This window comes from Anthonomus grandis, chromosome 7, assembly GCF_022605725.1.
Source record: "Anthonomus grandis grandis chromosome 7, icAntGran1.3, whole genome shotgun sequence".
In the NCBI taxonomy this organism is placed as follows: Eukaryota; Metazoa; Arthropoda; class Insecta; order Coleoptera; family Curculionidae; genus Anthonomus; species Anthonomus grandis.
This window is the reverse complement of record NC_065552.1, coordinates 16,530,665-16,602,753: the sequence shown is the minus strand read 5'-3', so window position 1 is coordinate 16,602,753 and position 72,089 is coordinate 16,530,665. Positions and strand designations below refer to the sequence as shown.

Sequence of the window (72,089 nt, the reverse complement as noted above, 5' to 3'; positions counted from 1 at the left end):
CATAATGTCGTGATGCTTAAGACCGCATTTGTGACAAGAAAAGGCAGAAGTACAGTTTTTAACAGAATGAGAATTACCAAGACAGTTTATGCAAAGATAGTTCACTTTTGCAATAGTGTAACGTTCATTGGGTGATTTTGTTAAAATAATCTTGAGATTTAAAAATAGAATGACTACCTTTTTGACATATTCTATAACTAAGGCAGAAGTACAGTTTTTAACAGAATGAGAATTACCAAGACAGTTTATGCAAAGATAGTTCACTTCTGCAATAGTGTAACGTTCATTGGGTGATTTTGATAAAATAATCTTGAGATTTAAAAATAGAATTACTACCTTTTTGACATATTCTATAACTCAATTTATTATTCTGTCTGCTCTGAAAATTAGTGCTTGTGTAGAGGGTTTAGAAAAATTTTATTTATGCTGTGCAGTTGATCTAAGAGACTTTTGGATCATCTTCTTTCCCTTACTAGTAGTTTCTATATTATCTAGAGCAAAACAGTGTTTATCTAAATATGTAATCAGCTGTTGAAAAGAAGGCATTTGATTGGAATCTGTAACTTGTAACTCAAATTTAGTAGCCACAATTTTGTCTACCCTTTTAGCTATCATTTGTACCAAAACAAAGTCCCAGGTATCAACTGGTAGTCTCAAATTACACAATAATTCTACGGCAATAATATCTCTTACAAAACTATCATAAGCAATATTATAATTACTTTCAGTATGGGGTAAATTTTGAATTAAAGTTAAGGGTTGTCCCTTTCAAAAACCTAATAGACATTTATATTTTTTTACATCTGATATTAAATTATTATTATGTACTATTGCTTCAAATAAATCTTTATAATCTGGGATATTTCTCCATTAAAGGTTAAGACTGACAAGGTTGGCAAACATACAGATTGACAAGAAAAACTACTAGTTTGAGATGAATTAGCATTATTTAAATGTGTGTCATTATTAGAATGATTAAATTTGAGTTTCGAAAGCAGCTCTTATTTTGTCTTGCTCCAAAAATAAGGCATCATTGTCATCCAATAGAGCAATAATAGCATTATGATTCTTAAAAAATTCATCATTAATAAGTTCAGTCTGCTGATAAGTCTAAATTTTTTTATTTATTTTAAATTTGGCTCTTTATCGGATATATTGAAGAATAACGATTTATCAGTAGAATAAATCAATTATCGTGATTAAAAAAATAGCAATTTAGTCAATGAGTAAATGTATTAGAGAAAATTAATTGATTTTATGTTTCAACGAATTCAGAAAACTTTTATTTTATTTGTATTAACATGTAAAAAAACTTTTTTTGTATTAATTGACTTTGTAATAATTGAATTTTAATAAATCAACCAACTCTCACGAAAATTCGTAATTGAAAATAAATTTATAAAACAGTTGCACTTCAGTAAAAACAGTTCAAGCACCAGAAATATTTTCACTGAACACGAAAATAGATTACAAAAAGTACATTCGATATGTGTGACGATCCAAATACCTGAATTTTACGATCGAACGGGAAAAGAGTTTAAAACTACTTATTATATCGACTTTATTTCTATATGCACAGAAAAAAGAGAAAATAAGACTCTTTGAAATCAGTTGCAATGGTATTTATAATATTAAATAAATGCGCTTGCATATATTTTGTTTAATCAGGGATTTCCACGGGAACTCATGTGGAGGCGTAGTTCCCACAATGGTAGGGTCTGTGTGTGGTAGCATATAACTCCTCCGCCCTTTAGAAAAGAATTCTGGGGTATGCTACATAATTCTGGGATTGATGGCTGGTAGATTCATTGGGTGGTTGAACTTTTCTTTCTTCATCTGGGTTTTCCTGGTCCGGTTTTCTTTCCTTCTGAGTGTTTTTTTTAGGCATCTGTTTCTGTCTACAATTTAGCTTATTCCTATAAAATTTTATGAAGAGGAATATAATCAAAAATCAAATTATTATATAAATAGTAATTATCCAGCTATTAACGTTTGTATACATGTATGAATCAATAGAGTCGATTTTATGTTTTTGATTTCCAATTGCACTTTTCACAGCACTTAATTCGTTTAAATTAACGCTATTTAGTTTTATAGGCTTAAAATTAATTACATGATTAGAAGTAATAAATTAAGATCAAAATTAGGCTTAGGTAATAAAATGTTGTTGAAATTAGTGTTCATTGTATCGAAGTTGCGAAAAATATTGTCTTTAATTTGAACTTCACAATCAGCAGTTCCAAAAGGTAGGTTCCTCTGAGGGGGATGGTTCGATATTGTTACTGCATCTTTGAACAGCTGCCGTATGATTAGGGAGTATAACAATCCATTTGTTGTCTTTCAACTTCTGGAATTTTTCTTTTCCTATATGCGCTGGTACTGGTTGGCAATTGGACATTTTGTGAAAACTTTAGGTGTTGAATTTTACATGGAGAATCATCGTCGAACTTCATAGGATGGGTTTTGTAGCACAGGAATTCCTCCGGAATAATTTCTTTACAATATTTCTTAAAAAATACATGATTTTGCTCATTTAAAATTAAATTCGTGTTGATTTTTGAAATAACTTTTTCTTTATTTGTTTGTAAATTCTCTTTTACTTTTTCATAAACGTTTTTAAGTTTGTTTTTGTGATTTTCTGCATAATCACTAAAAAATTCTTTCGACAGGAATATATGATTTGGATCTCTGGAATTAGTGTGTCCATGTGTCAATTCAGGTACTTCAGTAAAATGTGTTGCACTATGTATCAAACTGTTGTAGGCTATAACGACATGGTTCATTAATTTTTTTTTATCTCGGGAAAAACTTTCTTTTAATAATCTCAGATGTTCAATTATGGTCGAATGAAAACGTTCTACTATACTGATTGATTCGTGGTGATATGGAGTACTAAAATGAATTTTAATTTTGTGCAGATTTAGGATTTCTTTTATCGTATCGTTATTAAATTCTGATCCATTGTCACTTATTAATTTTTCGGGTATACCGCAATAAAATAAATATTTAATTAGTGCATTAGATATAGTAATAGCATTTTTACCAGGTATTTGAATTGCTTGCGCGAATTTTGAAAATGCTCTACTAAAGTCAAATAGATTTTATCGTCATAATAAAATACGCCCATATTTACTATTTGGAAAGGTTTTGAGGGTGTCTCTATTAGCATAAGAGCTGCATATGGTAGTTTTCGTACGTGTTTGGCAAATATCACAATCATTAATATATTAGGTTACAGTGTTTTTAATGTCTATCCAATAATAATTACGTTTTAGATATTCTAACGTTTCGCTTATAACTCTATGATTTACTTGTCCTCCGTGGTAGTTTTTCGTTAATAAAATGTGTTCTTCCTTATCAGTTATAGTATTAGGTAATTTAGTAAGTACACATTAAGAGTTTTGAGCCATTTTCTGTAAAATGGTTTAGCTAAACCTCATTAAATTTTTTATATAGATCGTTTGTGTAAAAATAAATACAATATGTTTTGTTTAAAATAGTCTCTTAAAAACTCAATTATTAAATGTTCATTATTAGTTTGAGGAATATGAATTATTACAATTTTATGGTGTTCATAGTTGTCTTCGTTGACTTTTAATTTAGGATAAATATTAGGGGAAAATTATTATTTGATTTGTTTTGTTGTTGATCATTTCATCGAGTATTTTAGTTCTGCTGTTTTTATCCCAGGTTTGTGAATCGGTTTGTTCTAGTTCATTATTTATTATTTGATTATCAGGTGGTCTTATCTGTATATCGAAAAAAATGTTTATTTGATTGTTTGCCGGGATTTGATGACTAGATGAAGGTTGATTTCTATTAACATTTATATGTGTTGTGTCTGGTAATTCATAAAGAATAAAACTTTTTACAATAGCAAAAAGATCTTTCTAATAATCAAGCTATCGCTATCGCAAACTATCGCAAGTAATCTAAGGTTTCTGATTGATCTTCAAAATTTCCTGGGTTTTTAATCATTGATTTATTTTCTATTGCATTAATTTGTATTCTAGAAAGAGAGTCAGCATTTTTATTCAATTTACCTTTTTTATATACAATATCGTCATCGAATTCTTCTAGTTTTAATCTCCAGCGTTTTAATTTTGAATTTGGTTCTTTTAGTTTAGCTATACTAGTTTATTATACTGTAAACTTTCTTCCGAATAAATACGGCCTAAAGAATTTACAAGCCCAAACTATCGCTCATAACTTTTTTTTAATAGTGATGTTTTTTTTCTCTCTTTTTTTCAAAGTTCTCAATACGTAAGCTATAATTAAGACAAAGATAATAAAGACAAAAATCTTGGTCGTGTATTACTTTGGTTTCTTTCTTTAAGCAACACGTTAAACGTTTTGTTATGCGTGCGAAATCTTTAATGAATTTACGATAATAGTCGACTAATCCTAGAAAGCTTTTTATGGTTCTCTTCGGCTTTCGGTAAAAGGAATTTTTTATTGCTTCTATTTTATCGGGATTCAGTTTAACTCCGTCTTTAGTAATAACATGTCCAAGGTAGTTAACTTCTTTTCGCAATAATTCCGATTTATCAAGTTGAACTTTGAAGTTGGCATTTCTTAGTCTGGTGAAGAGCGTCTTAATCTATATAGATGTTCTTCTAGAGAAGTACTAAAAATCACAATGTCATCTAGATAGACTAGGTATTCTTCGTTTTGTAGTCCTCGCAATGTATTATCCATATTATCCAGTACCCGTTGAAACATAGAGGGTGAATTTTTTAAGCCAAACGGCATTCTTTTAAATTCATAATGAGCTCTTTAGGTGGAGAAAGCCGTTTTTTGTATGTCCTAAGGATTTATCTCTATTTGGTGAAACCCCTTGAAGGTTGAAAAAAATTGACTTTTTCCTAATGTGTCAAGTATATCTGTGATGTTTGGTAAGGGATATTTGTTGTCTATTGTTCTTTCGTTTAGTTTTCTACAGTCAATAACTACTCTCCTTTTTCGTTTTCCAGATGAGTCCATCTTTTTAGGTACGATCCAAATCGGACTAGACCATGGAGAAACATTTTTTGTACTTGATTTCTAACTTTAGATTTATGAACTTCAGGGTATCTATACCTTTTAGTAGAAATTGGTGTTTCGTTTGTTAAGTTTATCTTATATTGTACTTTGTTTGTAAAAGTTAATGGAATCTGTCCACAGTAAAAGATATCTCGAACTTTGGTAATTACTTAAGTAGTTACTGAACTGTTGTTATAAAGTAATTGTCAATTCGAACAATTGCTTCAGGTGTCTTAAGTTATCGAATTTAATGTAATCAAAAATTGATATGCCTTTTCCTTATTGACGCGTAACTTAACAATTTGTTTTGTTCTATCGGTTATTTTGATAGGGTATTTTTTTTTACTAATATTTTCTTAGATATTAGATTTAAATGGGGTATTTTCTAGATCATAGATAATAGTTATTTTAGCAAATGGTGTTTTAATTTGTAATATCTAGAATTGTTTTTAGCTAACTAAGTAAATCAACACCTATGAGACTATCATATTTGTTACTAAAATCGAAAATGTAAAACTTATTACTTAGATTTTGTTTGACAATAAAAAGTTTAAAAACTGGGATGAAAATTACTTTATTATGATGGGAAATTATATGTGCAGTTTGGATTTGAAAGTCTTCATTAAAAATATATATTTTAAAATATTTTTGTGCAATTTGTGTTGAGATTAAACTTTTGGTACTTCCTGTATCTATTAAAAATTTAGCGTTTATTTTGGGTATAATTATAAATGATTCGGTATTATTTACATTGTTGTCAGGTTGATTATAATATGGGTCTTCTTGATAAGGTTCTTCGTAATTTTCAGTATAGTTATTATAGTCATAATCAAAATATTCATAATCATAATAATATTCGTTGGAAACTTCTGTGTACCTCAATTGATTAAGGTTTTCACTAGAATAGCCAGATGCAATGTCCATTGGTTCATATAATTGTTGGGCGTTGTTTTGATTTTGATTATTATTGAATCTATTAAGATTGTAAGCTTGATTAGAGCTGGGTCTATTAAAATAATTCGGTCTTTGCATAGAATTATATCAAGAAACGTTGTTTCTCGAAAAGAAAGGTAATTGTCCAAAGACTGGTCTCTGAGCGAAATTATGTTATGGGCATTTTGCCTAATTTTAATTAAAATTTGAAAAATAGGGTCGATTTTGGAAATAGCTAGGTCTAAAATTATTTTGTGGTTGGTTTATTCTGGGATTGACGTTATGGTTATTTGAAAAATTAATGTATTTCATATTTCCATATATGTGAATAGGGTATGATTCTTGGTGCAGGTCTGAAGTTATGGGTATCAAAGGTCTTTCTTCTGTATTCAAAAAACTATAAAGAAAGTTTTCTTCTTCAATAGGAGAGACACTGCTTTTTCTAAATTTTCGGGGTTCCCAATTCTAATATTATTTTTTTGTACAGTTCTGGTTAGACCTCTAATGCAAGCAAACAAAATTCTTTTACAAAAAAATGAGAAATTTGCCGCCGACCCTGAGAAACTATTCAGGTTAAATATAAAATTGTATTTTAATAATTTCAAAAGACTTAAATTTGTGAGTACTTATTTTCTTTCTATTGTGATATCTATTTTTAAAAATCTAATAATATGCTGGAATGAATAAGTAATTTTTTAAGTATCCAAATTAAATTTTAGTATCAGAGAATTTTTTAAAAATGTACATATTTTTATATATACATTTTTTAAAATTGTACACACATGAAAAAAGGAGAAAAAAAAGAACAAATCTGGTTTGAAGGCCAATAAATTGTTTTGATAAGCTTCAATACGTATGTCAGGAGGGAAAAGTGGACTGTATTTTTTTTATCTATTAATTGGAATAGAAGGTACTTGATAAAGACATTCAGTCGAATTGATGTGAAATGTCTCTGTCGAGGACGATCTACAAGAGTGTGTACAAATTGTTTAAAAACATTATTTTATAAATAGAAAATTTATTAAAAAATAGTTACACTTTATAAATACACCCAAATTTAATAAAAACCGAACAATGGGTATGTATTATAAACAACTGTGTAACAAAAGCAGTGAGTCAGCCTCTCAAAACATTATTAAATTAAAAGAGAATTAAAACTTTAACTAAATGTTATAATTAATTTTTTCACTTTTGTGATTGTACCAGGTGTTCCACCATGAATGGGTCTCAACTATATATTGTAAAGAAGTGAGGAAAGGTTAGATCTGTTTTTATTTAAATGTTATGCACTTGGGATTGGATAATCTAAATTAAACAAGTTAAGTCACATTTAAAAGAAATTTTATTATTATATATTATAATTTATAAATAATAATAATATATACTTGAAAGTAGTTGACCAGGGCACGCTGACTTACAACTTAACAAATATTGCGCGTTTTTTTTAAATATGTTTAATTGAACTTAAAAAATAAAAAAATAGAAATAAAGACTTTAAAACTAAATGAAAATCTCATCTTGATATTCTTTTTTAAACCAAAGATATTGCAAAATAGTAATAAATGCGAAAAATAAGCCTTAACCATCTTATTTTTCAAAAAGTTATACTAGGAAGTTATACTTGAAAAACGTTACTTTTGAAGTTTCATTACATCACTTTGGTACCTCGGTATTGTTATCTATGATTTGATTACTTCTTTAAAATGCCTCTATAACTCAAATATTCAATATTTTATAACTAAAAAACGAAGCATTAGTAGTTTCATATTATATTTTAGCAAAAATTTTTAAGTTATTTATGTATATATAGGGTATCCGGAAAAAGGAGGCCAATCCGCCGGCCACATATAGGGTGGACCAAAATAATGCGACTTTCATTATACCATTTTTTAATTGGGCGCTCAGTATTTAATATACAGGGAGTCAAAATGAGAAATATAAAATCGTTTTTTTTGAAGTAAGTCGAGTGTTTCATAACATATTAAATTAAAATTTAGTGTGAGGGGGTTTTTTGGAACTAGACATCGAAATCCGTTCACGTATTTGCTATACCTTGTAGAGGGCGCCACCGGCGGTATATTGTATGTGTTAGAAATACCAAAACTTTTTTGTACCCCTGTATAATAAAGTTCTAGTAAAAAATTCTAATTATTCAATCTTTTCTTGTAAAAAAAGTGTTCTTAGTAAATGTCGGCCTGAGAATCCATTTATTAGGTATCTTAATTTTAAATTCTAGATACTTCTTTCTAAACAAATTGGCTGACCTCCGGTTCTAGTAACTTCTTACGTACTGCCAAAGTGACAAATTTAAACGCTTTTGACGCTCTTAACAAGCTTTATATAATTACAATTACTCCTAAAATAAATCTACATTTTTTAATTACATATTTCGATTTGATGTGTTTTCTTACAACTTATAAAACACATAATGGTTCATAGACCAAGAAATGTACCCTTTTCCGAAATGGCGGATATGGTTTTGATATTTGGTAAGTTTTAAATATTATTGTAAACAGTAAATACCTGTCAAATCTCAACTAGGAAAATGTGACTCCAGTGCTAGTTTAGCCGCTAAACGCTATGCCCAGACATTCCCAAACCGATTTCATCCCAAAATAAAATATTTTAAAATTTGATTAACCGCCTAAGGTAGATTGAAAGTTTCAGCTAGAGACGGAAGGATAATTGCGGCTCGTGCGGTTCAACTAGGGTATGATGAAGAAACTTTAAAAATTGTCGAAGAATCACCAAACCACCAAACATTAGTACTAGGGTTTTGGCTGAACGAGTAAGAAATGTTGGGAAAACCGAGACACATATTATTTTATGGAGTTATCAACTTTACCCGACGATCCCGAGGCAACACTTGCTGTTTGGAGATTATGTGAAATGAATAATAGAAATGTGGATTTATTTTATAAGGGCGATTCTGTTTACTGACACAGACACGTTCACGAGAAACGGCATGACAAATATCCATAACGCACACATATGGGCTGGAGAGAATCCTAAGGTCATAATTGAGATACATCAACAAGTAAATTTTAAAGTCAATGTGTGTGCAGGTGTTGTGGATAACTTTCTTTTAGGACCTGTAATTTTACCAGGTAATTTGACGGGTGATTCATTTCTGTTGTTTCTACAAGAAATACTGCCCGATTTGCTTGATGATTTGCCTCTAAATTTAAGACAAACTCTTTAGTTTTAGCTCAACGGTGCTCTGACTCATTTTGCTATAAATGTAAGCAACTATTTACATCAAGTATTTCCTAATCGCTGAATTGGTCAGGGTCGAGATGCTGCTGTTCCGTGGCCACCCCGTTCGCCCGACCATACACACACCTTTGGATTTTTCAGTCTAGGGATGTATGAAAGACTTTGTGTATATGGTTCCGATTTTAAAGAAGGATTGTTTAAGGAAAAGAATCATTGCAGCTGGAGATCATTTTAGGTTGAAGCCAAATATTTTTTAAAGCCTTAAATTTTCTTTAATAACGAGGGATACGAGCCCTCTGTGTATATACAAATGAATGGAGGTCACGTAGAATAAGTAATTTAGGGTCATTATTCTATGATTTTTGTTATATTAAGTATTTTATTATAATAAGATTTTAAAATTAAGATATCTAATAAACGGATTCTCAGGCCGACATTTACTAAGAATACAAGAAAAGATTGGATAATTAGAATTTTTTACTAGAACTTTAGAACTTAGAACTAGAAAAGTTTTGGTATTTTTAATACATGTAATATATTGGTGGCGCCCTCTGCAAGGTATAGCGAATCCGTGAACGGATTTCAATTTCTAGTTCCAAAAAACTCCCTCACATCAAATTTTAATTTAATATCTTATGAAACACTCGACTTACTTGAAAAAAACGATTTTATATTTCTTATTTTGACCCCCTGTATATTGAATACCGAGCCCCCAATTAAAAAATGGCATGAGGAAAGTCGCATTATTTTGATCCACCCTATATATGGCCGGCGGATTGGCCTCCTTTTTCCGGAAACCCTATATATTATTATTACCGCCTGAAAATTAATAAAAAAAACACGATACGACTGCGTCCAAAAAAACACGATATAAGATTAAAAAAACATTAAGAATAAACTGGTATGGTAACGTTATTTTAACCGTATGTATATATTGTTTTAATAATTAGTTGAACTGTTGGGCAAATTTTAACCAAATATTGAAATTCTTATCAGTAATTTTTTATGTAAAAAAATATACACGTAAATATATACGTAAAAATTCAAAATTGAGTCATTTATTTAGCTGCTTGTAGAACTCGTCAAAAGGAGTTGATATACCAAAAATTACCTATATAAAAGTTGGATAATAAAGGAGATAGTAAAACATTAAAAATGTGTAAAAATAAGAGTGCTTATAAATAAATCTTTTAATAATAATTCGGCTAATGCCTTGTAAATTCTTACTGTTTTTTGTTTCTGCTCCTAGACTGAGAAAAATCCAAGCGCGAGAGTTCTTTCATAGACTTTTTTTGGCTAAGAGAAGTAGAATTTTTAGAGTGGTAATGAAACTGTTTTAAGTGTCCGTAAAATTAACTTTTCCATTAGCTTCATGCAAAAATTGAAACATTCCTTCTTTAAATGCCAAAGTTTAAGTTGATCACTGTATAAATATATTTACATATAAATATCGGAAGTATGGAATGTTATACATTCCCATATACAACATTATTATACAACACCAAAAATAAAAAATAATATTGTGAAACATAACCAGACTGGAATGTTTTATGAGATATCCTTAAAGTATAAGCTAGAAATTCGTATCTTATCTAGCCATTAAATTTTTTAACATGAGTCTTATTAAAATAAGAAGTATCCCAAACAAAAAAAGTTAATTTGTTACCTTAAACCTTTATTTATTAATAAATCTGTATTTTTGGAAATTTTTGAGCTTTGAAAATTTTCAAAAAATGTAGTTAGATACATTAACCTAGTTTACAAATCGGATACTTAAATTGACTAATAACTTATCTACTTATCTATATACTATATATTTTTATAAATCTGTTTGAAAAGGGAAATTTTCACGATGGAAGTTTTTCGGACTATTGGGTAAATTATTATTTTCTATATCTAAGTCGAAAGAAAATTAACTAATTTCTGTATTATTATTGTTAGTATCACTACTTTTGGAAACACTTGTTAAAACTCCATCCAATAAAAGTTGGGTATCTGTATCCTCTTCGCAATTAGATAACTTGAAGAGGATTAATAAACCAGTTATTCTTTAAATCCTAAAATAACACTTTAAAATCAGTTGATAATCAGTTCAATTCTTATTCCAACCTCCTCGCTGTCTTGTAAATAAAAAACAAGTATTTAAAAAAAAACTTTGAAAATTAATAGTTAAACCTTAAATACTGTAAAATTTCTTAGTACAGATGCCTGGTATTTATATAGTTAGCCTTTATGGCGTAAAGACAGAATTACCACAAAATTTGATAAAATATTACACGATAGGCGACACATTTTAAAAAGTTTGATGCAGATTTTTCGGTCATCAATGTAAAACTCGTAAAGAAAGACAATCAGGTGACCTAATTTTCTAATAATTTTCTATGTTTTTGAAATATCATTACTTTAAAGGTATTTAAGTTTAAATAAATATTTCTTTAATTTTTTTTGCAGGATATACATACCTCGTTTAATAGCTCGATCAATTTTTATAAAAGGCTGCTGCAAAAAGGAAGACTTTAGCGAGATTCCAAAAAATACGCACATAAAATAAACTTGCTTACTCAATGAACTTTTAATAATATTATTATATATTATTTTTTTCAAGGTCTTTTAACAGGAAATAACATATTTTTTAATTAAATAATAATAGTAACAAAATATGCTTGAAAAACATGGCAAATCATAAGGCTTCATGGAAGAATGAACTGATATTGGATATAATAATTTACTTAATATTTGGAATAGTGTATCTGTAAAAGACGCTGTATTACATCTATCAAATAAAGAAATAAAAGAGATATTTTAAGCTTGATGTTTAGGAACAAGAATACCATACCACTTAGGTATTTAATATTATCTTAAGTTGCCATTTCTTCCTATTCAAATTTATGTTGAATAAATTAAGCTCATAAATATTTAGATCAAGTAATAAATATTTTTGTATTATAATTATGTAAATTGTAAAATACATTTTAGAAAATAAAAAAAAACGTTTTTAGCTTAAAGATATTTATTTAAAAATGTAAAAACATAATGCAGATTTATGAATTATTTTTTTTCACTAATAAAATCTAATTACCCTTTTCGAACTTTGCTTAAGCTGACTGTTAATTCGATACAACTTTTTCCGGTATCATGCTCTATTTCGAGTTTTACGTCCGTTTTTCCAGCCCCCATGCCTATTTGGTTCTTGTATTTTCCTAGACTAATTTTCTTATCTTCGCTACCGCAAACTTTTTTCTACAAATTATTGTTACTTAGTAGAATGTTTAAGACATATTTTGATATAAGACATAAATATTAGAGCCCTGTAATTTATAATTTTATATTAAATAATAGTACTTACAGCTTCCACTGGACACTTTGTAGGAACACCCATTACTTCCAAAGTTTTTGCAATGTCTGGTGACTTCTTTAGTAAATCAGTCATATCGCATAATTCTATATCTCCATCCATTTGTGGCAGAGGAGGTTTTTTGACATGATAAGTAGTCTAAATTTTACAAGAAGTAAGTCATATATTAAATTAAATTGAATACCATTGATTACTCTAATGTACCTTTGCAGATTTGAATCCCTTAGTGATTTCAAGGCATCCATATCCATAGAGATTACAGTCATTATCTAGTGTAACTCCAAAGTCCTTTTCGGGAAGTTTTATTACGCTGTCGTCCAAACAATTTTTGGCTTTTAGGATTTTCAATGAATATCCATTCTGAAAATGATAATTAACCTAAATGTAAATGAGGATCGAAAGAAGGATTTTTAATTGAAAAGAAAGATTTTATTTTAAACAATTTTAAATTTAAATTTGTATATAATATTGATTTTAGTTAAACGGTATAATATTGAATCGTCAAAATTTTGCTAGTTTACAGTTTTGAATGAGAAAATTTTCAAAATCCTCGGACTCTTATACTTTTGTTTTAGTATAAGTTAATAGATGCTGAGTTTTAAGAAAAGATCGATTTTGTATTTGTGCTTTACTAACAATCAAATCACGTATATTTTACATCAATAATGTTCTTTAAAATAATCTATATCTACATAATAGGATACATCAGCCTTCGGGATAGTCTAGGATGGACTATCCTAGATTATATGGATTATATCCTAGATGGATAGGCCCATTAATTCACAAATATTTCACCATAATAGTACGTAAATTTAACCATGTTCTATTATGTTATGTTAAATTTCGAATTTTTTTCCAAAGCATCTTGTTTTTTTTTTCTGAAAATATGTCTTGAAATTGTTTAATATTACTTGGGGAGGGATCAAATTTTGAACTAAAATATGTCTTATACAATACTAGTGAGCTGTCATAATTTACGAGTTTTATACCCAAGTATGGGCACTGACTTGGCATATATTTGTTGTAAATTGAAAACTGGTACGTCTTGATAAAGAAGATCACTAGAATGTTTGGGCTGTATTTTAAAAATCACTCTTAGCCCGTATCTTTAAGTAATATTATAATATCGAGGGTACAGCAAATTATTTTCCCCATACTGAAATACCTAATCTTATGAGTAATTTAGACAAGGGATATTGTATACCAGGTGACTTAGAAAGAAGGGAACACTTATAACTACCTACCTTGTTATTTCCAGACGCTTAGCTAGGTTTATTTAATCATATTTCCTTTCTGCTTCTGTAAGCTTTATAAAAGTATGAATGTAACTAGAATTAAGAAAAGGCAGCTCATTTGATAGTCGAATTGCTGTTCTACTAAATTTTTTTTTAATTAGTTCTTCGAACCGTTAGGAAAACTGATCAACAATCGGTAGAATACACCAAACGGGAAATTATTTCATCTCGAAAAAATAACTGTTTTTGTCTCAACGATTAATGGCGTATACCAAATCATAAAATTCGATATAGTAGTAACTACAAAGAGTTCAATCGATCAGGGAAGACCGTCCTATTGGCACTAGGTGAAGAACAAGCATCGTCTGATCGTCTTCAGGGAAGAGACAAACACTGCTCGTCTTATTGGAATGAAGATCCTTTTTCTAGTATTGTAAGTTAAATTGAATTTGGTTTATCTCGTACATTGACAAAAGGAAAAATATTGAAACATTTATTTTATTAAAATATTTACTTTTAAAAAAGCAATTATTTTATTAAGGAAACATTCATTAAATTTTAGTTGATAAGTTTACTTCAATTATTATCGTTAACACCTTATTTCAATTTATTGATTTTTTTCTTCATAAACATGCGAAATTTTTAATTAATTAGATACCAAGCTAATAATATTTCACAGTTTGATGGTAATTCAAAACAAATCAACAGATTCATTTCTGCATGTGAAAAATTTTTAACAGCACATAAAGATGTAAATCCAGTAGTCCCAATTAACATTTGCTTATTTGACACTGTATTAAACAAATTAACCTGCAGAGCCGTAGATTTAGTAGCTTCTAGAGTAGAACTCACTACTTAGGAACTATTACAACAATCTTTTATTCGCAAACGAAGAAAGATGAATCACCCCAACAATTTGATTTAAGACTCCAAAATATTTGCAGCCTCTTATTTTCAAAAATAAACGAAACAACCGATTCAAAAGAACTAAAACTTCTCAAAATATCAGAATATTCTAAACTCGTTCTAAAAACTTCTATTAATAGTTTAAACTATCGAATGCAGTTAGTTGTTCGAATAAAAGTCCCCACAACTCTTGAACAAGCCATGAGTTTAGCCCGTGAAGAAGAAAACTTTATGAGTTATAAAAACAGACATTTTGATTCTAGACCCACACAACAACAACCAAATATACCAAAGCCATAAATTCTAACCCGAATATTCCTAGACCACCATTCATACAAAATAGACAATTTACCGTTCCAAATCGATTCAGAAAACATGATACGTTTGGTCGAAATCCAAATATTTTATATATTCAAAGACCTTTCCATCCAGGTTATCCATTTAGGCTACCATAAGTAAATAATCAACCGCAACAAAACTTCAACCTAAATAATAATCATAATTATACCAATCAATTTAACCAGAATAATAAACGATCTGCAACTTCATCAATTGTTAGAAAGTATAACCAAAATCGAATTAAACCTATGGATACCTTTTCTGGAAATACAGTTATTCATAACGCTATGCAAACGCAAGTAAATCCTAAAATCTTGATTGAAGATTCTCATAGTGAACCAACAGAATTCCCATCTAATGATAAATCCATTACACCACAAATCAATTATGAAACCCAATGTTTACTCAACAAGATAACTATTATGATCACCAAGGATATGATGGAAGTAGATTATCCATATTATCCCCAAGAATCTAATTCAGATCCTGAATATTATAACCAGCCTCCAAACAATTATGAAGTTCCATGTTAAAAGAATCATACGAAATACTAAATAATCCTCCAATACCTTAAAATTTTCAAGATGTCACATAATTCATCAACATAACGTAATTTAATTAAACTGATATATAAATACTGACCTACCAATAATATATTTACCAGAAATAAAAGCAAAATTCTTAATAGACACAGGTAGAGGTAAAAGTTTCATTAAACCCGAAATAACTTAAAAATTGTACCCCGATTTAATACACAAAGAACAATTTCTTGTTAAAACAGCACATTCAACTTCAAGTCATAATGAAATCTCAATCATCTTTCCCTCATTTAAATCCAATGAATATCATAAATTTTATTTATTTGATTTTTCTCCAAAATTCGACGGACTATTAGGAATCGACCTCTTAACCCAAATAAAGGCTAACATTAAGTTAAAAAATTCAACATGTGACTCACAAAAGGTTAAAATCCCTATTAATTACATATTAGGTGTAGGTGTAATAAACTGTTGTAATCTTGGACCAGCGGAAATGCCTGCAGCTTTAGTCAGCATTAATAATTCTCACGCCTTTACAATAATAACAAACTTATCCGATAAAGAAATAAAAGTGAAATTATTAGAACCTTTTCAAGTAGAATTTTTAGATGAACCAGATTTTTATTTTATCGAAAAAATAGAAAATGATACTGAATTAAATGAACACTTAGATACATTTAAAGATAAAGAACACATTGATAGATTAAGATCCGTTTTCGAAAGGTTAAGACAAGCCAGTTTTAAAATAAAGCTAAAGAATAGTGAATTTTGACATAAAAAAGTAGCTTATCTAGGACATCAAATCACTAAAGATGGAATAAAACCAAATCCAGAAAAATTTAGCGCAGTAAAAAATTTTCCTCTACCTAAGACACAAAAAGATATTAAATCCTTTTTAGGCTTAGCAAGATACTATTGGTGCTTCATAAAAGATTTTGCGAAAATTTGTATACCTCTTACATCTTGCCTTTAGAAAAATGCAAAAGTCGAACATTCCGATACCTTTTTAATATCATTTAATCATCTTAAAGATCTCTTAATAAATGCCCCTATTCTAAAATATCCAGATTTCACAAAGCCTTTTATTCTAACTACAGAGGCTTTTAATGTAGCTTTAGGCGTAATTTTATCACAAGGAACAGTACCCAATGATCTTCCTATTGCCTATGCTTCTCGAACCTTAAATGAAACTGAACAACGATATAGTACAATTGAAAATGATTTTCTAGGCCTTATTATCTTCGAGTGAACGTCGTTTAATTGATGTTGATCGTTGAAATTAGTTTTAAAAATACAAAATTATTTTAAACAAGAAAAAAATAACATGGAGCATTGAGATCTGTTTTGGCAGTAACGAAGCGGACATGTGAAGCATGCCAGATCTCAAAAAGTACTTTACATAAGATTTGCAATATAGATGAAGAAAACCTGGACCAACTAAATAAAAGAATCCGCCGGCATCCAAAAAGTCTGGAACTACCTCAAACAATTAAGAGCGAAATTAGAACTATTATTTATAACATGTATAAAAATAAACAACCCGTGACGATGGCTACCGTACTACAAATAATAAAGGACAAAGAACCTTGCGAAATTAGTTTAACTAGTTTGGCAAAAGTTCTGAAGTCTTTGGGATTTTGGTATAAAAAGACGAGGAATCGGACAATATTGTGTAAACTTTTACATGTAGTGAAAAAAAGATGGAATTTTCTGATCTGATTCTGATCTGAAAATATCTAAAAAACAAAAACTCGGAAGATCCCAAACAATTTGTGTTTCTAGACGAAACTTGGATTTTTGCTAAGGGGAACTTATCAAAATTATATTTTTTACAGCATGCAATGCTATCCCAGCAGCAGTTGTGGAAAAAGGTACATTATGCTACATGCAGGAAATGATAAGAGCTTTATCTCCGACACTAGTTTGATTTTCTCTTCGACGAAAAAAACGACTACCACGGAAATATGGATGCCGATATTTTTGAACATTGGTTTGAAGAAAAACTCCTCAAACGGTTAAAAAATCTTTCTATTATAGTGCTGGAAAACGCATCATACCATTCCAGAGTAAAAGCAAAATTTCCTACCAGTTGGAAGAAAGCGGAAATAAAAACGTGGCTAGAGCAAACAAATATTGGTCTTGACGATATATTTTCAAAGGCTGATTTACTGCAGAGATGTAAAACGTACAAGTATAGAAAAAAAAGTACTTGATCGATGAGATGGCTGTTAACTATAGGCATGAAGTCCTGCGATTACCGCCTTGTTACTGCCGCTCAGAGGACTATTCAAGCAATAATGAATCTAATTATTCCTACACTGACATATCTTCAAAATCACACTAAATTTAATTTCAGACTAAACTTTCTTTAATGGTTATATTTTTGCTCCTCTATTAATATTTTTAACGTTTTTTTTTTTATTATAACAAGTCTTTTTAGCCTATTTAGGTCTTTTTTTTAATTATTTTAGTAGAAAATAAAATATTATTACTTACACCTACAGAAATTAATACTAATTAATACCCATCAAATTGAAAAAAATTTTTATAAAAATATAAATGAAAAAATTGTTTGAGGGTCGCTGGTTTCTTAACCGGGGAACTTTTATTACTTGTGTGTTAGGGTAAAGCATGCGGACTATAGTAGTATCCAATCCCTTATCCAAAATCAAGAACGTAGCAGACGTTTTTTGTCATAGACGTTATAATAATAAATTTAATCTTGGACTTTTATATTAACCATTCTCTTTAATACATATCAATAATAACAAAATATAACAATTTATGCAATAAAATGATATGTAATAAGTTCTTAAAAAACAAATGTCTACTTACACAAGCGTCCCCAAATCTAATAATAACACCAAAAACAAATATTAAGGCAGCAATATTTTTTAGTTGCGTCATGATGAATACTACAAAAAAGTTGCCCTATTCCCTGCTTAAATATCTACTTATTGTCATTGGTATAGAATCAAAGCCATTATAAAATAATTTAGCATTCCGAAATTATCGAATTGATCATCAGTTTGATAAATGTAATTAGCTTTTATAAATTTACTACGGAATATTTACATCATTTTTAAAAATTAGGTAAATTTAAGTTATTATTAAATGCTTATATCTTAATATTTAATAGAACACAAAGCTTTTAGTTCGAAATAAAAAACCTAAATACGTACATAGAAATTACCACACAAACTACAATTTCCACCATTTTCTGAAACGAATAATACGACCGATAATTCTTACGTCTACGTTCATCGATGTATGCCCTTTGGAATAATGACACGAAGCCAGTATAGCGTTTTAACATATCAAAATGGGGTTAGCTAGATCTGAAAAGGTAATTCACATATCTTCATATAAACTCTATAAATTATAACCTCAAATATCATATTATAACAACAAGCTCAATACTGATAACTGCTGTCCAGTCAGCAGTGTCAGCTAATTTTGAAGACAAGAAAAAGGAAAAGCATTAACAAACACAATGCAAATTTGGCATTCTTCGGACCTTAATGATATGCTATTGGCTTTCCATTTTTTATCATCATTAAGAACCGGTTTAACTGGTTGGCCAATCAACAATAAGAATTTTTTAAGCACAAATCGTTTGACTCCCGTGTCAGATCGAGTTATGCGTTACATGGTTCTTTAGTATAGCAATCTATCTATACTGGCATCACTTTCCTTACGACGCGACGCCATTGAATTTATAGATATGTTATTCGCAATTTCCGAAATCGGCCACTGCTTTTAAAAAATTTTTACCCACAACGCGTTGTGGGTAAATTGCTTTACAGACATCACAAAGGAAGCTTTGGCGTCCTTTTATCTCACGTTGTGAATCATTTATTTTTTCCCAAATTACATTGTGGCTATTAGGCTTTATCCAGAATCCGCTTAGAGGCAAGTGTTATTTGTAATTACGACCGAAGTACCACTTGAAAAACATTGAAATATAATGAAGTCATTAGAGGTATCTGATCTGAAAAAAAATGAAACAGATTTCAATATCGAACAGGGACTAGAAAACAAATGAAATTTCGAAACAGAAACACAATTGCAATGATGAAAGATTGGAAACTGAAAAAGAAAATATTATGCCAATTTTTGTTTTTATGATTGTATGTACATACATATCTCTCACGTAATAGTTGCATTGGAAGCAATGAATCAATTCATATAGAGTGAGCAACTAATTTAGATTTGTCATTTTACTTGCTTTGTGGTAATAAAACGTCAACTCAAATCAATTAAAGTCACAAAGCAAATTTTCACCAGTGGGTGAAAATATTTCATTAAACATACCGGAGATAGGTCGCCGGTGTTTAACTCCTCGAAATATTTTAGCCGTAGTTGTATAGATAGCTTTAATAATAAACCTTTAAATAAATGTATCTTTTGTTCAATGTTTTATTAAAAACGTGTTCTGGGTAAGGCGCAATGACCAGAACGCGACGTGGGTTGAATAGATGATCCACAAAGCAAAACATCACGAGACCAAGATTTTATTTGCGTTTTGGCTAACTTAACTGACCCACGACGGATATTTTAATTAACTTTTTTTGGTCTTAAAGTTTGGGAATTAGGAATGTCTTAAATTGAGAAATTGAAGATTACGCGTTGTCCAAAGTAACGACAACACCGCTTTCTCTCGTCGATCAGCGGTCGCCGACCAAAGGCGTCCGCTTTGATAGATATTCACTATTTTTTACAGAATGTTAATAATAATATTCACATTCCTTATTTTGCTGTGTGACTGCATGCTGCACTGTTGAATTTTAAAGCGCTTTTATTTTTTTCTTAACTTACTATGACTGTTTATATTCCTTCCGAAAAAGTTCAAATTTTTAAACGGTTTTATGGAGATTATTCAACAGTACAATGTAGGGATTTATTTCATATATACTTAAATATAGACCAATTCCTTGCGAAATACAATTTTAGATGTGATTTAGAATTTTCGAATATTCTTTTGTTTTCAAGATTTTTCATAAATGCCAGATTAAAGTGAAAGAACCTTCTGTCGAAAAGCACTAGCAGCAAGAACGACTGGAAGAAATGGTTTGTAATGTCCTAGAAGTCGATTCAACATAGTGGAGAGGAACTGGATATTGGCCATAAAAGAGTTACCAGTATTTGGAAAAAACACGGGTACAAATGTTTTAAATATTCCAAAGTTCGGGAGATAATTCCTGAAGACCAATGGCGGATAATGGGATATATATACATATACCTTAAATTGCTTTAAAAGCAAGTTCTTTCTGGTATTCAAATCCCCGAGATCGGTCTATTTTTAACAAGAAGGCTGTCCTGCTCATAATGCGGTCATGAGTATAAAATTGCCTCCTAGATCTCTAGATTTGTTCCTAAATGACTTTTAGTTTTGGGATTATTTTAAGAACATTTGCAAACACGAATTTAGTAGGCCAACAGATTTAGAGGAGTTGCGACAACAAATTTTTGACTGTGATTTTATATTACAAGAAACTCTTTTGGAAGTACGAAGTGGTTTTTATGCTAGGTTAACTTAATGTTTAGACATAAAAGGAGATCGTTTAGCACTATTATTTAAAGAATTAATTTTTGCAGAATTATTTTTTAAATTTGATTTTAAATTTTATTTTTTTAAACTGTTTAATTTTTCCTACTTTTCAGAGCTTACATTTTATTTTTATTGAAATAATTTTTAATCTTTAATTTTTATTATGCAATACACAGGATAAATATTTTGAGACTACTATTATGTGTTAATTTTATTTATATTGTATTAGAATATTTGAAATCTTCTATTTTAATTTTCATATATTTGTATTTTATTTTATACCTGTAATTTAAATAAATATTACTACTGAAGAGATATTCTATTATGTGTCAATATTAGGACATTTTTTGAAATAGAAAAAGTGGTGAACTGTTTAAATGCTACAAAGATTTTTATTTAATTCTTTTTGTTCCAAAAATTAAATTTGCGTGTTATATTCTGTACGTTTGACCAATTGTTCTCTAAATTTTCACATCGAATTGTTTCTCAGTAATTTTCTGTGACATTTTCTCAAATTACAAGATACAAAAAAATTTCTAAAAAAGCAGTAAACTATATTGTTGTAAAAGAACTGAGATACAAAAAGTAAAAATTTTGAATCGAATGTAGACATTGGCGATATTGCATTTTCATAAATAGTTATTGCATTAAAGTTTATTGTGAAAATGACAAGTGCAAATGCAAACAACAAAAGTGAGAAATGGATTCTTAAAAAAAGCTGTTGTGTTAAATCTGTGGACAGCAAAAGTATACAGAATGCCTGGTTTGTTTAATACTTAGGTTAATATTCTTAAGCCTTAAAACCATGAAAAACTCAGTATTAAACAATTCTATGCATGTGAAAATTATTTTACACCACATTCAATTAACATACCTTCAGTCAATCTTCCACGCTCAAGTGACAAGTGACCCCACCAGAAATGTAATCTTAAGGTTAATTTATTGATAAACTGTCTGGGTTAAACTAAGCTTTTTAATTAAAAATTTAGCTTTATCACAGTAAAAAAATATTATACTTAACTTAGGAATGTGTTTTTTAGACTGACACCACTGTTGTGTGGCCAAATGAGATTTTGTACGATATATTTGAAAGCAATAAAATAATATATGTTTATTTCTTTGAGTCCAAGAAGTATAAGACATTTCATTTAAAAATATCTTTTTTCAGATCATTTCAGACCAGTTTTGATCACAGAGCAACAGCGGATAACAAAATGTGCTGACAGACTGAAAGTTGCACTGCAACTTTACGTTGCAAAAACTGCATCCATGTCTTAGGATCCTAGCCATTTATGTCAAATAAGGTTCTGTACAAATAGGTTAAGATTTTTTATTGATTATTTAAAAAAAAATGTGACGTCAAACGTGAGAGAAGAGCAATTTCAGCAGTTTCAATGTATGAGAAATTTTGGATCCTATACAAATCTTGGAGTCTAAAATTTTCAAAGGCAAATAAAAAAATGGTAGTAGTAGTAGTAGTAGTAAGGGTGGTGGAGTTAGAGCCCGGCAAGTATGCCTGAACAGTCCCTTTTCGCCAACCCCAGAATCATCCACCCCTACGCCTCCACTCCCAATGCGCGGTCTTCACTGGGTCGGCCCGTCCTTTTAATAAAGGCTTGCACGTTGTCTCAGTCCAGGTATTTAAGATCTTCCTGCTGGAGTGTAGTTGCTCCGAAAATTTTTCTTCTCAGGCGACTCCACCTATCACAGATACCTAGTATGTGGTATGAAGTTTCCTCCCCTGTACCGCAATTCGGACAGAGGGCTTTCCCTTATACCAAGAAGGTGTAAATGCCTGTTTAGACTGTTGTGCCCGGTCAGGATTCCCACCAGGTCTTTGATACTTTGTCGTGTCTTTGTTAGCAGTCGCCTTGCTTTAGAGCCGTCATGGTCTGGTATCATTTCCTTGGCCTGTCTACATCCTTCTGTCCTTCTCCAGTTCTTCCTTGTTTTTTCCCAGGCCCAATTATTAAGTGCCTGGGAGATTTGTTTTTTGCTAAGACCAAGACAAGGTTCATGGCTTGCGAAGGGGTTAACGGAACCCTGTTTTGCCAGTTCGTCGGCCCACTCATTGCCCTCGACATCTTGGTGTCCTGGGACCCACCTCAGTCTCACTTCCTTGTGTGCTGCAAGCCTTTCCAATGGGTCTCTGTAGAAAAATGGTAGCTCTTATAAATTTTACCTTTAAGATATTGACTTATTTTCTGTTTCATTAACAATTTTTTGAAAGTTACTTAATTTAAAATATTTATTAAGGAACACTACTAGTGAATAAAATAGGGTTATTCCTTGATGATTTTATAAACATTTTCTATCTTTTACTATACCCTGTATAAATTCTATTTTGCAAACATTGCTCATCATGCAACTAAGTTCCTCAATAAATTAAATTGTAAGTTTATACATTATAGAATTTGGAAAAATTTTTATATTTTATTTAACATTTTAACAAGCATGTATAACTGTTAATTTTGATTTTATAAATTGTGATTTTTATGCTAGAATGTCTTTATAATATAGTAATATATTTTTGTGACTTTTTTATGTTTTGTTTGTGCTGCTATAATGTTAACTTGTTGCCTCTTTCATTGATAATTTGTTGCTAGTTTTCATTCATATACAGTAATTTTTTGGTTATTTTATTTATTTTACCTTTGTAACATCCTGAATATCCCATCTTACAAAGTTTGTTCTTCATACAACGAAGTTCCTAATTAAAATTAAATTATAAGTCTATACATTATCGAATTTTGAAGAATTTTTATGTTTTATTGAATGTTTTAACAATCGCGTACAGCTATTAATATTGTATACCTTATGAATTTTTTGCTATAATCTCTTCTTACAATATAGGAATACATTTTGTGAATATTTCTTCTTTAATTCCTGAAATCCACACCTATGTATCTAAGAAAAAGTAAGAAAAAGTAACAAATAGAGGACTTTATTTAATATGGGGTCAAAAAAAGTCCCTATTTAACACTTTTTCAATCTGCATACTATAATTTCTGAAAGAATCACACATTTCCCACTAATTTCAAGCGCACGGTATAGTAGAGCGAAATTAAAATGTGGCGCCATAATACAATTTTAAAAATCTAAGGGGTAGTTTGTATTTGTCAATTTCTAATAAAAACGTGCTACCAAAGCTATTTACCGCCGGAAACTATTCAAAATCGATAACTGATGTTACTATATATATAAGTGCTTGCTACCAAAAAATAATTGAAATAGCAATTATTAAAGCATACTTAAATATAGGAAACTACTGCCTGAATGAAAACTTTAATCATCTATATCGAGATCCAAAAGATATAGTTTTTCCGAAGCAACACTATACCTACCTACTTACCTACCTTAGATATACATATTACCTACCTACCATAGATAAAATACCATATATTTTTCAAAATAAAGATTTCATACCAAAACCATATTTGGAAGACAGTAGTGATAGAGGATAGTCAATTTCTCAATACTAAATATACAGCTGCCAAAATGATAATTCTACAAGGCAGCGTAACTCTCGTACCCGAAGAGCAAGTTTTTGTAATTTCCACAATAAACAATAAGAAACATATGGTGACTTGGTTTCCCCAAGAAACTTGTACCTGTAAGGGAAAGAGAAACTGCCACCACATTGAGGCAGCCCGTCTGTCTGTTGGTAACATAACTAATTCTCAGAAAAATGTAAAATTATCTACAATCATCAGGAGGAACAGAGGACACAAGTACGTACCTATAATAAGAAATTATCTTTGTTTATTGTTCCAGGTCAGGAAGAAAAAGAGCTCGCTAGAAGGTGACAGTGGTTGAAGCTGCTAAAGATGCTGAAATAAACTATGCAAATTCAGACAGTACTCTTGGAACTACCATCCTCATTCCAACAGTAACACCAATGGGTGTTTCTAAAAAACGTTTTCTGGCTCCTTTCTCGTCGACTTCTTCAAAATTTGTAAAACGTTTTTATGAGAACAAAATGAATATATTTAGAGAAGCTTCTTCCATCAGTCCCATCCCAGAAGAACGATCGATGGAGAGGCAAACATCTTTTCCCAGCGACGGTGACGAGTCAGATTTTGAGGAAATGGCTTCAGATTTGAATGTTACAAAAACATTTAAATTTGAGAATAATAAACAGTGCATCATCTATAGTAGACAGATATATCCTAAGGATTTAGAATGTCTTGTGAAAGATGAAGGAGGTGTAAACTTCAAAGACCTTTATTTGTCAGATGTGATAATTGATGTTTATTTAGCTTTTCTAGTAAACGAAAAAAAGATAAAAGCATCAGTTGATATCTTTCCAGTGGAAGGATATTTAGTTAATTTCTTAGAATCAGATAATAATAGTTTCAAGACTGCTGTAAATTATTTTCTAAAATTTGGACTTTACGAGAAGGATATTTTATTAATTTCGGTTTGTAAAAACGAACATTTTGTTTTGATAGTGGTGCTGAAAAAGTTCAATAATATACTATGCTTAAATAGTATAAGAAGTGATATAGTTTATCGCAATAAAATTTTCTTCGTCATGGAATTACTACAGTTCGTTCATCAACAAAAGCACATAAGTTTATCCGATAATTGGAATCTCTACCGGCCAACAGATTTACCTGTTCAGTATAACTCATATGACTGTGACATCATTACCGGATCTTCCAAGGTTTTAGCATACCATCAATCTCGAGAAATCAACAATTACAGAATTCACATTAAAAAATAATTAACTGATTTATTTTACACTACAACTTCAAATTTCCGTACCTTTGCTTATGATAAAAATTTAGTAGAGAAAGGTACAGCAGGCTTTAAAGGAAACATTATTATAAAGGAAAACAACCAACTACTTCACCTAAGCGGAAAATCTCTGATGACATCATTACAATTTCTACAGTGTGTATCAGTTAATTATTGGGATGAGGATATGGCCGGTTTCTGTCATATTGGTGCAGCTAAGTGTTCCAATATTTTTGAAGAGATGATCTTGTGTATGAAATGCTATCATTGGTACCACCACAACTGCATAGGTCTTCAACAAAAGCCCAAACAACATATCTGTTCAACATGCCAGGATTCATAAATATAATTAGTTGTTTTAATACTCGCATAACGAATAAAATACATGTTATACCAGGAAATGTTAATATATTATAAATTACGTACCAGAAAGTTTATATTGCGTTTATTTTACTTCTTCAAATTTTCTAATGCCCAACAATAACAACAAAAATTAAAAATCATGATTAAATAGTCCCTTAGGGTAAATAGGAAGCAAGTTTTATAGTTTAGGTAGCTAATGAAAATTGTCAAAGATAAACCATTCCCTGGTGGCGTGCAATTCCTATTATGATATTCTGGTAGAGAGCATTTATACATATTATAACAGATACCAAGTTTGAATAGTTTCCGACTGTAGGTTACTTTAGTAGCATGTTTTTAGTAATAATTGTCAAGAACAAACTACCCCTTAAGAGGTGCTACTTCAATTATTTTTTGGTACCAGGCTGTCATACATATACTGATTTCAGATATTAAGTTTGAACAGTTTTTGTCGGTAAATAGCTTTGGTAGCATGTTTTTATTAGAAACTGACAAATACAAACTACCCCTTAGAGGGGTGCTATTTCGATTATTTTTTGGTAGCAAGCACTTATATGTATAGTAACATCAGCTATCGATTTTGAATAGTTTCCAGCGGTAAATAGTTTTGGTAGCACATTTTTATTAGAAATTGACAAGAACAAACTACCCCTTAGAAGGGTGCTAGTTCGATTATTTTTTGGTAGCAAGCACTTATATGTATAGTAACATCAGTTATCGATTTTGAATAGTTTCTGGCGGTAAATAGCTTTGGTAGCACGTTTTTATTAGAAATTGACAAATACAAACTACCCCTTAGAGGGGTGCTATTTTGATTATTTTCTGGTAGCAAGCACTAATATGTATAGTAACATCATTTATCGATTTCGCATAGTTTTTGATGATAAATAGCTTTGGTAGCACATTTTGATTTTGGTCAGCAAATTAATTTTACCAAATTTCCTGCCACACGCCACCCAAGATGGTTGCTCCCGTCTTTATACAATACATACATATACTTTTATATAATAACTAAGTTAGAATCTGAAAAAACGTTATTAATAAATTCTTTAATATTATACAATCATTGAGAAGGCCATAACAGTTAAAAAAGAAACAACAATATTATGGATTCATAGCGCTTCCTCTATTAAGAAAGTCTGATGATAACTCGAAATTTGCCATGTTTTTTGGAGAGAATTATAAACTAAAGTAGACATATATTAACTTTGATGATGATTGTTTGTTCATTGTATTAATTTAATTTACATTATTATTCAATTTATAACGTGGCAGCGTTGCTTTGACTCCCATTACAGCCGCAGACCGTCAAGTAGTGAACTAAATTACATTGTAGAGTTTTTACAAGGCTTGTCAGCAATAAACATCTCTTAATTTAAAATTTCGCTTTCTGATTGATACAGTCGACTTATTTATTATTTGGAAACTACCGTTTTTGGTTCGATCGAGACGAATTTGTCTAGTGTTTTTGCAGGTTTCCAATTATCTATCCGCAGTCAAGGCGGCCATAACCTGTCTTTCGCGATTAGCGTCCCATCATGTAGCTGCAAGCAGACAGCGCGCTCCATCGCAGCGTAGCAAGACTGTACGGCCACAGATGTAAATAGCTCCGCACGAGCGGAGCTATTTACACGCCCTCCGTGCGGAGCTATTTACATCTGTGGTACGGCGTACAATTTCGAAAGCCTAAGCAGTGACAAAGTTTACTGAATAAAATACAATAGTATTTTAATCAGTAAACTTTGGCAGTGAGTTTCCAGTCCGGAACACCGGTATGAAGGTTGAATGTGGCGGGGCGGAATAGTCTGCCACCCAAGGGCTGGGATACTAAAAACGCTGGCTGTGGAAAATATTTATTAATAAATAAAACAACCACAAAAAATTATTTATCTTTTATTTACAGATACACATGTTTGTATGTTTTATAAAAAAATGTAATATAATAAATAAAATGGAATATTAATTCTATTGTAGAACACTCTTTAAATAAAATAAAAAAGGTTTAAACATTTAGCATTTAGTAGGATTTTTTTAACATTAAAATGTTTTATTGTATCTAACTAACTAATAATAACATCACAAAACTAAACCTACATCATTTACTACCACTACATTACTAAATCGCACAGCAAACTATTTCCAAACAAGATCCCAGATACACAAGTTTACCCTGTATATAGTATATAAGTCTAATTGTTAGGCTGAAATTATTTCATAAGAAAATTAAAAATACTCATGATCATGTGAGGGTTTTTTTTTTCAAGTACTTTATTGTCGAAAATTTGGTACATGTACACGAATTTTATTGACAAAGCTTCAGAAAATAAATACAATCAAATTAGATTTAACAAAACAAATATAAAAAATTTATACAACATATAAAATGCCTAAAAAAAAATGTTACAAACAAAATCTTTATAAAACAAAATATATGCATGTAGACAAAAGTAGCAGAGCTAAAGGGACACATAAAGGTATGTTCAAAATTAAAATTAACAGATTAAAAGCTTAGCATCTACTACACAACATCCTCAGCCTTAAAAAAGTCTTCAATCGAATAAAAGGCTTCTAGAAGCAAATATGACTTCAGTTTACAACGAAACTGGTGCAAAGACTGAACACTTCTTAATTCCACGCTAATGTGATTATAAATCATTAAACCGCGATATATAAATGAATCTTTGATAGATGTAAAATGAGGAATAGGAAGGGGAATATATAAATAGGGTAATACAGATTTAGCAATAAAATGATCAAAGGAATTATTAAATTTTAGGTTTTCTTTTACATCTAAAACCTCTTGATAAAAGGTAAAAAACACGAAATCTACAGCATCACAAATACATTTAATAAAATAACGAAGGTTACATGTTTCGCTCGACTAGAGCATCATCAGACCTAAACAATAATTAAAATTATGTAACCCGAAAAAAGGAGAATTCAACAAAAACTTACCATAACATACACAAAACACCTGATATATAAGTAAACAAAGATTACAATAAAGTGGCACTATCTATGTACAAAGAACTCAACTAAACAATCAAATCACTTTATACATTTTAGAAATCTAACCATCATTTAAGAGTCTAGAACTACTTGAGGTTATTAAAAACTAGGTGGCCATCAAAATCAAACCTTTTATTAACACAGGACAGATCTGGGCTTTTAAAAGCTTTACTAATCTCCATTGTCTCCAACAAGTCTAGTTTTTTACTTTTGTTGCATTGATGCAGTATTTTTATATTTTGGCTGTTAGGAAAATCATGTTTGGAGTCGAGAAGGTGATTAGCAAAAGCTGATCTGGTCATTGTGATTTCGGTATTTTTAAATTTATTGTATTGGGCCTTGTGTTCACTAATCCTAGTAAAAATCTTCCTACCAGACTGGCCGACGTACACTGCAGAGCACTCTTTACACCTAATCTCATAAACTCCTGAAGAAGATAGTGGGGGTAGTTTATCTTTAGTTTTAATTAGATGTCTTTTTAAGGTATTATTGGTTTTAAAAGCTGGGGTTATGCCAAAGGGAGAAAAAAAGCGGGATAATTGTGACGAAATTGGTCCAAAATAAGTAAACGACCTAAAAGTTTTGATATAGTTTGTTTGTTGTCTGATAAAATTAAATGATAATTTATACTTGTTCACATACTGAAAATACATTTTATATATAGGTTTAAGAGGGAAAAAGTTACTGACTGCTAGTTGTTTAATGGTAAGGAATTCTTTTTTAAAAGCTTCACGAGAAAATGGGATGTTAAAAAGTCTCTAAAATAAAGAATGGAAAGCAGCAAATTTATGTGAGGACGGTGATGTTGAATTATATTGTATAATATTATCTGTTGTTGCTTGTTTACGAAATATTTCAAAGGATATCTTATTTCTTTCTCTCTTAAGTAATAAATCTAAGAATGGTAAGGTGTTGTTCTGTTCCCGTTTGATTGTGAACTCAATTTTAGAGTGAAGAGAGTTGACATAATTATGGAAATTTGTAAGCTCTACCTCACTTCCATTCCAAATCAAACATATATCATCCACATACCGTTTATAAAAGATGATGTTATTTTTAAAATTACTGCTCATTATTTTTGTTTCTAAGTTGCTAAGAAATACTTCACTAAGAAATGGCGATAAGCAAGAGCCCATTGCTAGTCTTTCTTTTTGTTTGAAAAAACGGTTGTTAAATTGGAAAAAATTTTGATCCAACACAGTAGAAAGAAGCAAAAGTAGATTTTCCACCAAAAGTGAATCAAGTTTCCCCCTGAGAAGATCTTTGACTAAGACCAGACAATCAGCGGGTGGAATGCTTGGAAATAAGTTTTTCACGTCTAGCGATATAAGCTGGGCTGTATCTGGAACGTGGACATTCTGAATGCTTTTGGCAAAATTCACTGAATTTGTTACAGAATATGGCGCTTTGAAGTTTGAGACATTTCTAAGAATGTTGTTAAGCCAAAATGATAACTGGTAACAAGGGAAGTCAACAAAGGAAACCACAGGTCTAATTGGCATGCTAGTTTTATGGACTTTTGGCAACCCATATAATAGAGGTGTTTTAGGGTTCATGGGATATAGTTTTTGTTTTGTGGAATTAAAATATTCTAAGGTTACCAAGGTCATGTCTAAGACTTTTTTTAATTTATTAAAGAGTGGGGTAGTATGTATGGTGCCACTTTATTGTAATCTTTGTTTACTTATATATCAGGTGTTTTGTGTATGTTATGGTAAGTTTTTGTTGAATTCTCCTTTTTTCGGGTTACATAATTTTAATTATTGTTTAGGTCTGATGATGCTCTAGTCGAGCGAAACATGTAACCTTCGTTATTCTATTAAATGTATTTGTGATGCTGTAGATTTCGTGTTTTTTACCTTTTATAAAAGTGTATGACCAGCATCTTTGGGATAATAGATGAATTTTTCGAGTTAAAACCTCTTGAGTCGTTGGTCTTTTAAAGCTGGTAGCTGTTTCAACCCTTTTCTTTTTGGCGGAACTAAATCTTAATTGGGGTTCGATAACCCTTTTTAACTGCTTATTTTTTACTTGAAATTGTTCGTTTAATAAGGGTTCCTCGTGGCATCTATTTAAGTTCTTAGCTACAATTAAACAGTGATGAATTTGATCTATTACCGAGTCATTAAGTCCCTCAAAAGTGGAATTTCCTAAATCAGCAGTAAATAATAATAATAATAATAATAATAATATCCTTTATTTGCCAACAAAATCGTATACAGGACGACAAAGCAACGTCATACAAAGGAGGATCTAGCTCCCATAGGGTACATTAATTTTTCTTATCTAGATTTCATAGAGGCAATATACTTATATAAATAAAATAACAAAATTTAAAATAAATATTCTAAATATCTAACACAAGTTAAAATTATTATCTAAAAGTAAAATTATAAAAACATTTAATCTGCAACCAGTGGTAAACAGCTTTTTTAAATTGGACTGTAGATTCAATGCTTCTAATATCAGCAGGTAGCATTCTATAAGCCCTGATGGCCATATAATGAGAACCTCTTTCATAGTAAGCTGAATTATGCAATGGAATGCGGAGATCGCTTCTATGTCGTGTAATCATAGTCACATCCTCAGCGTACATTTCCCTATTCTCAACAAACAAATGATTGCGTCTCTTCACAAATAACACCAAGGAAGAAAAGTATAAGGAGGGAAGGGTGAGTATTTTTAGTTTGCAGAAGTAAGGTCTACAGGAAGTTCTGTAGGTCATGCCCAATAAACAACGAATGATACGCTTTTGCATTCTAAATATATCTAGAGCTCCTCTTGCAGATCCCCAGAAACAGATACCTCAGACACTACATCCCTTAATCTTCTAATCAATCCGCACAAGCTAGCTAATCTGGAATAAAGGTTTTTAATATGTTTCTCCCAATTTAAATTGGGGTCAATGTGTATTCCTAAGAATTTAATACTATTGGCTACAGTGATTGACTGCCCACCAGACCACACAAGTAGAGATTCTGAGACAATATTGGCCTTCGAAAAATTAATCAACCCCGTTTTACCAGAGTTCAAAGACAACTTACTGTCCAGACACCAGGTCCTCATGCGCTCCACTGCGGATGAGCAGCCCCGTGAAAGATCTGCCACTGTCTGTCTGGCAACTATAACTGATGTGTCGTCGGCGAATTGACAAATCATATCAGAAGGGAACAGCTCAGGCAAGCCATTGACATATAATAGGAAGAGCACAGGTCCCAAGATTGAGCCCTGAGGCACACCTCTTCCTATAATTTGGGGGCGGGAAAACGTTGGTGAGCCGGAATGTGTCACACAAACTATTTGTTCTCTTTGCTCTAGATATGAACTGAGTAATTTAGATGCTGCACCCCTGATGCCAAATAAAAGCTTTATTATTTTAATTATTTTTTCATTTGTTTGCTTGTCTGTTATTTCTAGGGAAGAAAAGGAAATTTCCTTCAAATGACTTAATATAAGATTAGTCTTATCTTTAGGTGAATTAGACGATTTTGAATTGACATACTCATTTACCTCAATATCCATTGCATTTATGCTAGAAATAATAATATGAATATTTTACACATAGTCTGTTTTTTTACAAAAAAATTACAAGTACATGAATACAAATGGTTACATATTTTAAAAATTGCACATATTTGTTGGCAACAGTTTTTATTAAGTTTTTGACGAACCTCATAATATGAGGATGTATTAATTTTTTTTTTTAATTTTCCAATAATTAGCACAATTTAATAAGGAATATTGAGACATTTCTTTAATTGAATCCCAATGATTTCGAGATAATATAGATGTAGTTTTTGTATGTTCTCTCTTAGTCAATCTTATTATCCTTTCAATGCTCTTATCCCTCACATATTGTAAGACAACATTTAACCCTTTATCCAAACTCTTCACTGTTTTTCTCTCTAAGTAAAAATATTTAATGACTTTATGCATTGATTCTAAATGCATATTCGTATTAATGAAAGAATGTTCTCTAAAACAATAAGCTCATTTTTTATAATTATGAGTGTAAGTATTTTTAAAATACTCTCCAAATTTTTTAGTGCTTGGATCACTGCATAAATTTTGCATGGCACTTGCTAAAGCTGAGGAAAAATGACCTAGTACTGTGTAAAGTTTTTAACAGTTTATAAACAGAAGCACGCTTTTCCTTATCACCAATCTTAGTAAGATTACTTTGCCACGCCCTGTCTACATGCCAAGAGCAAAACAAGTGGTCAGGTTTTATTCCCATCACCATAATCCATGCATTAAAAAATGTTCCGTCCATATCTGACATGAATATTTTAGAACAAACTTCACCTACAATAAAAAATGTCTTAACAAAAGTAGTACAGGAGAAATTGAAATGCCAAATTGTTATTCGAGTTTGCTAATTAGTTCCAAGTTACAATGAAGGTTTATGCTAGGGTAAAAAGTAAAAGAAACAATGGATTTAAAGGATTCATTTTCAAATAAACAAATATACAAGCAAGCTTATAATAAATGATAATAATATAGAGAAATGGAATTCATAAATTCACTCATATATTTAAATATGTTATGTTTTCTCAGATATTTTACCTTAAATTGCCATAAAATTTTAGGTAAACAGTCTAAAGAAAAACTGTAAAAGTAGTAGAAAACACAAATATGCTAATAATTACAAGATTATCTTAATAAAGTTGCAAGAATATCCGATTTAAAACGAATTCGTTTACAAAAAAATCACATTAAAAAAACTGGAGAAATCAAGATATCAATCGCATGCTTCCAACACTACCGATTCGAAGCCCAATCAGAAGTTAAAAAATATCTCTATAAAAGAGAAAAGAATTTAAAGAACTTTTCGTTGTCAGAGGTCCCGCTGCACAATACCATTCCTCAAAAAAACTCAGTAAAACAACTGATGGAAAAACAATTTGGAAAAGAGTGGGGAAGTGAAGAAAAATTTGAATGGTACAAAAAACTGCTGTGTATAGACGAAGGTGAAAATAATGAGAAAATTTCTCAGGAAGAGGATAATATTAGCAATGATTGTGACTGCTTGGAGGAAGAATACGCACTCCATATTTAGGTTTTAGTTAATGACTGTGTTTAAAGAATTTTTTTTTGTTATTTTTTCTTTTATTTTTTCTTAATATATTGGATTAAATATTTTAAGAAATAAAGCTCTCTTGTTTAAAACAATGTTTTCATTGCTGCTTGGTAATAAAATTTTGGACAAAATCAAATAAATCCAATACTTTTGAGCAAAAGTATAACCGAATAAATCCATTTTTGGTTTTGTTATATTTCAAAAAATATTAATTTTTCAAAATTGTATTTAAGTAGAATGTATTATAGAAAATATTATTAGTTCTACCAAAAAAAAAGAAAAAGATAACACTTTTTGCATTATTAAAAATTCGGGTTTTTCTCAAAATCATGTTTGATGGATTTATTCGGTTTTGCTCCAACACTCATCAATTAAGGTTCTAAATAATACTTTAAAGGATTTTATATTAGTCTATAATTTTACTTTAAGCTAATAACATGATTTAAATTATGGGTCAGTAAATAAAATAGGACTGTAAAAAGCATAACATTTACTATCAAAGTGTCTCAGGCAATTTAGGTATTTTAAAAAATAAGATATAACATACTAAAATCTTAATATCATTAGCTAAAAAGTTAAAAAACAAAATTATTCAGATTGTGTATCATGAGTATTAAATGACGATATTCAAGATTTTTGTTTTTTTGAAAACATTTTAGATTGTCGAAACTTTTTCTGTTTTCTAGAATGACCAACACTTAAAGATTGTTGTTGTAGTTTTGAAGTTCACTTTTGATTTCATTCTTCTTATAAACCATCCATATTTATAAAACAACCAAAACTTTTTCTCTAAATTGACTAAATGACCATGGTTATCCATAAATGTATATAACTTAAGATTAAGTCAATTAGAGAAATCAGTTTTTGAGAAGGATATGTCAATCTGGATGTGTCATCATTTTCTTTAAATTGAACAAATAGGTGTTATGTTTCTACTCCATGTGAATATCATTTCTATTCAAGAACCAGAAAAGTGTTTGGAGCAAACTCAATAATTGGTGATATTTTTAGTCGGAATTTTTGTCTGTCATGTATGACAGACAATATTTTTGTAGGGATGGATGCAATGGAAATTAAAAAAATCTAGGATTTCTGTGACTGTCTAAGCAATTCCTAATATACAAACTAGTGAATAAAGAATATTTACATGAATATCTTAATCTAGATGAAGATAAGGAAAAGGAAATACTTGATATTTTCCCAGTGAAGGTTCAATAATTAAAACTGAATTGTAAAAAAAATGTTAAATTGAGAACAGTTACATAGATATGTCCAAAATCGGATTAAATCTACATATAATTGTATCCTGGAAAATGATAATACAACAAGATACACCTAAACATTATTAGAAAACACTTAGGTATGTCATAATTGAAATTTACCTGTCTCCTGCTCTATGTAGTTACACGATGATTCGATGTTGGCACGTTTTTAAAATAATTTATCAACCCAGGACTCAAAAAAACTACAAAAAGCTATAAATTTACTTAAAAGGCGGCGTAGTCCTGCTCATTTGCCGCTTTTCCAACGTCTAATCCGCTCTCGTGATTAGTCACTTTTAGCATCTTAGAAAAGTACTTAAAAAAAAACTCACATGAGTTGAAAATTGGTTAAAGTGTTTCTTATTCGATTCCGCACAGATTCACTATTTTGTTTTGTGATATTCGATCTGGTTATCTTAAAATGTAATAAACTGTAAATAAAATACCATCGGTAAAACTGGCAACGACGTGAAAACGCCCGATCAAGATGCAAGCCAGCCTGAACAGCTGACGAGGGAAGCCAATAATAGCAAATCACAAAATGTAAATTATAACGGATCGCCAAACAAAATAGTGAATTTGAGCGGAATCGAATAAGAACACTTTGACCAATTTTCAACTCATTCTGATGTGAGGTTTTTTTTTAAGTACTTTTCTAAGATGCTAAAAGTGACCAATCACGAGAGCGGATTAGACGTCGGAAAAGCGATAAATGAGACTCCTGTTTCCTTTGTTGAATCTTTTGTATTATCCTCTGGTAAATATTGTTTTAAGGCTGCGGCTGTTGTGTTTGAAAATAATTGAGCAGCTAATTTGACATTTTGTCTTTGTGTCTTTTCACAATTAAGATGCAATGGTGTCAGTTTATAACAAGAATTAATTTTTGACCTGGTATTTTCAATTAACTTTTTTAGAGGATTTTTATTAATTCTTTTATCTCCTGGTAAAATAAAACCAGTATCTAGAAACCAATTCCGGAGTAGCTTCAAGAGATGGGGAACGTCAGCAAAAAAATAAATTGGTTCCTTTGTAACAGGATGTTCAGCAGATGTCTTAGTGATAGCAATACCCATTGATTTCCAGAGCCCTTGATTTCCACTTCCACAGTCAGAAACACAAGCCACAGCAGTATAGTTTATTGCATGCAATTTTGACGTAACAGTTTCTAGTAAATATTTGGTCATTTTTGTATCAAAACCTATATAAACAGGTTGTTTCCAATTATCAAAAAGACCCCTCGCCATAATGACTTGCATATAATTTGTGAGGTCCAATTACTTCATCGTCTGCCTGGCAATATTCATAAAGGCTGCTTACTTTAACTTGATCATAGGATAAAATGGTAACTCTACTCATGTTTGATTTAATTTGTCCTGTTACATTCATGATTCTTAGGATATCTAATGCAGAGTTTCTCTTACATAAATATATGCTCTCTTACTTAAATATCTTAGAGTAAAGGCTCTAAATAGTTCTTCTGTGGTCCAACAAGCCTTAGACTTTTTCTTTAAAACAATTGCCACTTGATTTAATGTAAGAAAATCATTAAAAATGCCACAATCACTTTTTCCTCAAACTGAACCTGATCTTGTTTTATCTGTTTTTCTAACTGCAAAATTTGAGCTCTTAGAGTATTGTCCTTATTTCTAAAATCCTCAATTTGTTTTCTAAGGATAACATTCTCTTGTTCCAGCTCTTCCCACTTTTTTTTCCAAATGTCTGCATCAGTTTCCATGCTTGTTGATGGAACATCAGAAATAGTTAATGTCTCTGGTTGGTTTTCCACAACAATTATTGGTGATGTTTTTATAATGGTCTCTTGAAGCAGTATTTCAACTTTTTCTTCCCTCTCTTTTCTCAACATTCGTTGAGTACGTTTACCCACTGGTTTTTCCACAGAGGAGGGTAAAAATAGTGATGGAATAGCTGTAAAAAAGTATAACAATTAGTACATACTGTCTTATTTATCTTAAGAACTATATATGTACATAAAACTACTACCCACTACTACTACTATAAACATATAAAGAGAACATCAGTGTTTATGCAAAAACTATTTAAGTATTGTAGGTAGTTGAGTTTTTAACACTCACCATCTGTTTTTAGCATTCTTGGTTGCAAATTTAACAACCTAGCCTGCATTTCATCGTGATAATCTTCAGATTTAAAATGTAAACTACACAGCCTTTTTTCAATAGGTTTCCATTTATCCTTTCTAGCATATTTTCTAACCCACTCTCTTTGAATGTTAGGATTTTTTGGAAGGAACCTAAGGAACATGATATTTTCCCCTTTTTCTTTTGCCTTTTTCGAGTTGGATTTACATGTGGCCACACTGCACACAGTTCCTCGAGGCATATTTAACTACTATGAAACATAAAATCATTAAAACAAATTAAAGTTCTAACCTCAAAAATAAAACCTACCTTGTAACACAAATTCACAAAGCACAATATGTCTTTTGGGACGCTTTTAGTCTTTAAGTTCTTTGCACTAACAAATATAAATAGTTTTCAACGAATATAGTCCAAGAAAATCACCACAAACGCAAAAAATAAACCACGGATGACGCGTCGTCCCCTCTCACGTCGCTTCACCCAAAAAGTTACCAGTGTTTTATTTTGTTAATTTTTTTCGATTCCGTGTGTTTTTAGTTAAATATATCCCCATATTATTTATTTAAAATAAAAAAAGTCGTTTAAAACCACCGTTACCCATAGGAAAATAATAATTGAATTTATGGAAAATCACAAAAACTTGTTGTGTTCATCCACTTTTGATTTTAATATGGCAACATGGGTGCAATCAATAGGACCTAAAACACAAGAGAAATTGGATCTCTCTATAAATGTTAATTTATTAATTTGTGTGGCGGTTATGTTCCACAATAATTTTAGCGCTCTACTACATGGAGCAGAGACCCTCCTAATTTCTTGAGGTATTTTTATTATATTTCCCATCACTGGTATGCCCAAGGGTTCGCCTTACTTTGGGAAATAAATCAAGCACCTTTTGGTTTAACACAACTTTATTAAACCCGATTAATTCATAAAATGGTCCAAAATATAGTCTACAAAACTATGCGTTGTACAAATCACTACTAAAAACATAACTAAACATCTAAAAGCTTAGTTGAAACAAACCGGGGAAGTACCGCCGCGAGCTATAAATAGCACATAAAAGATACCGATCGGCTATTGCGCGCCAAAATCGGGAGCAAAGTTCAAGACGGAGACCGACCGTGCGAAGGGCAACCGCGACCTACTTTTTACTTGGTCGACCGACGACTTCATACTGCATACTCATGATTGAATTGGTGGACGACGGACGGCGACGCGCGTTATTAATACGTCACAGTTACATTATTTAAGTCCAAAGTTAGATGGCGTCACTATAATTGTTTTTAAGCATTTTTCTATTATTGTCCTTATAACTAAAGTTGTGCTGGTCACAACAATTTGTCTCTCATCTCTTATATTTTAAAAATTAATGAATTGGCCAGCAAGGTGATTGTCAATAATTTCAGTAATTTTATGAATCCAGTGACTTGTAGTAGTTTTCCAAATTTAAAATCTTGACGAATGCTTCTTTGGTAATAATCTGTGGCATAAAATCTTAACATAGTAAAACTGCCCATTCAATGGTAACTCTACTTCCTCTGCCTCCATTATTAACAGAAGGTTGTGGAAAATAGGGTCGAATTAAATCTATTAGTTGTTGTGTTTAAGAAAGCTTTTTGATATACTAATGAAAACCTGGTATGACTATTGGTAAACTATAAATGAAACAAATACGTTTAAAAAAGGATGCTGTCACATTATGTACGTATTAAAAAAGGAAGAAGCTATATCGTCTGGTGTATACGATATACCCAAGCGTGTCGTCGACAAATCGTTAAAAACTAGGCAATCCGCAAGACACTCACGACTGAATATTTTATTTAGAATCAGTCATATCGAGTAATCGTGTCGAATCGTGATTTTAGAATCCCAGCCGGTATATTTATAAGTTCGCGGCTCATTGTCATCATTTGTCACATGGATGAAACTTGTATGGTAAAAATCGGAATCGTATATCGGCCATCTTGCTTGCCAAAATTGACAGGGAGCTGACAGACAGTTGTTGATATTGACTGATAGAACATCATTTGTCATTGTCATACCATTTGAGTTTGTTTTTCATTTCAATAAAGGCAAGGGTGGGTTCAGTGTTCAGTGCTATTTGTTTTAAGGATGTTATTTTAAATTCATGACTTTTTTTTTAAAAGTTCTCTTTCAATATTGGGAGTAATATTTTAATTGATTTGCAGCAAGCAATTCCAAGTTTCTGGTAAGAAAATCTGATTTTATTTATTACTATTATGTTTTTGTATTGTCAATCTTTAGTCTTTAATAAAATCAAATTCAGTTGATTTCAATAAAGAAGTTTCACTTTTCAAGTATTTAATTTTAAACTTGATTATTAAAAATACATATTACAAAATGTCTGGCCTCTCATTTTCTATTCAACAAATAAAAATTAATTTAAAATTTTCCTGACAATTTCCTTGATGTAAGTGTATGTATATTTTAAATGGCTCTGAGAAACATAGTAATAAAAGATTCTTTTAATTTCCTTCAGTTCCTATTACAAGAAAAACATGGAGAGCGATATGCAATGTAAATTTTATTAAGACTGAGCTATAGAATTTCTTTTGATCAGTTCTCCACAAATTTTAATAGTGCTGATAGCGCTGGCTTTACACTACAATATATATTCATTTAAACATTTATTTTGTCTTTTTTTCATATGAATCATTTAGTAAATTGATTTATAAGGTTTGCACGGGCTAGTTTTTTTTTCATGCTCATATCATACCACTTCCTGTGATCACTGAGACGAGACATAAGTATAGAGACTAAGAGACTTGAGCACCCGGAATGGATCAGAATTAATGTTTTTCTTACAACTTGTGTTTTTTTTAAGAGTTTCTTTTTATTTTATTTAAACATCTGTCCTTGAATTAGGTTTTTATTAATGTTATAGTTCCAAGATAATATGTTGTTAGTATTATAAGAGACCAACAAATATATAGTATGTGAGTCATATATGTTTATACTAAAAAGTTGTTTTCATTTTCAAAGAGTTTATTTTGTTTTGTAGATGGATATATTATTTCTTTCGATAATACTCTGCTATAGAATTTTTAAGTAATTTTAAAAATTATAATTAAATAATTATTAAATAAGGATAATTCATCCTCTATTGAATCTATGTGTTAATAAAATGAGGATATTATTAACCTAATGGGAATGCGTTTAGAACAACCTTTTCTAATCTGTTTAAAATGGGGGTAGTTCAGTGCTAACAAAATACTTTGAAACATTTTTACATTAATTCTAATTTATATAATGTCTGTTATAATAAATTATTGTATATTATGTATATCATTTTAAGTATTTTTTTTTCAGGAAAAATAAATGATAAATGTATTAAAGGAAAACATTGTTTTATTTCTATTTGTCCAATTGGTGATATGTCGTACACTATTGTTAGTATACTGTCATAGATTATTGCAGTAAATACTTATTTAGATATGTAAAATAAAGCTGAAGAGTTTTATTTTTATTCAGATCAATATCTGATGCTAATACTGCTGAACACCTAATTAAAAAGGCCGTTTTCTCTATGAGTAACCTTTTTGATTAGGCGTTTGCTTTAAATATTACGATTAAATGATAAGTTTGTCAGATTAAATGAAATTTGATTTCCCGCCGTAATTTGGCCACGCCTTTCTACAATTTTGATTGGTCCAATTAAGCACGTCAAACTGTCAAGTTAGTTAAAACAGTTTCCGTTGCCAAGCTAGAGGACGCTAGCTGATTTGTCAATAGAATTTCTATCAGTTTATATGCAACCACCACTTCTCTATATATTTGTGTTCTGTGATACAAGCTTCATACATGTGTGTGAAGCCATATCATACCTAAGTGTTTTCTAATAATGTTGAGCTGCATCTTGGATGTATTATCATTTTCCAGGGTATAATTATAGATTATAGATTCAATACTATTTTGGACATATCTATGTCACTGTTCTTAATTTAACATTTTTTTTTTACAATTCAGTTTTAATTCTTGGACCTCCACTGGGAAAATGTCTAGTATTTCCTTTTCCTTGTCTTCATCTAGATTAAAATATCATGCAAATATACTTTATGCACTATGTTTGTATATTAGAAATTGCCCAGACAGTCACAGAAATCAAAGATTTTTTTAAATTTCCATTGAATCCATCCTTACAAAAATCTTGGAGGAAGATCTGTTATGTGAGTCTGACTAAAAATGTCTCCAATTATCGAGTTTGCTCCAAACACTTTTCCGGTTCTGATTTTAACAACCCTGATAATCCTGTGCGACTTAGATAGAATGCTGGAGTAGAAACACAACACCTATTTATTCAGTTTAAAGAAAATGATAACATCCAGTTTGACATATCCTTCTCAAAAACTGATTTCCCTTATCGACTTAATCCACCTTAAGTTATACACATTTTTGAATAACCATGGTCATTTAGAGAAAAACTTTTAGTTGGTTTATTAACATTTTTATAGATAGCGCTAGATATTATAGTATATAATATCATATTTTTAAAAAGTCAATTTAGCTTTTTGAAAATCGCTGAATTTAAATTATTTTAATTATTGCTTAAATATTTTTAAAATACCTAGGCTAAATTTCCTGAGAAATTTTGATAATAAATGTTTTTTACAGTCTTATTTTATTTACTGACCGATAACTAAAATCATGTTATTTGCTTAAAGTAAAATTATAGACTAATATAAAACCCTTTAAAGTATTATTTAGAACTTTAATTGTAATCATAAGTACTGTGATAATCAATACTTACTAATAATAAAGACTTACATATTTTGGATCACTAGGATGAAATACTTATTAGGATAATTAATTTTAACACAATTAGGATATAATATGGAATACACAACATACTGCCTTAATATGTTTTATTATGTTTCACGTTCCATACTTTTAGTGGAAACAACCCCACTGACTTGTGACATCTTAAATGTGACTAACCAAAAATCAAAATTTGTATTCTGTTTTTATTTGCTTATACTAAAAAAATAAAAAAGAAAAAAAACATGCATATTAACTTGTACAGGGTGTCCCATTAAGAATATTCCTCGGCTGTATCTCAGGCTCCAATAATCGTAGAGCATTGAAAAAAAAATTAGTATAAAAGTGGCACAAAAAAAATAGCTGGCAAATATTTTGAAGTTCATTGGTCAACCGCTAGAGGGCGTTCTAGCTACTTAAAAACTTTAAAGTCTATTTTTTCCAAAAAAACAAAATAACTTGCATCCCAAAATATTATCGAAATAGTCTACAAAGTATTCCTGACAAAAATGTTTTGACAACCATTTCTGTCAAATGTCAAATAAAGTGATGGGGAGAGTTTCTATCTTAAATGAGAAAAATGGTAAGAAGCAGGCTTTGGCTGCACCGATTTTTTTAAAACAACTTTTATTTAAAAGCTTTTTTATTGCTTTATTTTTCTACCAAAAAGATACTATTGGAAAATTTTCCTAAAACCCGCTAGGGGGCATCTACTTCTAACTTACGCTATTCGACTGATTATTTTAAGAAACTCAAATGCAGTCATGTCTGTTTTTTTACGGTATTAAGAGCGGAGAACAAACTTAATAATTTAGTAAAAACCGCATTTTGATATCACGTCTAACTAAAGTTACAAAAAAAATGTGTTCATTAGAAAGTGAAAACATCAAATATGGTCGTTAAGTTCTATTTACCAGCCGGGTTAAAAAAACTGGTGTCTAAATGAATCTTTGTGTAGAGAAACAATCTTGGTATACCAGCTTTTTAGAAATTCCGGAACATATTAGTTGTGTTCATAAAGGAACTAAAAATTAAAGTTTATATAATACTATCGGTTAGCAGTTTATTCAAGTATAAATAAATAGGTAATTAAATTATGCCAATTTTATATGGTCTTTATTTATTTCGATCAGAGTTTATTCTTTGACTTTAATTTAAAATGCGTCTGTCTTTGCAAGAGTCGGTAAATGTTATCAAAATGTTTTATGAATGTTTTGAAAATGCCACTATAGCTGCAAGGCTGTATGCTCAACGTTTCCCTCAAAACCGGCGTTTGAGTAGAGGCATATTTCTTCGTTTGGCGTATTCGTATTTGTGTTATATCTAATCATTATTAGTTAATTTATTCAAACAGAGCACCGCCCCGGCCGGCCCGAGGACGGGATTAGTAAACATCTGACTTTTGTGAGTGCTGCGACGTTTGGCGACAAAATGTCCCAAATATTACGCGAAAATCCAGGCATTTTTAAAATATTTATTCTAATGCGGGTTTTACAGATATGATAATGTGTAAAACCCGCATAGAATTATAATCTTAAAATGTTTAATATGCTGTGTTTTGCATATGGAAAATTAAAGCGTTATTCTAATAAAAAATAAAATATCAACTCTGATAAAAATATAATAAAAAATTAGAAATAAAACTCTAATAAACAAACTTAACAACATATCACTTTTTAAATGAAAGGTTCAAATAAACCGCCTTCTTTCGCTAAACAAAAACTTAACCTATTGTAAAAGCTATCTCGCACCTCCAAAAGAGTTTCAGGTAAAATGGAATTCGCACCTTCGACAATTTTATTTCGCAACTCCTCTAAATTTGTTGGCCTACTAAATTCATGCTTGTAAATGGTCTGCTTAAGGTAACCCCACAGATAAAAGTCATTTGGAGACAAATCTGGAGATCTAGGACGCCATTTAATATCGCTAGTCCCACTAATAAGGCGGTTAGGAAAAGTATTTGTTAAAAATTCTTTTAGCCTAGCCGCGTTGTGAGCAGGACAGTCATCTTGCTGAAAATAAACCGATCCCAGGTCTACATCAGGTAGGATTTGAATGGCAGGTAGAACTTGGTTTTGCAGCAACTCAAGGTACTTTTGGGCGTTTAAAGTGCCATCAATAAAAAATGGCCCTATAACATTGTCGCCCAAAATACCTGCCCAAACATTCAATTTCTGAGGATACTGGGTACGAAACTGAAAACTTCTGTGCTCGTTTTCCTGACACCAATAACGAACAATGAAAGGATTGTGTTTGCCATATAATGGAAAAGAAGATTCATCAGAAAACAAAATATTTTTAAAAAATATTCGTTTTAATTTGCCTTTTCCATCATGGTTTCACAAAATTCCATTCTTCGCCACTGGTCTTCGAGAAATATTTCCTGAGTTTTTGAATACTTGAAACATTTGTACCCATATTTTTTCCAGATACGAGCAACAGTTTTATTGCTCATTCCCAGTTCCTCTCCAACACTTCTAGTGGACCGTGTCGAATGAAGTTCTAGGGTACTGCAAACCATTTATTCCCACCGTTCTATATCCTGGACCACTTCAACAGGTGGTTCTTGACGTTTTGTGTGGCATTTTTTACAATCTTGAAGACAAAAAGATGTCTCAAAATTTGTAACGACATTTAAAACCGTTTTTGCACAAGGAATCGGTTTATTCTCTAATGTCACTGAAAACAAATCTCTACATTGTACTGCCGAATTGTCTCCATAAAACCATTTAATTAGTTGAACTTTTTCGGAAGGGGTATAAACAGCCATAATGAAAAAAACACGAAAATAACGCTCAAAAATTATTAATGCAACGTGCAGTAACACAGCAAAGTGAGGTCTGCTGCACATAACACATAAGAATTCTTATGTGTTTCTTATAAATTTTTATGTGTTATGTGGTCTGCTGACTCCCGGTTCAAAAAATAAAAACGAAAAATTCCGCCGCCTGCAAGCCGCAACCAAGCGGTGTTGCCATTATTTTGGGTAATACGTAGCTCACGACAACACGATTTGTATATTATTTTGTTACAATTGTATAGATGGTTAAAAAATATATACCTATGTTTCATTTATTATTTACATGTTTCTTATAATGTTTTTAACTCTTATAAAAACAAAAAAAAAAAGCAGGTTTTTTTTTCTGAAAATCCAGAACTTATTAGGATTTTCAGTTAAAATATGCTTTATACATGCCACAATTCTATTTTTTACTTAAAAGGTCTTATTACTACCATACTTACAGTTTACAGTATTTAATTTAGAATGTATTGTAACTATTTTTATGTGTTTTGAAACCCATTATTAAATTTATTTTAATTCATCTTAAAATAAAATATTTAAATAGGTTTTTTTTTTTAATTTTAAATTTGTTCTCATACCTATCGTGCCAATTTATAATTCTTGGTAAGTACAGTGAGGTCTCGATAATCGGGATCAATAAAAACAACGCTGATCCGGATTAGCAAAAAATCCGGATTACCGAAACACTAAGTTAAAATTGAGGATATTGCCCTAACCTATTATAATTATTAAATTAAAAACATGGAAATGGTGTTTTATCACTTCTTTATTTAAAACGAAACAAACACATTCTTTATAACGAATAGAAAATTATTGGGTAATATACATATAAATACATATGTATGTATGTACATAATGTACTTAAATGCAGCCATAACACATATAGTAGGTCATTTTTTTTAAGACAATATTATTAGTTTGGGTTAGTAAAAAAATGTGTAATTTGGGTCTGCCTACAGGTTTTTAAATTTTTTATCACTGCTGTTTCTCTCAGCCTCCTTAAGGTGACAAGTTCTGGCAGTTCCACGTCATTTTCTTCCGCCATTGCAGACACACATTGAAACTCTTAACTGCATCCTGATGCTTCACAGTATTTTTAAGTTCAGGAACAATTTTTACCTCTTCTTCTGAATTCTCACCACTTGCTAAGTCTGGAACTAGCTCCTCATCTGCATCAATTCACTGATTTACATCCAAATGTGTAAATGAAGTTTCTTTTCCTCCTAGTTGATTAAGCCTGCCAGATATATTATCTTGAATGTTATCGGTTAAGTTTTGTTGGCCAATTTTTTCCTTCAATACACTTAGTGGCATCAAATCGTCGGAATCATACTCTGTATCAGATGAAACAGCTTGGGTGGTTTTTGATAAAATATTGCGCCAGCATTTTTCTATGGTCTTTGAAGGGATTTTGCTCCACGCATCATTTAAAATAAACATAGCATCTTTAAGAGTCACTGACTTTAATCTTTTGGTAATGTCTTGTTCGTCTGAAGAAATAATGGTAGCCAAAATACTATTGCGGTAATGCATCTTTGTTAAACGGATAACATTTTGATCCATTGGTTGGATTAATGCTGTGCAGTTGGGAGGCAAAAACATTGTCACTATATTTCCATCTTCATTAACTAATTCTTCTTTTGTTGCATGAGAAGGCGCATTATCAACAATCAACAAAGCCCTTTCTTCCAGGTTTCGACTTCTTAGAAAAGTCTTCACTTGCTTTACAAACGATTCGTGAAACCATTGTTTAAATAAAGCAGATGTCATCCAAGAGTTCTTAGTTGACTTGTATTCAAGTGGAATCTGAACATTCTCAAATGATCTAGGGTTCTTAGGCTTTCCAATAACTAACAAGTTTAGTTTGTGGCTACCATCTCCATTGGTACATACCAAAAAAGTTATTCTTTCTTTACACATTTTTCGGTCTGGGGCAGATTTTTCTTTAATATGTGCCAACGTTCGGTCAGGCAACATTTTCCAAAATAGTGCTGATTCATCAGCATTGTAAATTTGCCGGGGCGATAAATTAAGTTCTTTAATCTTATCTTGGAGCTCTACTAAAAATGGCTCAACGGCTTCTGGGTTATTGCTTAGTTTTTCGCCACTCACTTTTAGACAACGCAAGCCATGTTGATTTTTAAAATTTGTTAGCCACCCTCTACTTGCAAGAAATTTGTTATCACCATAATGTTTTTGATAAAGCTGTTTAGCCTTTTCGGATAGTATATCTGAGGTTAAACAGCATGCCTCTGCCTTTGAATTAAAAACCAATTCCGTAAATACACCTCCATTTCGGGATATTCCGCTTTGCGTAAGCTTTTCTTGGTGCCTGGTCCAGTAACACAATGTCCAATAAACCTAGAAACAATAAAAACAACTTGAAAAACCTATCTCTCAGAAAAAAAAACAATAAAAACTTACTCTTCTATCTTATCAGAATGCTTCTTGATGTCTGATATTGTCGATGTTCCAACGTTATATTCCATAGCTAAATTTTTAGCCATATATCCTTTCTTTAACTTTTGAACTATATCATATTTCTGCTGAATAGTTAAAGCCACGTTTTGGAGCCATCCCTACACTGTCCTACACACGTAATGGTCAAGCGACTAATACCAAGTAATAAGCTGGAATAAAGCGTTCTTTGCTACAATCATACGAGCAAAATCATCCAATCACAGCCGCTGAAAAAGCATCGTTCGCGATCCGGATAACCAAATCATATAAAATCCGGATTACAAAGTACATAATTGGAAAAATTCTTGATTCGGATAACCGAGGAATCCGGATTATCGCAATTCGGTTTATCGAAACCTCACTGTATCTATATCTAAACATTTTAAATGTTCTAAATAACCAATATCTTGAGAGCTAAATTTAAATCAAATAATATTTTAGTTGATGTGTTATTTCTTGAATAAAGTGATGAGGGATGTCTGAGATTTTAAGCCATATTTTAGCGAGTAAGCGGCGATAAGCGTCTTTAAGACATCTCATTCGAGTCTCCCAAGACTGCTAATAAACTTGATTATGTCAAAATCAAAGGAAATCTATACAAACAATAATAAACAATAACTATTGATATCAATTTTTTGATATTTCTTTAGAGTTGAGAAGCATTATATTTCTTAGTATTAGCTTTAATTTATTTAATATTAACGTATATGAGACAGTTAGGACCAAACCAAATAAAAATGCAGAAAAGAATAAATTATCAAAAGATCGAATAGATTTGCAAAAAATACAGTGAAGAACGTAAAGGTGAGGTTGCACGGATATTTTTTTAAATTGATTTTTGATTAGTTTGTGTTTATTTCTGTGGAAAAAAATATGAGTGAGACTATGTTTACGCCCGTAACTTTTTTGTTTATTGTATTTCCTCTTGGGCGAATGTCTGCCCTTTATAAACGTTTTTAGGGCGAAATTAATTTGTATTTTGTTACGATCTACCTAGATCTGATCCTAAAAATGTATGTATCGGATTTAGACTCAAAACTTTTGAAAACTTAGAGAAATGGTTTCATGGTTTAGGTCAGTTTTCAAAACAAAAAGAAAAGAATAAAGAAAAGAAAACTTCAGAAAGGTATAGCTAATATTTAGACTCTGACAGCTTTTAGATATGACGTCATTCGAGCGCAACCATATGATGACGTAATGCTTAAGATATCGTAAGGCAACCGAGTAAGGCGCTTACTGGCTAAAATATGGATTTATATGAACCGATTCCAAGCGGTCTATCGGTAATTACCGTTCCTAAGTGGTATTAACCAAAAACGTCCAAGCGGTTATAGTTATAACCGCTTGAGATACGTGACGTCACCAATTAGCCCTTTATACGTCATCAATTTGGAACAGTAATTACCCACGTCCGGAGCTGTTTTCTAAACGTCAAATGTGAAAGATATTGTAATAAGTGCGGGAAAAAATAAAAACAAACAACAAATTATTTCCTTTTCAAAAATGACGCATTTATTATGACTAATAAGTTTTCTTTTTTGATATTTATGTTTAACAACTAATTACATATAATATTACTGGCGTCTGGGGTATTATTTAAAAACACACAAAATGATGATAGTGCCAGCTGACAAATTACGAAGTTACTTCAACCAAACACGTCCAAGCGGACACGATTGGTTATGTTATAAAGGGACTGTTCAAGGTGAACCAAGGGCTTAACCGCGGTTAAAACCGATAGATCGCTTGAAATCGGTTATGGTTTTATCTTGTCAATGTCAACTTGCAGTAGTAGGTACCAACATTTTGCGTAATGTTTACAAAAATATATCCTTTAAAGTCCTAAACTAACTTAATAGAAGAGATGGGGACCTCCGCCTAAAGCCAAGATAAACGTTTTTCAAATAATTTTAAAAACAGTTATGAAATTCTGTGAAATTCATTAGTTAACCCCCAACCATGTCAGAAGTTAAAAAAGTTCTAAAAGAAGGAGCCATCCAAATTGGATCAGGTGGTTCTGCCGGTAAGGCCAGAAATTCTTCATATTGAGATAATCATATTCTACAAACATATATAAATGTTGTTTTAGGCTTTGTTGAGGTATGCATTATGCATCCATTAGATTTGGTTAAAACCAGGTTGCAAATACAGCAGGGTAAAAGCTTTTTAAAAAGTGACCCAAAACACTATACTGGAGTCTTTGATTGTTTGCAGAAAATGTACAAACAGGAAGGTATAACATCATATTGGAAAGGAATCATACCACCTATTCTAGCAGAAACCCCTAAACGTGCTGTTAAAGTAACATTTGGTGTATTTTTATAGCAGTAGAGTCACTCCCTTCATATGCCTTTTTTTTAGTTTTTCACATTTGAACAGTATAAACAATTTTTTTTGTTTGGATCACCAACACCTACTCCATTGGTAAGTGCTTACTGTTCATATAAAAAAATTTCTCACACAGATGCCATCTGATAGTTATATGTGAAGATGAACATCTATGGTTATTTGAAATTTCTTTGTCTATATGTTGTACATCTAAAACTGTTGCATCTTAAGTTTATACCTAGTCTTAATTTGATAAAGTTTACATTTTGTCAACATGATGTTATTTCTTTTAAGAATTGTTTGACAAAAAATGCACTTTAAACATATTACCTAGTGTTTAGCTTTTGATTGATTTGTTTTGAACTAACTAAGAATCTACAGATTTAACAGTTTAAGCTCAGCACAGTTTGGGTTTCAAGAGGTGAAGAGCCACTGGTAATTCTATTTTTGGTCTTCAATTTCTTTAAGGCTCACTTTATTCCGGTGAGGTTTCTGCAGAAATATTCTGTGACACATCTTTTAACTGTGTAGAATACCAAATAGTTTTTGGAAGTTGGAGAGTTATGGCTTTAGAGGGTCGTCTTTGGGTTTGTTCAGCTCATCCGTGGAGTTATGTCCAAAGGGTTCATTTTGGTGATCATTGCTCTGAAGAACTACAGGCTGTACAGGGATTCCCCAAGGTTCTGTCCTGGGCCCATTATTTGGTATATTTTTGTTTTTTCTTTATGTAAATGATCTTCCTTTGCTCCCTCAGGGTAGCTCTACTATGTTTGCAGATGACACCACCATCATTTGGTATGAAAAACAGATTAACCAACTGAAAATGTTTCTGGATGCTGATTTGCTTATGATTAAGAATGGTGCAGTGTAAATCGACTTTGTTTCAATATGTTGTAAACAAATCTGTTAAGTTTCAAATGTTTAATGAATTCTGTCACTACCAATAAAGAGCCAATTTCAACTCAATTGATTGCAGACTCAAAGGGTGCAGTAGGGTGTCATCAGGTTGTTATTCCCTTAGATTAATTTCTAACAATTTAGATTTGACATGGAAAAAATGCTCATCATGCCCTTGTAGAGTCAGATTTTTGCTATGAGATTTTTTTTGGGTGCTCATGTGCCCATTATCTCTTTAATACAGTATTTGTGCTGCGAAAAGGAGCAATTAAAGCCCTTTGTCGAGTGAATCTTGTTGGTATCTATTCGTGCAAAATAGAATTTTGACCCTTTGTTGCTTATATATTCTTGAAACAATAATTATTGTCTTTAAAAAGCACAAGCAGATAATTGTGGGAAGCAGTTCATTTGGAACTCTTCTTACATACAGCTTTGGTTGCCCATTCCACATTTAGAGCAAGTAAGGAGTTGTTTTATTTACTTGGTTAAGGAAATGTTCAATCACCTTCCTCTTTGAATAGGAAAACTTAATTCTTATATTAGATTTAAAAGGCATTTGAAAAGATTATTAGTTACTAAGGCATATTATACTCTAGATGAGTTTTTTAATGGTGTTATGTCCTGTATGTGTGATTTAGAAAAAGAAATTATTGTAATTTTTTTGTTTTGCTTTCTGTTATTGACTAGTATTAAGCTTTACTGAGTTAGTGAAGAAATAGTCCATACTTGCAGTGGAGTCGTAGGTTAAAGTAAAACAAAAATTCTTCAGTCTCCCTCCACTTATTTATTAAACATTTAGTTAGCTTAAAATTTCCTACATGTTTCGGACACAGTGGTATCCATTGAAGGGTAAAAGGTTTAAAATTGGTAACAGGCACACGCCCCAGGGTTTGATATGTAATCATCCGAAACATGTAGGGAATTTTAAGCTAACTAAATATTTAATAAATAAGTGGAGGGAGACTGAAGGATTTTCATTTTACCTTTTCTGAGTTAGATGAAGTAAGGCTTTGTCAATAACTCTGTTTAGGGCAATAAGCACTAAAACTAATTTTGAAAGAATTGTATTTTTAAGGATAAAAACCAGACTACAGTATACCGGGTGGTGCGTCGCCGAGCGGAACATAGGAAAACCCATGTAAATTTTAAGGGGGTCAATTATTGGCTTCCCTGTACATTTTATAGAAAATTAGCAAATTTTCTGTTCAGGTGAAACCAAACAGGCACTAGTAAAATGAATATTGTCACTGACGTGAGGAAAAGTGTCGATAAATCAGTGACAGTCGATATTTGAAAACAAGTATGAATTATTCAATCGACAAAAAAATAGCCATAATTAAGTGGCATTATAAGGGAAACAGTTTTAGAGCAGTATCTGAAATGTTTTTAGTTTATTTCCCCACCAAGCCCATTCTATCCGTTTCAACTATTAAACGTATTGTCAATAAGTTCGAGTCCAAAGGTACTGTAATAAATAATTGTAAATGTTCAACTCAGGATATCGAAAAATGGAGCCGAAGAGAGAGAGAACAGAGATGTTAATATTCTACTGAGTGTGGAGGAAAACAAGATGGTCTGGACGAGGGTTCTTGGGCAAGAAGTAAATAAACATCATACAACGGTATTGCGCACTTTAAAAAAACACAAATATTATTCATATAGATTCGAAAAACATCCAGAGCTGCAGGAAGGAGATGAAGAGCGAAGAATGGCATTTTGTTTTGAAATGATGGAAAGAGCAAATAATGGTAGGATTTTTTTAAGAAATATTTGTTTTAGCGATGAATGTAAGTACATTTACCCTCAACAATGAAGCAAATGTTCAGAATTGCTGGTATTGGAGTCAAGAAAATGAACATCTTTTGTTCATACTTGGACACAATATCCCCAAAAAACAACTGTATTCGTGGGAATTATCGGACACCATATCATTGGACTCTTTTTTTATGACCTAACAGCCGAAACCTATTTGAACTTATTTCAAAATCAAATTGGACCCGCCTTGGAAGAAGTTGTTCAGGAGGATCAAATGAAGATTACAAAATGGGGAAGTCTATCTCCAAAAAAAATGCATGTAGGTCACTTAGGTAAATGTATTATGCATTTCGACTGTGTAAATAGTCATCATCAGATACAGAACACGTAGTATATATACATATATAGTATATATACGTAGTATATACTAAGTGACCTACATGCATTCTTCTTGGAGATAAAGACTTCCCCATTTTGTAATCTTTATAATACACATTCTCCTACAAAATATGAACTTCTATTCAACTATTAAGATCAAATGATCTGGTACCAAATGGATGGTTGCCCGGCCCATAATGCCCGTATGGTTAGAGAGTGCTTGGAAAATGCTTTTAACGGCAATATTATTAGTCCACGGTACCGGATACTTTGGCCAGCCAAGTCACCTGATCTTTCACCGAATGACTTCTTTTTGTGGGGTCATTTAAAAAGTGTAAAATTTGAGAATCTAAACCAGTTCCAAAACGGTATTACGTTAGAATGTAATAAAATTCTCAATATCAACTTAGTAACGTTAGAAATTAATTTTATGATCGGTTAGGATATTGTTTAGCTGTTAATGGGGGGTTGTTTGAACATTTGATTAATTGATGTTTTTATGTAATTCTCTATTATTTTTAAAAAAGTTATTGTATTTTATTTTATTTTTCCACACTTACTAAAATATTAAGAGTTCTGTTTTCTTTTTTTTCGGATCTATTTTTGATCTTCTGAGTTAAACATTTACAATTATTTATTGCAATGTCTTTGGACTCGAATTTACTAACAATAGGTTTAATGGTTGAAATGGACCAGATAGGCTTGATGGGAAAATAAATTAAAAATATTTTAGATACTGCTATTGGTTTAATTAAATTCTAAGTATGATAAAATTATTTTTTTAATAATAGATAATAATTGTTATTGGTTTAACTTCATCGTTATATTAAATAAAAGTTTGGATAAAAAAGTAATGTTAACGTGTCTTACTTTGAATGTATGGTTGTGAGATTGATAAAACGAAAAAAAAAATTCTTGTATTCGGCTGTACGTCAGATTTGACAAAGCCTTATAACAAATTGTTTGCTGGTGGCTGGTGTCTGGTTTTACATGAACCGAAAATTTGGTAATTTTGCAATTACATTTAATTGAATAATTCAAGACTCTTTGAAACTTTGCACGAGGGTTTACCAGATTGGTCTCTTCAAAAAGTTATCTTACATTTTTTCTGTAAAATGTACAAGGAAGCTAATAATTGACCCCCTTAAAATTTACATGGGATTTCCTATGTTCCGCTCGGTGACGCACCACCGGGTATATTTTACAGAGAATATAAACATAGAACAAATGACATATTGACGAACAACTATGTTAAATTGTGGTAAGAGAAGAGAAAGACAAAACAAACCAGAAAATTATAAATAATATTTTTTTCTCATCAATTCCAATTTTTTATCACAATATTACTTTTAAGGGCTTTATGTAAATGTTTAATATGTTTAACATCAGACAATATTTAGGTAAAGGATTTGTTTGGTTAATTGAGCATCATGAATATGGCTTAGTTAAATAATGATGCTAGTGAATCTATAAGTAGCATTAACTTGTTTTTGAATTACAGACATTTGCTCTTGCTGGTTTTGGTGCTGGAGTAACAGAGGGTATTTTGGTAAACCCCTTTGAAGTAGTTAAAGTTACACTTCAGTCTAACAGGGGAATAGGAAAAGATAGACCTAGTACATGGTAAGTTGTTTCTAAAAAAATCATGAATTAATTAGCCTCTAGCAAAATTGATACATTTTATATAAATAGGTTAGTTACCAAAGATATATTTTCTAAATATGGCTTTGGCTCCCAAGGTCTTTTTAAAGGAGTCAGCGCCACAGTGTGGAGAAATGGAATCTTTAATATGGTATATTTTGGGTTTTACCATTCTGTTAAAGGGTGGTCACCAGAGTCTAAGGTAATCTGTATGTTCATTGCCAGAATTTTTTTATTGTCATGTGGTATCATAAACGATTGTGGCTTCTGTATTACATTTTTATACTCCTATTAAAATACTAACAATTTCAAAGCTTTAACTGTAACATAGTAAACAGACATAACAATATAATCAAGACTTATACATAGGCAAGAACTCAAAAACCCTTTCGTTATCTTAATAAATAATACCGGAGCTCCAAATTTACGAATTAACAATGCAGTGCATATTAAACATGTTTTTAAACATTAAAATTGAAATGACTGCCTTCTCAACATTTATTCGCTTTTAGACGATAAATATGTGGTATTTGTGTAATTACAATACTATATAAATTTTATTTTTGCATTGACACATTATGATAAATGTTTTACCATTTAAACACAGAGTTATAAATCTCAAAATAGATATATTATCTGTTGTGTATATGTTAAAAATATACCTTTTGGTGTATATATATATACCTATGGATTTTGTATGTAATCTCAAGTCATGCTTCCATGAGTTGTTGCCTTTTATCTATTTTAGGATTTATTTACTACATAAAATCACGTTATTTAGAGATTACTGATATATGTTATATATGTAATTGTGTAATTTAGTTATCCTCTATACTTTTAAAATTTCATCATTTAGGTTCATCATTAGGGTCGGCATACAGGATGTAAATGTAAAAACGTATTACTCTTAACATTTCTGCCCTATGAAAATAAAAAAAATCTTGATATAAAGGGTTGTCGTACAAAATAAATATTATGAAAATAGTTTAATTTAATAGGTGTTCATTATTTTTAAAAATGTTCATTATTTTCTAAAAAGTATATAGCCTACTCTCAAATTATTCTCTAACGTTTCGAAAAACCTATTGAATTGGTCAAAACATAGTGCATATTTAAAAAAATATATTTAGGTTATAAGAAAATAGTAAGGAGAAGGAGACTTTCTCTGCATATTTTGTAAAACCCTCTTTACTAAAATCATTTTAAAGGTATATTCTCACACATGCCAGGCCTCGGCTCAGCATCTGACGGGTATCGGCCATGCTTTTTCTACCCTATTCCCACTATCCGTGCTTGCTTCATGCTTCCCGGGCCGGTTTTGTCAAGGGATCTGTTTTATTTAGTGCGTTTTGTGTAGCAGAGGAAAAGAAGCGTATAGCTTTTCCAAAATGCTTTTGACGACTACTTTGATAAAAATTGCATTAGTTCTAGACGCCGTAGAAGAATACTCTAATATAAGAAATAATAAATCTAAAAAAAGGCGTTATTGGATACATCCAATGATTAAATAAAAAAAATAAGACTGAGAATACCACACATTATTTAAAGAACTTATCGATGATGAGTCCCAAGTTTTATAAATATTATAGGATGCCAATTGGTGAATTCTATAATCTATTATCCTATATTAAGAATGTTATTAGTAGGCCAAACTTCCAGTTTCAGGAATCAATTACACCTGCTGAAAAATGATCAGTTTGCTTAAGGTAAGAAATCAAAACCTTTTTTTTTTGGATTGGAATTGAATTGGAACCTATTCACGGTTCTTTTGAATATTTTGAAATGACTTGGAAAAATTGAAGAGACTTTGACTATGATATTATCATGCAGTAGGTTTTATTGATATTCAGATACCTGCTCAGAAAATTTAAAAAAATAATTTTTGTATTTATATTTATACAGGGTGTCTAACGGCGAATAGACGCGATCGATATCTCGGAAACTTTTTGGAAAATTTGGCAACATGGCACAGTTGGTGGGGGCCATACAACTAAAATATTTTGACAGTTGAGACGTTTCCGGTTATACCGAAAATAGGTGTCAACTTCGTTATTTTAAATGAAACACCCTGTATATTTTTACATTTTTGGCTTCCACGTGAAATTCTAGCTACATTTTGTGCATAATGTGCTTTACCTAAGTGTAGCCGTGTTTGACATATTTTTAATTTTATGTGAAAAACTATGTTTACAAGCCCTAACATAATTACCAATTTCTCCCTTTTAGTAGCCTTTATTTATTGGTTAGTTTTGGTTTTATTTTAAAGGAAGAACCACTTTAAAAGACTATTTACCGTACTTAAAAACAAAAAAAACTAAAAACAACAACTATACAAATCAAGGAGGATCTGAGGCAGTCTCGCCGTGAACTTCTAACGGTCGCGATACAGAAATTTTCGTATAAATCCGTGTGGTGCTACAATGGTGTAATATGTGTTAGAAAAGAAAATACCATAAAATACTTAAAATCAACAATAGGATCTAGAACAGATTTAAATCGGAAACTATAGAATCTCAGGTACTTAATTTTCTTATGGCCTTAATTAGTGATTACTAATATTAATCAGTCAATAATTGGCAGGTGGTGTGATTGTTTGGGCAGATTTATTATTATTTATCTATACATTCGTAGTGCCCTGTAAATATTATGAAACAGTATTACTCATTTATAATATACATAAATAAATATATTGTTCTATCTGTTATTATTATTAATAATGTTTTATATGTACATAATAGTTTTAAAGTAATAAGCTTTGGGTAAACTAGCTTATTCTTATTTTTTTCTCTTTGTAAAATTTTGATGATATAATATAACTTCTTCTGATTTATTTCTATTAAGAATCATGGTTAACAGACCATTTCTAAACTTTGTTTTTGTTTTTTATTCTTGGGAATTAACAATCAAGCACTTAGCTGTATTATCCTTTTATTTTTTTTTTTGTATTAAGTACCAATATACATACATTTTTGTTGGTTGTTTTTGCATATTGATGAATATTTTTCTGTAAACTTTTTAAATCATGATAATATAATAAGCCTATTTTAATTGAAATTAATGTGTACGCAGCTATTCTAGTACGGTGGACGTTTCTTTTGTTTTTAGAAGGTGGTTAAATATTTAAAATAGTAATTCTGGGAGTTTAGGTTACCTGTATATACCTATATTTTTTACGCTTTGGGGAGTGCTCGCAGAATAGTAGTAATAAAATTTACATATCAATTACAATTTTATTTATATATCTTGATTTTTTTATATATTTGAAAGAGAAATATTCATAATAATCATTATTATAAGATTTGCGATGGATTGGTGTTGGATATTTTGTTATTTTTAGATTATTTTGTTAACCACATAACAATGCAGATTGCACACATAAACTTACAATCAATTAACACCGGATTTATTAATTTTAAAACTTTAGTTACTGATAATAATAATTTTGATGCAATCTTTGTAACCGAGACTTGGATAAATAATAACCAGGATGCACAGGTATTTGAAATACCAGGCTATAGATTTTTTAACTCTAATAGGGAATTTGGTAGAGGGGGTGGTGTAGGTGCTTATTTTAAAAACCATTTGAAGGTTGAAACGATTAAATTCAACCTTCCTATATCGCATTCTTTAAAGAATATATGTTTTAGACTTCAAGTGGGAACTAAAGCGATAGCTTTTGCAAATTTTTATAAGCCACCCCATATAAATATAAATACACATTCGCTTATCCCAGATTTTGATAATATTTTGTCGGAATTGGCTGTACAATATGACACTGTAATATGTCTGAGGGACTTTAACGTGGATTTTTTTAATTTGGATAATCCAGTATTGCATTGCTTTGAATCATATAACTTATTTCAGATTTTGGATGAACCCACACATATTACAGTTCATGGTGGTAAATGAATAGATCCTATTTTTGTCTCAGATAGGCAGATTGTTCTAATTTGTGATACACAATCGGCGGATGAGTTTTCTGACCATAGATTGGTGTACGCAAATTTAAGGCTAAAGATAGAAAAAGCACAACCAAAATTTGTTACATATAGGTGCTATAAAAACTTTGATAATAACGCTTTTCTTTCTGACTTACAGTCATTACCGGGGCATAATATATTATACGAAAAGGTTATAGAGAAAAAGCTAGAATTATTTAATGAATTTTTATTAACAATATTTAATATTCATACACCAATAAGAACTGTAAGGGTAACTAAGCCTAGGGCTCCTTGGCTGACGCCAAATTTAAAATACCTCATGAAAGAAAGAGATAAAGCCCTGCAGAAATATAAGCTATCAAAATCACCTGTTGACTTGTCTCGATACAAAGAACTACATAACTATATACTTTCAATGATCAGGGCTGAAAAGAGGGCTTATATTAACTTCATTTCTAATAGGAAATCGGACAAGGATTTATGGACCGCACTAAAAGATTTAAGTGCCTCTACTAGAAAAAAACAAAATATTTAGCTACCAGAGTAACTCTCAAATCCAGAAATAATTATTCAACGCTTTCCACAGTATATACAAAATATTTCAAATTGTGATAATAAAATATTTTTTTATAATAATAATAAATTTAATTTTAGCGATTTTGCTTTCCAGTTATGCACAGTTGATGGCATAAGTAAAGCACTTCAAAGCATTAAAACGAATGCCTGTGGGACTGATGGTGTAACAGCCAATATGATTAAACAGTGTAGACCTTTTATAGATGCTTTTATTACAAATATTGTAAATTGTTGTATTGAACAGAGTTATTTTCCGACTTCCTACTACATGTATACAATGATTTAAGAATTATATCTATACCACCGACGTTTTTTATTTTTTTTAAAAATCTATTTAGAGTCCTTGACTAAGTTGATTTTATCTTTTCACAATTATTTTTTTTATATGGGGTGATTAAAATCGTTATTCAAATAATGATATTTTCAATTTAATTTTGCGCTATTTTTTTAAATGGAACACCATGTATCTAGTAACTCGTTTTGATAGAACATTCTTTTATCTTTAATTTGATATCAATAAATTTGCCACTATCTCTAACCGTTTTCTCAAAATTTGTTCTTATGAAAAATGACTTATTTTTTTCATAGGCATTACACCGTTTAATTTTACTTGAGAATTATGAGAGCATACTGAAAGTGTAGAGTACAAAAAACAAACTAGAACTTAAAAACAGTTTTAAATAAAGAAATCAAATTGGCATTTACCAAGTCGGTTGTAGAAAATCCGAAAATGGGAGTCACAGACAAACACGGACTTACAAATACAGAAATCGCCCGTAGGAGAATGCCAAAAGAAAAATAAATATCACTCCCATTAAGTTCAATTACATCAAGGATTCCCCAAAAACATTAATAACATTAGAAATAAGTTCTATCACAACAATTGCTCAAAATATCTACCGTTTGGCTTCAAACATAAATTAGCCGTACGTGCTAAAGATCTTCTAACTACACGAAGACTGGTAGGCGTAATATGTCTAAAAGACTCTTGTATACGCTCCACCATATCATCTCTAGGAGATTTCCACACTTCTCTACAAGAAGAAATCCAGAAGTATTAATTCCGGTGATCTAGGAGGCCATCCAGTGGAACCTATCCAAGTTTAATAAATATATATACAAAAGGTAATTTTAATAACTAACCTAGCCTTCCAATTAATTTATTATCAAATTGGTATATACTATGTTCCTGACATTTGCACTGAAGTGAACTGGTGCACCAATCGACTATAGCCACATCTGATGCCTTACAAAGTCGGAAAGTGCTGAAAATCCTCTCTTAAGAAATTTTGAAAAACTTCCTTCTCCTGTTACACGATTTTCAAAAAAGTATGGACCCATAACAAAACCGTGTACTATTGCTCCATCTGTGTTGAAAATTATTGATGGGGCTTTTCTGTGTCGTAAAAATGAAAGTTATGTCTGTTAAGAGAATAGTTGTAATTTAAGAACTAATTTCAGGTGTTGCAACAACCGACATTACCAATTGATTTTTTTCATTTAAAACTGTTTTCGTTCTAGTTTGCTTTTTGTACTCTACGCTTCCTTCGCTGCTCGAATCGTTTTTTTAATTTCGTCAACACTCTATCATCAGGATGTCGGTTATTACGAAATTTTTCTTAATAAACCCTTGAAGCCAAAAAATAGTTCCCAAGTCATTCACCGATAACGTAAATCATATTTAGTAATTCTCGCTTAGAGTAATTCATTTTGACACAAATTTACTTAACATGAATGTTAAGTAAACATTATAATTGCCATACGTCACACAACAAAGAATAAATGAATTATGGTCAACTTTTTACTTGTAAGAAAAAAATTCTTATTTTTAAATGAGATAAGCATCAGGGATTAATATTAATTGTCTCTACTACTATTATTTTCTTAGGATTATTACAACTATTCTCTTTTTTTCTACTAAAACGTGTTCGAAATAGAATTGAACAGAATGACTTGTGAGAAAGGGCTTGTCACTCTGATTCCATAAAATATCTTTTAATTGTTTTCCCTCGTGTTCCGTTAAGTGTCGTACGGCCTATGAAAAATATGGGTCACTTCTTTCAATAACAAATTTTGAGAAACCGGTTAGAGATAAAGGCAAACTTGTTGGTATCAAATTAAATATTAAAGAATACTCTATCAAAATGTGTTATAAGATACAGGGTGTTCTATTTAAAAAGATAGCGTGAAATTGAATTGAAAATGTCATTACTTAAGTAACGATTTTGATCACCCTGTATAAATAAAAATAAATTTTGGAATTTCGAAAGATAAAATAAACTTAGCCAAGGAAACTTCGGTGGTAAATAATAATATTTAAGTGAAACGTTGATTTTTGTGAAAAATTCTTTAAATTCTTTATAACTAGGCAACGTCGCATTTTAGGGTAAAACTGCTTTAGGCTTAAAGTGAAAGTCAAATGGAACTCCCATTTCGGAAAAAAAATATAGGTGGTTCCATTAAAAAAAAATCAGATTATGTACCACGCTTTTTTGGGACACCCTGTATTAACTAAACTAATTTTAAAAAGCAGCTTCTCTTAAATAATTAACATTACCCTTATTAAAGATTTCTTCCGTTTAAAGGTTTAGCCGCAATCGAGCGCCGCGATATTAAATGAGCACCCTGTATATTCTTTAGTTTTGTTTTCAAGTTCTGGCTGAATTGCATTACAAAAACTTAGAAAGTAAAACTCAAAATATTTTTAACACTTTATTGTTACAAATTTTTATTACTAGACACATACATAATATATATATCTAAAAAACATTCTACATTTTACATATTGATAGGGTTTTCTGCGGATTCTGCTGAAGTTAAGGGAGTAGAAATTCTTTTGTAGTAAAGCCCTAAGGGTACCGTCACTTTGGTAGGGGAAGTTGGCACTTTGAAATATTTGTTGATGTAATGGAGTTCCAGTTGGCGCGGATAGGTTTGTAAAAACGCGAGATGTGGATGACCCTTGGATCGCATAATCTTGTGGAGGTGCTGGTGGGGGAAATTGGGGAGTGCCTGTATATCTGTATTATTAATTGATGTTCTGAAGTAGACGGTTCGAGAACTTGAGATGTCCTGAGATATTTCATTTCCATCTCGGAGACCATCAAAAATTTTTTGATTGTCTTTATTGACTCAGCCTGAAACAGAGTCAGTTTCAGCCTCTTCAATATCCTCTTGTCCTTGCCCCTTTCGCTTTGACTCTTCACCCAAATCATCTTCCTTTTCGATGGAAGCCAAGGATGATATTCGTCCGTTATCCTTCATATGTGGGTTCAAAAACTCAAGCAGCTCGCCATACTTGTATTTCACATCTCTGGCAGCTTGACCTGTTACAGTTTTCTGTTTTGACCGAAATTTGTTGTATTGGCCTCTTAGTAATACCCATCTATGTTTACAATCTGACGAATCTGAAAAGTAAAATATAACTGAATAAAAATCTATGCAGAAATTTGGAAAGAAATACTCGGAAAATTGGCTATACAAAAATTGAAAATTAAGGAGTGTAATCACAACGGCGTAAAGTATGTATTTTCAATTTATGGATCTAAGAAAAAAATTCGAATTAAACAATATGTATTTTTTAGATATTTTGCAACTGACTATTCGTACCAAACAATAGCATTCAGTTATCGCTTCAGATATTCCACTATACACGCAATTGTACATGAAGTTTGTAGTGCAATAATAGACAAGTTAATGAACACATGTATACCAATTCCAACTAAATGTAACTGAATAGAGAAAATTGCTCAAAAATGTTGGTCATCCTGGAATTTTCCCAACGTATTAGATGCACTAGATGGGAAGCATATTGAAGTTAGAGCACCAGCTAATAGTGGTTCGAATTACTTTAACTATAAAAAAACATTTTCTGTAGTTTTACTTGCATTAGTTGATGCAGATTATAAATTTATAGGTGTCGATGTAGGATCTTTTGGAAAAAATAGTGATGGGGCATATTTGCCAGCTCAAACTTAGGCAAAGCGTTAGAAAATAGAATGCTCGATATACTTCCACCGACTATTCCTTCAGGGTCTGAGATAGAAGTACCATACGTATTTTAGGTGACTCTGCGTTTCCATTAAAAGACAATCTTTTAAGACCTTTTCTAGAAGCCCGAACTATTTATAATATGAACAAAAGAATTTTTAATCATAGACACTGCCGTGCAAGACGAGTAGTCGAAATATCCATCCAAATGTCCATGTAGTCGTTCCGGCTACATGGCTATTATTCACGGCTACATGCATTTTACATAGCTTCCTGCAAAATAATCATTTTTTGTCGATAAATGACGAAGAAAATAAAACACCCCAAGGACACCTGCGAGTGAATTTACCAAAACGGGGCGGAAATGCGCAATATGTGGCATTCAATGTGTGGAAAAAATTCACAACATATTTTAATTCAGAATCAGGGGCTGTCCCGTGGCAAAACGAGAAAATTTAATTTTTTAGAGACGGAGACCAAGCCATTTAATTATTTTAGTTCTAATGTATAGGTATATAAAATATATGTATAATGTTGCACATGTTTATAAACAATGTAGAAATGTAGAAGATGTTTATTGCAAAATGATTGATAATATTCTATATTTCCTTATATAAATAAAGTAATGGAATAAAATGTACTTACCTATTTTAATTTTTCCTCTGATTTCTTTTCATATTCTGAGACTTGTCAGATGCATCTGAATACAGCCTGTTGATAAAGTCATATAATTCACTTCTTTCACAAACTAATTCAATTAATAATTTATCTGTATTGACTGAAAAAATCTTAGGGCGCGCCATTTTGCCTGTTCGAACATGCCATCTTCACACTGAAGGGACTGCCAAGAAATCAGCCGCGCACAGGCTCTGCAAATATTGTATTGAAAGAAGCCCGGCGGGTAGCGAGCACGTTTAGAGGGATAGGTGACCGGAAAGCCAATTTAAATAATATAAAATGAATTTTGCACGTCTCTAGCTGATTCGATGCCTGGCAGTATAGTGAGAATAGACCTTTATTCTATAGTCACTAGTAAACATTATATCAAACATTGTTTAACAATCAATCGGACACCAAAATAATTGCTAATGCAGTGTGACCTTGCCAAAAAACTAAAGTTCCAATGAAATATTATTTAATAGTCTTTTAAAATATAACAAAACAACGAAAGAAACTCAATAATGCTATGAATTGAATATATTTGTGACTTATTTATTTCTTACCAAGAATTCACAAACTTTCCTAGGGCGGAACACACATACTCATTGAAATCAAAAGCCTTTGAAGAATTATGTTAATGGATGTTTACTTCTCAATACAGTAAATGTTTGAATTTGGCGGATGAACTTAAAAACGTAACGGCCGGGTCATTTAAAATTTCACATGAACCGATATTTATCCACAACGTTTCTGTCTATTGGTACAGAGACGCGTGTGATAATTAAAAGTTGCCAAGCTGACCAAGCTGGGCCTCTGAAGATCCAGACTTGTAGTATACTGGGTGAGTACCATTTTGACATAGTCACGTTGTGGGTACGTTTGATTTATATTTTGTTCAATAATAATTACATAAATTATTATTCGTTGCCGTTAAATTTTTAAATACAGTCCGCTTTAAAAATTTTAATTTTTAATTGTACTGTATTAAAATTTTAATACAGTCCGCTTAAAATTATCAATCTACAGGGTTGAAAATTCCCTTAAATATTTTCATTTTTGATCCTTAAAATTATGTATTTTGGAATTTCGACAATTGCAAGACGCGTGCTTGGGCTCCCATTGTTATCGGTTAATCTGACTTACATTGTTATTGTTTATTTTTACTCGAACCCAGGGATTCCATTTGTGCTCAATTTATTTAATTTTTTTTAACCGGGGGTGGATTTTATTCATTAAATTTAGTAGTTAATTAAATGAACTGAATTAAGAATAACTACCCATATTAATTTCAGCATAATTTATTTTATAATCTTCTACCTTTTTTTTATAGTAGTTAGTAAGCCTTTATCATTTAACACAATGTAAAATAGACTTTTAATGTTCTTCAGCCTTAAATCATTTAAAGGAAACATTTAATGAAGGGTTGGCTGCGCAGAAAGATAGTTTGAAGAAAATATATTTTTTAGTGAGAACTGAGGTTGAACAAATGCATGAGGAATTTCGTAATGTACATAATTCGGTCATAATGTCGTTGTTCGTGCATGTGAGAGGCTGACACAAATTTCATTACAGCCTTCTGTAACAGGCTCCACTTGGTGTGATGCACCATGCAACACCATTTTGCTACAGTAGAGTTAGAAATACAAGAAAGTGGTTATTGACTCATCTAAAATGCTCCACATCAAAAGTTTACCTTTAGCAGATACCATATTCCAGGTCCCATAGACCTTTACTTGGTGCTGAATTGGTACATTATATACTTCGTTCCAGTAGAGCTTTAGGGACCCAGAATCAATATATAGAAACAGTTTTTGGTTGGGTTCTACACGGAAGATTGTCAGGCGTGGCACCGAAATCTCTCGGTAAAACTGCCGTTGAACTCTGCATGTTTTAGAAGAACCTGCATCAGATTTAAACCTAAACCTATTTATGCAGAAGAAAGTCTGTGTGAAAACATTTACCGGGAAACTACCAAAAGGGACTCTTCAGGCAGATTTGTTGTTGCTTTGCCCTTCAATGCTCAGAACCTGAGCTTGATGAATCATATTCATTAGCCCTTAGGCGACAGAATTTTTTGGAGAAACGCTTGTCTAAGAATCCAGAGCTACGGCTAGCTTATGTGGAGTTCATGAAAGACTATTTGGAGTCTGGACACATGTCTCGCTTACATCCTGCTGACTGTCGATCTCCCACTGCCTATTATATTGCACACTTTTGTATCTTCAAAGGTGAAAAAATACGAGTGGTGTTCGATGCTTCTTTCAAGACTTCAAAAGGTCTTTGCCTTAATGATAGTTTCTTGACCGGACAAAAACTCCAGCAGAACATCTCCTCAATATTATTACAATTTCGAATTCATCCATACGTATTTATATGCGACATTTAATAGATATATGGGCAAATTGCCATTGACCCTCCCCACAGAAAGTTTCAAAAAATTTTGTGGCGTTTTTCTGAAGATGAACCCTTGAACCAGTACTGCCTTAACACAGTAACTTATGGGGTCCCTAATGCACTATACGTAGCCCTTAAGTCATAGGACAGGCCAATCAGGAGCAATACACTTTTCCTAAGGCTACAGAAGTTCTTAAAAACAATATTTTTGTCGATGATGCTGTAGTAGGGGCAGAGTCCTTAGACACCCTAGTGTCTCTTCAGAAAGCTGATTCAACTTTTGGCTAAGGGGCAGTTTGAACTTAGGAAGTGGGCAAGTAATCATCCAATGATTCTATCAAATGTATCCTCTTCTCATGTACAAATGTCCTGTTCCTCTGACAAGGAAGAGCCTTTATTCCTTTATTCATAACAGTATTGGGCCTTCAGTCGAACCTATCCAATGGCTTTTTCTCATATTCATGTGCACCGATTAAGCGTGTGTGTACAAAGCGGAATATCCTATCTGAGGTTGCTCGGATTTATGACCTCCTGGGTTTCTTGTCACCTATTGTCCTTTTTGCTAAACTTCTTATGCAGCAGCTATGGCTGTCTACCACTGGTTGGGATGATCCACCGTCAGATAAAATCATTCAGGATTGGGATAGATTCAAAATGGAACTTCTTGCTATATCTAACATACTTATTCCCAGAAGAGTCTTCGTTGACAAACCGTTGTGCAGAGAATTACATGGCTTCTGTGATGCGTCGCAGGTTGGGTATGGAACTGCTATATATTGTAGAATTGGAGACTACTCGGGTAACATTCATATTGGACTTGATATTGAATATGATATTGATTTGATATTGATTTGATTGAATGATATTTTTACGTGGTCGGATTCCTAAGTTGGTTTAGCTTAGCTCGCCTCTTCAACCCATTGATGGAAGCCTTTAGAGTATTTCATATACAAGACATAATCCGTTTCCCGAGTTGAAGATATGTCCTGACCGGTGATTATCTGGCAGACTGCTCTTCTCGCGACCTTAGCCCCAAGCAACTTACTTCGAACCACATTTGGTTCCATGGTCCTCCATGGCTACAAACGCCTCAGCATTGCTGGCCAATTCAGCCTACCAATCTAATATTTTCTGCTCTGCCTGTGAAATGCACAAAGGAAGAGCAGAGATGTGCCTTTAAAATTGAGTTTTTTGAAAACAGATTACTTAAGTTGTTAGACAAATTCTCTTCTTTGCCCAAAATACAACGCATCATGGCATATATTTTGCGCTTTGCCAAAGGGCAGACAGCTAAAGAAAAAGAGATTTTCAACGAAAATTCACTCTTGGTTTTAGTGAAAGCTGAACAGCAATTGTCTCATGATGTCTTCCTTAACATTAAAAAGATCAGCTAATGCCCAAACCTTTTCGAAAACTAGCAACCTTTATCGCGGAGGATGGTTGCTTCAGGGTGGGTGGTAGGATCAGAAACTCGGATCTGTCCTACAACGGAAAACATCCCTTACTTTTGCCTAAATCACATAGACTCACTCAACTTATCATTGAGCAAGTTCATAGAGAGAATCTTCACCCTGGATTTAAGACCCTGCATTATTTGCTATTTCAGAAATTTTGTATTCATCTCGCGTGGCTTTTTTCAGATTTCTCTCACTCTGTGTAGGGTGCTTTCATTCTCATTCTAGATCTTATAATCCAAGAATGTCAGATTTACCCACATTTCGGGTATCACATGTCAAACTGTTTGTCTTGACTATGCTGGACCAAGGTGTCACACCTTGGTGTCTGATTTAACCTCCGAAGCTTTCATCGCCGCGTTCAGGCGTTTTATATCCCGACGTGGTCGCTGTTCTGTCATAATAATTAGTGACCAGGGAACTAATTTTATCGGTGCCAGCCGGCAACTTACTAAACTTGCCAAACATTCTGTGGAAGCTCTAGGTATTAATTGGAGGTTAAATCCACGAGGTGCCCCTCACTTCAACGGATTGGCTGAGGCTGGGTTGAAAACTATGAAGACCCGTCTGTATAGGGTTATTGGGGAGCAAGTGTTAACCCACGAGGAGTTAAATACTTAGTCCTTCTCATTTGATGACTCTCGAACCTCTAAACAATTTTATTCCGGACCTTGATCTGTCCCACTTAAAATTAAATCGCCGAAACCGTTTACCATTGATCCAGCGAATGCAGGGTGACTTCTGGAAACGTTGGCACCATGAGTACCTGCATACTCTCTAGCAGAGAACCAAGTGGTTAGAAAATACATCCCAAAAAAAATTGGAACTCTTGTTTTTATTAAAAATGAGCAAACGGGACCCCTTCGTTGGAACTTGAGTCGCGTGATACAGTTGCACATTTCCGCCTAAATTAATTATGTTCATTATTTATTATTATTAATCAATTATTGCGGAGACGCATATGATAATTAAAAGTTGCCAGGTGAGCACCATTTTGACATAGTCACGTTGTGACTACGTTTGATTTTTATTTTGTTTAATAATAATTACTTACATAGATTATTATTCGTTGCCGTTAAATTTTTAACTTTATTTGCTAAATTCAAACATATACTGTATTGCGGCGTGAATATTTCTGTTAGCTATGGCCTTATTTATCTTTTTTTTACTTCAAGTAAAGCTAGGAAAAATTAAGATTGGATGGGTCTATAAATTTTTTCCAGACATGTTTTTTTTTCAATTTAATTCAATCACTCTAAACTAATTTTGCTTATTGGTAGTTGAATGTATTTTGAAGCTAGTGGGAGACTAATTATTATTATGATAAATTCTAGTCAAAAATTTCCTATGAACATCGGTCCCCAAATTTGAGAATAAATGAACAAGAGAATTTTTTTTTATTGTGAAAATTACAATACTATACTATACTATACAAAATTATTCATATTTACCCCATAAGTTATTAACGCAATGATCCCACCTTTTAAAAGATAACCTACAAAATGAGGACAAGCGGATTGTTAAGTGCTCCAGAGGAATAAAAACCTATAGAAACTATTGACAGAATTTTTTGTAAGTAGAAGTCCATTCTTGAAGTGCAGTGGATATAATATAGCGTAGTATATACGCTATATTGGTAGTAGGTCAAGGACTGCAAGCTGAAGTCCTTATCGACAACAATGGAGAAGTTGTCACAGAATTTAGACAATCGAATTAGACGGAGCTAACCTTCAGCACGACCGGCACTTTCTAAAGTAAACTTTTCTCGTAAATTAGCTGTGCTTCTTGAAATCGGTAAGGTGATTTTACCTAATTACATTCTTAGAAATACAAAATTCGAATAGCTACTACACCTGATTATGATCTATAGTGCGGCTTTTGCTATTGTGAAAACATTAAAAGTTAACAAAGACATAATTTCTTACTTTAAATTCGAGAACCGCAAAACCAACACCGAAGTGTACAATAAAAAGACATAGATCAGCTAACAGAATCAGTGGGGTACTGGGTTAAAAAGTGCAAAAGAATATAGCAAATGTTATGCGACGAATACTATCCTATCTAATGCGTTTATATCCTTAAACAGCGACTTGCTTTTTTATAGCGATGCAAATCTCGTAACAACAGAAAACAGGACAATACATTATTTGATCATTGGGACAAATTATATCATTGCATTCTTGAATATTTCCTGAAAAACCTAAAACTCTAAAGCTTCACTGCTATACAGGGTGCCTTCGATTACTCCGATACTATTGGTGTCTTTGTTTATATTTAAGATACAGGGTCGCGTAATTAGGCAACTAGTAGGATTTTTTCTGCTGATTAAAATGGTGAAAACTGAAAAAAATAGCATGTTTTCCAGAAAACATAAATACATGACTCTTGTTAAATGGAATCCTCTGCATATTTTCACCTAAATCAAAAGAAAATAATATTCTTACTAAAAAAGTTTATTTACACTAATAGCCTAAACCTAAATATAATAAAGTTATATTGATGTTAATAATTTTGCAAAATTTAGGCCATTTGGCTTTGACTTTTTTGAGAGCAAAACAAATAAATCATTATTTGAATAATAAAATGACAGTAACCATAGAGGTTTAATAAAATAAATAGTGAGAGTTACACGTTAGCAAAGTTTGTGATTTTGGGCATATTGAAAAATGTGATACCGACGATACATTATTGTTAAGCCATGTTCTGTATCTTTCAAGATTGCTTATTTTTTAACTACATTTATTAAATAGTTTATTAGTTGTTAGCAAGTTGCTATTCTTACCAATAACATTATTTTGTACATGTTATTCTATTTTTTATGTTTTGATGCTCAAATATTCTAAGTTAGTATATTTTCTAGGATCCCTTATTGGAGTTTCTAAGAAAAGTATCTATTGGATTTACATCTGGAGTTTTAGGGTCATGTTTCAATATACCGTTCGATGTTGCCAAATCTCGAATACAAGGACCTCAACCAGTCCCCAATCAAATTAAATACAGAACTACATTTAGCAGTATAGCAGTAATTTATAAAGAGGAAGGGTAAGAAAATATCACCATATTTAAAATTATAAAGTTTTTATATTTGTATTTTTATTACAGGTTTTTGGCCCTGTATAAAGGGCTTTTGCCAAAAGTTATGAGACTGGGTCCAGGTGGTGCCATTATGTTGGTAGTTTATGATTATATGCACGAGTTTTTAACTGCAGAGTTTAAATGATTATAAGATTTTTTTTGCATTTCTATGTCATAGAATTGTTTTTTTTTCTAAAGTTTGTATATACGAAATATTTAATGTCTTTTAAATGTTGACTAAATTTAAAATAAAGATTAGGTACATTTATTCTTTTCATAAGACAATGGCAGTAGTTTTATTGTATAGCCAAAGTTCCCAAGCCTTATAGCTTTAACTGCTGTTTTTCTATATGACTATGAAGTTCTTCCAACTCAGTTTTTAGTCTTTGAAATATCCCATTTAAACTAAAACAGAGAAAAAAAATAAATCTATTTATAGTGTGACTTTTGTATACTTACTGTTTTTTCTCAGACTTTTCTTGCTCTAAGGTGGCATCAGTAATAGTTTCTTTATTTTTGGTTTCATTGTCAACTTGAATTCCAATTGATTTTCTATTCTAAAAGTAACTTAAAGGTAATTGGAAATTTTGATATGGTTATTATACCAGCCAAACGTTACAGAAAATGAGTGTAACCATTTCTTATTTTATTGAATTTTAAATAATAAAGATTTATTTAAATAGCAATATTAATTCAGGGTTGTACTCTAATTCTGCATCAATTTACAGAGTTGGCATCTACAGTGGCCTATACCTTTTCTCATAATATGCGTATTATGAGAAATGAGTATTTTGTTTATTAGAAATGGATACTAACTGTACAATATAATGTATCGGTTTTGTTTTTCCATTTATATATACACACACGTATACACATCTCTTTGAGATAATGGACGAGTTCTTTCAAATCACACACGTATATACAAATGGTTTATTTTTATGATATTTTTTAGCTAGAATTATCCTTGAAATTAATATTTTTTGCTGCTAAAGCGAATATAATTAATGCTGGTCAATAAGCTAAGAGTCGTTTTGCATATTTTTTTCGGGGCCTAAAAAATATACAAGGTGTTAATATTGACATTCAATGTTTCATTATTTAAACTTTTTTTTTGAAATGGAATACTCTGTATTATTAACTATTTTTGTTTTGTCTATTTAGTCTTTGAACTACATCTGATTTTACATATGCACCGGGTGTCCAAATAAGAAAGGACGCCGGCTGTATCTGGGAAACTATTCATTGCACAGCGCTGAAAAAAAAATTCTTAAGAAAAGTGGCAAAAAAAAAG

At 31.4% G+C, this 72,089-nt stretch overlaps 4 protein-coding genes across 4 annotated transcripts; 1 reads left to right on the top strand and 3 right to left on the bottom strand.

Moving 5' to 3' along the window:
- Nucleotides 1-12,191: 12,191 nt before the first annotated feature.
- Nucleotides 12,192-18,452, bottom strand: LOC126738745 (uncharacterized). Its single transcript, XM_050444180.1, has 4 exons — nt 18,381-18,452; nt 12,731-12,886; nt 12,518-12,664; nt 12,192-12,411 (listed from the first exon to the last, which is right to left on the bottom strand). The coding sequence occupies exons 1-4, from the start codon at nt 18,450-18,452 to the stop codon at nt 12,247-12,249; spliced, it is 540 nt and encodes a 179-aa protein (XP_050300137.1). The 3' UTR covers nt 12,192-12,246.
- An 18,626-nt stretch (nt 18,453-37,078) lies between these two features.
- Nucleotides 37,079-37,908, bottom strand: LOC126738744 (uncharacterized). The gene is made up of 2 exons (XM_050444179.1): nt 37,644-37,908; nt 37,079-37,476 (listed from the first exon to the last, which is right to left on the bottom strand). The coding sequence occupies exons 1-2, from the start codon at nt 37,906-37,908 to the stop codon at nt 37,079-37,081; spliced, it is 663 nt and encodes a 220-aa protein (XP_050300136.1).
- An 8,520-nt stretch (nt 37,909-46,428) lies between these two features.
- Nucleotides 46,429-47,226, bottom strand: LOC126738741 (jerky protein homolog-like). Its single transcript, XM_050444177.1, has one exon. It carries the CDS (start codon nt 47,224-47,226, stop codon nt 46,429-46,431), a length of 798 nt encoding a protein of 265 aa, XP_050300134.1.
- A 2,252-nt stretch (nt 47,227-49,478) lies between these two features.
- On the top strand, nt 49,479-71,083 carry LOC126738178 (mitochondrial 2-oxodicarboxylate carrier). Its single transcript, XM_050443380.1, has 7 exons — nt 49,479-49,732; nt 49,799-50,010; nt 50,071-50,133; nt 54,569-54,690; nt 54,760-54,910; nt 70,584-70,765; nt 70,826-71,083. Exons 1-7 carry the CDS (start codon nt 49,669-49,671, stop codon nt 70,941-70,943), a joined length of 912 nt encoding a protein of 303 aa, XP_050299337.1. The 5' UTR covers nt 49,479-49,668; the 3' UTR covers nt 70,944-71,083.
- Nucleotides 71,084-72,089: the final 1,006 nt, after the last annotated feature.

Coding starts and splice junctions, on each gene's coding strand:
- LOC126738178 (XM_050443380.1), top strand. CDS start 49,669: ATGTCAGAAGTTAAAAAAGTTCTAAAAGAAGGAGCCATCCAAATTGGA. Junction 54,691..54,759: donor AAAGATAGACCTAGTACATG/GTAAGTTGTTTC, acceptor TTATATAAATAG/GTTAGTTACCAAAGATATAT. Junction 54,911..70,583: donor GGTGGTCACCAGAGTCTAAG/GTAATCTGTATG, acceptor TATATTTTCTAG/GATCCCTTATTGGAGTTTCT.
- LOC126738744 (XM_050444179.1), bottom strand. CDS start 37,908: ATGCCTCGAGGAACTGTGTGCAGTGTGGCCACATGTAAATCCAACTCG. Junction 37,477..37,643: donor AAGAATGCTAAAAACAGATG/GTGAGTGTTAAA, acceptor ACTTTTTTACAG/CTATTCCATCACTATTTTTA.
- LOC126738745 (XM_050444180.1), bottom strand. CDS start 18,452: ATGACGCAACTAAAAAATATTGCTGCCTTAATATTTGTTTTTGGTGTT. Junction 12,887..18,380: donor TTAGATTTGGGGACGCTTGT/GTAAGTAGACAT, acceptor TATCATTTTCAG/AATGGATATTCATTGAAAAT. Junction 12,665..12,730: donor AGGGATTCAAATCTGCAAAG/GTACATTAGAGT, acceptor TGTAAAATTTAG/ACTACTTATCATGTCAAAAA.
- LOC126738741 (XM_050444177.1), bottom strand. CDS start 47,226: ATGTTGCCTGACCGAACGTTGGCACATATTAAAGAAAAATCTGCCCCA.